Source organism: Lissotriton helveticus, chromosome 3_1, assembly GCF_964261635.1.
Source record: "Lissotriton helveticus chromosome 3_1, aLisHel1.1, whole genome shotgun sequence".
NCBI classification, from domain to species: Eukaryota; Metazoa; Chordata; class Amphibia; order Caudata; family Salamandridae; genus Lissotriton; species Lissotriton helveticus.
In genome coordinates, this window is record NC_136061.1 from 132515438 (window position 1) to 132587526 (window position 72089).

The 72089-nt window shown below is 44.2% G+C and overlaps 1 protein-coding gene and 3 non-coding genes across 4 annotated transcripts; all 4 read right to left on the reverse strand.

Annotated features, from left to right (window-relative positions):
* Positions 1 to 8243: 8243 nt before the first annotated feature.
* On the reverse strand, positions 8244 to 38448 carry CCT6A (chaperonin containing TCP1 subunit 6A). The gene is made up of 14 exons (XM_078679394.1): positions 38146 to 38448; positions 23959 to 24022; positions 23365 to 23499; positions 22449 to 22622; positions 19856 to 19959; positions 17415 to 17525; positions 16849 to 17008; positions 16465 to 16547; positions 15477 to 15573; positions 13651 to 13798; positions 13270 to 13403; positions 10687 to 10789; positions 10245 to 10317; positions 8244 to 8576 (listed from the first exon to the last, which is right to left on the reverse strand). Exons 1-14 carry the CDS (start codon positions 38280 to 38282, stop codon positions 8504 to 8506), a joined length of 1596 nt encoding a protein of 531 aa, XP_078535520.1. The 5' UTR covers positions 38283 to 38448; the 3' UTR covers positions 8244 to 8503.
* Positions 17108 to 17238, reverse strand: LOC144825853 (small nucleolar RNA SNORA22). Its single transcript, XR_013609624.1, has one exon. It is a non-coding gene; the product is annotated as a small nucleolar RNA SNORA22 (small nucleolar RNA).
* Positions 17642 to 17768, reverse strand: LOC144825851 (small nucleolar RNA SNORA15). Its single transcript, XR_013609622.1, has one exon. It is a non-coding gene; the product is annotated as a small nucleolar RNA SNORA15 (small nucleolar RNA).
* On the reverse strand, positions 21864 to 22000 carry LOC144825850 (small nucleolar RNA SNORA15). The gene has a single exon (XR_013609621.1). It is a non-coding gene; the product is annotated as a small nucleolar RNA SNORA15 (small nucleolar RNA).
* Positions 38449 to 72089: the final 33641 nt, after the last annotated feature.

A 72089-nucleotide genomic window follows, 5' to 3' on the forward strand; every position in this document is an offset into this window, starting at 1 on the left:
TTGTCCATCATCGAGCGACCAGGGCCTCTCTGGTCGCGTGTTCGTCGACGGTCGTCGATGATCTCAATGAAAAAACGCCTTCTCCTTGCTGGCTTTTCGTCGGTGAAGTCCCCTGCAGTCTTCAGATGACTTCTCCTAGTCTTTTCTGTATTTTCTTTCTTCTTTCTCCAAAAATGTCTGGAGCCCAAACGGGAACGATCCAGACCCGACCGCGGAAAAAAAGAATCCGAAGATGGCGCCCAAGAGTGGGAGCTTCCGCAGGAAGCATGCCGACGTCACCGGAAATACACCCAAGGGGGTGTGACGCCGACGCCCACCTGGGCTAAGAAAAGAAAAAAACAAAGAAAAGACTACGAATCCGGACCCAACCACAAGACCGCGGAATAATGCACAGCATAGTGAATCCAGAAAGATTCACGCTGCAAAACTCAGAGTTCTCTCCCAGTTGTCTGATTTTAGATTTCAACGGCACACCAAAATGCGATGGGAGACTTGCTCAGGGCTCCTTTGAATTTGCGGTTGGTAGTTAGCCTTCTAGTTTTAGATCTCTCCACACGGACAGCTCCGACATTCAACAAGTTGGTGTAGCTATCTCAAGGCATTGTCACTGGTAAATGGTGCAAGCCTATTTTACTGGAACAGAGCTGTACTAATGAAATACATTTAACAGCTCTAGTGAGTGCTCTGTTAAAATGGTTAGTGATCTAATAACTGAAGCAAATCGTAGCTGTAGTTTTGATGCAGAACTATGTATTTGCCAGTTTATTATAAGACACACTTGCATGTATAAACTGCCTGGAGGCTCAGCCTTAGGCAAACCCACGATGCTGAAGGTTTGCTAATGTTTTATGATTAACAAAGCTAGCAAGTTTGGAGAGAATGGCTCCGCGGAAGAATATAGCCCAAATAAGTTGTGACATGGTAGATAAGTCTCACATGCTATATAATCTTGTTGATAATGGGTTTCATTATCTGAAAGATTAAGTTTTAACAATATGCAGACAACAAGCAATGGTTTTAAACTTGTGCACAGCATAATTACTAGCATTGTTGACTGGAAATTACAACTTAGAATTAAGTCAACCATGGGGCATAAGTGGCCAGCCATCTTATACTTGGTTATATTTTTGCAACAAAATAAAAAAATTTATAGGGTCAGAGGTCCTTAGGCATTTACATTTTTTTTCTACGATTTAATGATTAAACGTACTTGGACATACTCTGAGCTAAAAAAAAAAAAAAAAAAAAAAAAAGTACTGTACTTGAAGCAGAGTCGAAGCAAGTACCACTCCCCTTAAAAAACAAAACAAAAAAAACTTACGACGCAGCCACCGCTTTCTCTAGGGGTTACAGGATTACCATATTTGATTACTTATTTCTATGAATTCGTTTAGAGAGAAGTGTACTCTATGTGCACTGAAATTTAAAATTTTAATGTGGACATTCCATGCTTCCTAACAAGTGGCTGCACTAAGCTGTGGTACACTTCTCTGATTAGATATGTTCTTGTACAATATGGCCATTACAACACATCGTTTGGTTGTCTCCTGCCCAGCCTGTCAACTGATTGCTACTACTGCCAGAGGTAGTCTAATTTTCTAGCTCACTCAGCCATAACACTAAGAATATGAAAACAAGTTACTTACCTGTAACTTTGGTTCCCCAGTATTGGTAACTTTCATAGATTCCCATGCTTTGTATCATTCCCCGTCGTCGGAATGGGAGCCTCGGTAGTATAAAAAACCATAGAAACAAAAGAGAAACCTAGGCCTAGGCCTCATCTCATTTTGTATTCTATCCACCTCTTTTTGTGAAAAAGAGACCAAACTTTTGCCAGGACCAATCAGAGCAGCCTCACCCTCTAGAACCTTCCTGAGAGAGCTCAGAGCCTCAGATTTTCGTAGCCGTTGTGCAAACAGCCACTAACTCTGTAAAAGGATGAGCTTTCCCAGGGGAGGTGGGCGGGCGCATGGGAATCTATGAAAGTTACCAATACTGGGGAACCAAAGTTACAGGTAAGTAACTTGTTTTCTTGCCCCAGTATTGGAACTTTCATAGATTCCCATGCTTTGTATCAGAATAGCCAGCAGTACAGCACCATGAACACATTTTGTAAATACATGGCATCACATAACCATAGAAAAATACATAAAGTACAGTAAAAACAAACAAAATGTGCTCACCAGGATGGAGGGATCGTAGGGAAAGCTCACCTCTCAATGAAACAGATTACGCAGGACTGCCTGGCCAACAGCCGCATCATCTCGTCCTGCAGAATCCAGGCAGTAGTGTTTCGTGAAGGTATGAGTACTGCTCCACGTTGCTGCCCTGCAGATGTCTTTAATGGCAACTCCCGAAAAGAGAGCCACAGATGAAGCCACCGACCTCGTGGAATGTGCACGGACTCTGCCGTCCAGCGGCTTGCCCGCTTCCTGATGACAGAATTGAATCGCACTGGAGATCCAGCGGGAAATGCCAGTCTTTGCCAAAGGCAACCCCTTACGAGGTGCACTGTAGGACACAAACAACTGAGTAGACTTCCGAAAGGGACGTGTGCGCTCCAAGTAAAACTTTAAGCACCGTTGAATGTCCAAAGAATGGAGCGTACGCTCCGCAGGTGTAGAAGGATGTGGAAAGAATGTTTTCAGAATCACCGGTTCATTCAAGTGGAACTCAGATGGCACTTTCGGGATGAATTTGGGATTAGTCCGAAGAACCAGACCTTGTTTAGTAAATTGCAGGAATGGATGCACTATGGAGAGTGCCTGAAGCTCACTCACTCGTCTAGCCGATGTTAGGGCTAAGAGGAGGGCTAGTTTCCAGGAGAGAAACTTTACGTCTGCCTTGTGAACCGGCTCGAACGGAGCTTTCATGAGTTGAGCCAAGACAAGGTTGAGCTGCCACACTGGTGGAGGAGGACGAACTGGCGGATACATCCGGAATAGGCCCTTCAAGAATTGTTTAACCACCCTAGAGGACCATAAGGAAGGACCTGCCGAACTGCGTCGAAACCTTGATATGGCCGCTAGATGCACCTTTACTGATGAATGTGCCAAACCAGACTTAGCCAGAGATAGCAAATACGGCAGCAACTGATGAGGTTGGGAAGTGTAAGGATGGAGACCTTCCCGTTGACACCACAAGCAGAATCTCTTCCATTTTGCCGTGTACGTCTTGTTGGTACTTGGTGCTCTGGCATGAGCCAAGACCTCTCTGCATTCTTGAGACAAAGCTAGATGACTGAATTCTCTGTGTTCAGGAGCCACGCCGTCAAGTGAAGGGATCTCGGATCCGGGTGGAAAACCTGTCCCTGACTCCTGGACAAGAGGGACGGAATGGGCCTCAAGTGAATTGGAGGAGCTTGGGAGAGTCGCAGCAGTTCTGTGTACCAGAATTGTCTGGGCCACGCTGGAGCAATTAGAATCATCCTGCAGGGTTCCGCCTTCATTTTCTTGAGAACTCGAGGAATGAGGGGAATGGGAGGAAAAGCGTAAAAGAACGCGCTGTACCAGGCCATCGAAAGAGCGTTCCCTAGGGACCCCCGATGGTGAACCTTGCTTGCGTAGAACCGGCATTTGGCGTTCTCCGGCGAAGCAAAGAGGTCGATGGTCGGCATCCCCCAAACTGAGAACACTCCGTCGAGAATGGATTGATTCAACTCCCACTCGTGAGTCACTTCCGTCTGGCGACTCAAGGCGTCCGCCTTGACATTGAGAGTTCCCGCCAAGTGCTCGGCTCTCAGAGTGATGTTGTTGTGAATTGCGAAATCCCAAATCCGTTGAGCTTCTGCGGACAGAGTCTGCGATTTGGTGCCTCCTTGTTTGTTTACATAGTGCATGGCCGTCGTATTGTCCGTCCGGACCAGCACTGAGCGATTGCCCACTCTGGGTAGAAAAGCTTGCAAGGCCAACCGAATGGCTGTCAGCTCCAGGAAATTGATATGGCACTGCCGCTGTCCTGGACTCCAATGGCCACTGACTTGAAGCTCTCGGAGCACTGCACCCCAGCCTTCCAACGAGGCGTCCGTGGTCATCACCATGGGTGAAGGAGAAATCCTGAATGTTAGGCCTTGGGCGAGATTGCTTTTCTGAAGCCACCATTCGCTCGCTGTTCTCATTGCTGATGTTACGACAACCCTGTCGTCGAACGACCCCTCTGCTTGGCGCCATTGCTTGTCCAGCTCCTCCTGTAGAGGACGCATCCTTAGCCTGCAATGCGGTACTAATGGTATGCAGGAGGACATCGATCCGAGAAGGGATTTGTATTGGCGGACCGATAGGACCTTGCTGCGGCAGAGTAGTTGAGCCGAAACCATCAATTTTTGTTGTCGCTCTTCTGAGGGACGAGCCGTACAATGCGTGGTGTCCAGCACGGACCCCAGGAATCTTGCAGATTTGGAAGGCAGGAGGACTGACTTGTGTTCGTTCAACTGAAGGCCCAGGCAGCGGAACAAATGGAGGCAAGTAGACACGGCTTGCGAAGCGTCCTGGAAAGATGGTGCCTTGACGAGCCAGTCGTCCAAGTAAGGGAAAACTTCGAGAGATTGTCGTCGAAGGAAAGCTGCCACCGGTGCCAATACTTTGGTGAACACTCTCGGTGCCGATCGAAGGCCGAATGGAAGCACTTTGAACTGGAAATGGCTCTTTCCCACTGTAAAGCGAAGGTATTGTCTGTGAGCTGGGTGTATTGGAATATGGAAATATGCGTCTTCTAAATCCAGCGACGCCAAGTAGTCGCCTGGATTTAAGAGAGGAAGAATTTCCTGGAGAGTGACCATCCTGAAGGAGAGCTTTACGAGATAGGTGTTGAGCTCCCGAAGATCGAGGATGGGACGCCAAGTGTCTTTCGTCTTCCGCACTAGGAAGAATCTTGAATAGAACCCCCGGCCCCTCAGAGAGCGGGACCGGTTCTATTGCTCCTTTGAGGAACAACTGGTGGGCTTCTAGATGTAGTAATCCTAGATGTCCTGAGCGGATGGCGCCCGGAGCTCGTGTTGGAGGAAAGTCGTGAAACTCCAACGTATGGCCACTCTTCACTATGTTGAGGACCCATTGGTCCGATGTTATTGACATCCAACTGTCCAGACAAAGGGATATCCTGCCCCCCACTGATGTGATCGGGAGGGGAGGAACAGCAGGTAGAGCCGGGAGGCCGCTATTGTCGTTTGGTGTTGTCACGGCCTTGTCGCTGTTGACGGCCTCGCGGAGGGTTGCGAGAGAAAGATGCTGATTGCCCTTGTCGCTGATTCGAGTAATTGGGTTTATATGACTGGGAAGACTGCGAGGAAAAACGCTGTTGGTTTCCTCTGTAAGATGTAAATCCTCTCCCTCGTGCGCCCCTAAAGGGGACCTTGCGATAGGTGAGAGAGCCCAAGGACTTTGCTGTGTCTGTGTCCTTCTTGATATTCTGTAGGGTATCATCCACATGCTTCCCGAACAGCATCTCCCCATCAAAAGGGAGGTCTAGGACCCTGTTCTGGACCTCCTGACGAAACCAGGTGGCCTTCAGCCAACCCTGACGCCGTAAGACGGCGGAGCCGGCCAAGGCCCGGAAGGCCGTGGAAGCAATGTCCATTGCGCAGTCAATCACTTCTGCAGACGATTTCTCTCCTTCCGCCAGCACCTTCTTGGCGTCCTCCTTAGTGGGCTCAGGTAATAGGTCCACGAAGGGTTCCATGTCGCACCACATCTGGCGGTCGTAACGGCCTAAGATGGCAAGGGCATTCGCCGCTCTAACCAGTAAGCTGGCCATAGAGGAAAATCGTTTTCCAACATTATCCAGACGTCTGCCGTCTTTGTCCGGAGGAGTGGTCAACGGTGTGGACGGATTCTTTGACTTGCTCTGTGCCGCCTGAGAAATCACCGAGTCAGGCTTTGGCTGACCAATAAGGCAAGCTGGACTGCCTTCAGGAGCTTTATATTTCTTCTCCAGTCTGGGGAGGACTGGAATCACCGTGGCAGGACTCTGCATGATCTTCATGCCCTCCTCCCATACATGCTCTATAATGGGAATAGATTTGACAGAGCGTTGGTGTTGTTCCTTAAAGTCATAAAGGAAACATTCCGATTCCTCTCTTGAAATAGGTAGTCCAAACCTTTTAGCAGCCCGTTCCATCAGATGATGAAAACCCCCTATATCCACCGGAGGGGAGATGGAAGTGTCACGACCAGCAGCATTTGGGTCTTGCGGGTCATTGTCCCCCTGATCCGGGTCAGGGTCCTGTAAAGGATCCATCAAGGGATCCACTGGAACAACCTCCTCATCTGAAGAGGTATCCTGATGGGCATCGGGCAGTGGTACGGGATCTGGTGTGGGAACCCGGGCCAAAGGTGTCACTGGCGGTGGTGTGGAGGGTACCACCGGAACACTAGTAGCCGGCTGCACTTGCGGCTGTGGTGGAAGTGGAAAAAACGTAGTCTGTCCGGAAGGGTCTGACGGAAACCTTTTACGATAATCCTGAAGCATGTCCTGAAGATCCGAAATGAGAGAGGAGGGCATGGCTACCATGCCTTGTCCCAAACTCGGCGGATGTCGCTCTTCCACAACATAAGGATGTAGTTGTTGGCCACCTGCCTGGTCGAAATACTCCTCCGTGTCCGTCTCCTGCAACTTTACGTTCAAGTCCGAGGGACTATAGGCAGGTCCATAATTGTCCTGAAACTCATCCTCGTCAGACTCATCATCTAACAGCATTGTCGGTAGATGGGAAGAGACTCGTCGCGGAGACGTCATCTCCGGCGTGATTTTCATTCTCTGAACTGGAAAATGCAATTTTTGGACCGTCGACGGTCTCGTCGACGACGCCGTCGTCGTCGGAGCATCAGTTACTGTAACCGTCGACTGCACCACAGCCTTCGTCGACACAATCCTCGTCGTCGATGGGACCACCGTCGACGGTCTCGTCGACGAACTCGTCGTCATTATCATCGTCGTCGACGTGGAAGCCGTCGTCGTCGACGTAGTCTTCGTCGTCGTTGCGGCCGTCGACAGCGGCCTGCTAGTCGTCGTCGACGTGGAAGCCGTCATCGTCGACGAGCTCGGAACCTTGAACGTCGACGAAGTCGTCGTCGTGGACACCGCTACCGTCGACGAGCCCGTCGACGGAGCCACAGAAACAGCGGGAACTTTAGCCAAAGTCACAGTCGTCGACGTACCTGGTGTTCTCGTCGTCGACGGACGCTGTTTTTTCTCCGGCCCAGATCCTGACGTGCCAGAAGAGTGTTTATCACTGGGCTTGATCTTTTTGGACGGAGGAGAAAGGATCACCACCTCCTTTTTGTCCTTAAAGGCTGGCACCACTGCTGTAGCCTGTCCCTGCCTCTCCTTTACACTTTCGTGAGGAGATTGAAGGGGACCAGCCCTCTCAGACCTGTCAGAGATCTTGTGAGGGGCTTTAAGAGGGGGCTCAGATGTCGAAGAACCAGGGGGAGACCTACCCCTCTTCTTTGATCTTTGCGAGGAAGCAGCAGACACAGAATCCTCCTCATCCGAAGAGAGCACCTCCTTGCGTGTCTTCATCTTCTGAAGCCAGGTAAGTAGCCGGCCTTCTCTGTCCCGAAGAGTCTTGTTCGAGAAAGTCCTGCAGATCTTGCAGTCTGTGGCCTTGTGGTCAGGATATAAGCAATAGATGCAATTATCGTGCTTATCCTCCACAAAAAGACGTTTTTTGCCACAAGAGGCACAGGACCTGAATAAGGCCTTCTTCTCCTTGTCAGACATGACGATTTGAAGCAGAAACTTGAAGAAATAAGTAGAAAAACAGTGAAAACTGAGCAGAGCTCAGTGGAGACTCCCTAGCACAACGTGCGGTAGAAAAATCTGAGGCTCTGAGCTCTCTCAGGAAGGTTCTAGAGGGTGAGGCTGCTCTGATTGGTCCTGGCAAAAGTTTGGTCTCTTTTTCACAAAAAGAGGTGGATAGAATACAAAATGAGATGAGGCCTAGGCCTAGGTTTCTCTTTTGTTTCTATGGTTTTTTATACTACCGAGGCTCCCATTCCGACGACGGGGAATGATACAAAGCATGGGAATCTATGAAAGTTCCAATACTGGGGCAACCACAAAGTCACTTCTAGCAATTAAGCCTCCAGTGCAAAGAGTAAAAGCGAGGTGGTGAGAGATTCTTGCAAAGCCTTTGTTATCACCACAATTTTCTAACAGGGCTGGGAGCCCAAATGTGAATTAGGCAAATTAATCATGCTCCAAGAACCGCGGTAGGTCATTCCAGACACAAACTCAAGTGAGAATTAAGTTAGTTTGTTTTAATTGGGTATAAACACTGCAGTCAATTTGTAGGTCTAAGTGCAATAAAAAAAATAATAAATAACCGATTTGAGTGTCATGTGATGCAATGAAAAAGCTATGACTGGATTTAATAGACATGACGATTAACAGCTCCAACTGCCACTCCCGACACTGTTGTAGAATGCTGGGGCCAACACTGCAGACTTCCGCCAAGAGGGACAGGTCGCATCCAATTCATGGTCATTTCTTCATAAGAGAAACTTTATCCTTTAAGTGATGACATGCCCGCTCTCATGATTTCATCCACCAAGAGGATATTGCTAGCAATCACAGTGCTGAAAGACAAACAAAACTTAACCTTAGGTCAAATTTAACTTCTCTTGCCTTTCGAAAGTTTTAGAATTGAAGAACTTCATTTCAAATTGACTTTTGTAATGCAGTGATAAGACGTATTTTTTTTTATTTGCCAGAGAAAGTAAGCATTCACAGCAAAGTGAATGCACTGCAAGGTCTGTAAGTTTGTCTTATGTAAAACTAGTTGACCTATTTCTTTAAACCCTCTTAACAGCACCCACTCAACATCAGAATCGTAAAAAACTAAAAAATGCATCAAATTACCCATCGCATTACCGAATCAAGGGGTGAGTTTCTGAAGTCTTTGAGTAACTGAGTTACAACTGTTATGAAAACTAAATGGGTTGTGGAATCAACACAATCCAAATGGAGGGATACCAGAGAGAAATCAGTCATTTACAACTGTTACCTTGGGTTCACTACACACCAGCTGGATAAGTTATTCTTTTGGGCACTTAACCCAGATAGTAAGGTAAAGGTTATGCTAGGACTGAAACAGATTCAGAATGCCATCTTCAAATATTATGTGGCCGGGTATTATGTTTAACAGGGCTTTTAGATCCCACTGTCTTTCAGGGGAAAAGCACTATTTTACGACGGTTCTCTCATTTACAGTCCAACAGCTGCATACTAACGAGAGCACAGTATTCTTACAAGCATCACATTTTACTGGGGGAAACCAAGCATTTGCAAAAGCTTACATAACTTTGTACCCTAGATTCCAGGTGACATGATGGCTTACAGCATCAGGTCACAGCAGCTGAGCTTACCAAGTGTGCCATTCAAGCAGTTGACTGTGTGAATCATACACTGAGGTTTTAAACCAACAATAACATTTTAAACTAACAGCATTTACTAGCTTAGAAAACAATCAGCAGCATATCAAACTGCTGTTTTCTGTGGCATTAGGACACAGACTAGCTTTTCTGTCTACATGACATAGTAAAAACAGCTGTTTAAAACCTGCGGGCAAATAATCTAAACGTTTAGATTTTAACTTTTTGTACCCACACTCCATTACTAGTGGAGGCCAGGGACAACCGACCAAAGAAATGTCTAACGTTTGGACCACAAAACAAGGAAAAAAGTATACATTAAGCAAAACACAAATTTGGTTAATTTGTAAATAGAATTGTAAAAACGTTAACAGGCAGGCTGGAGCTTTTAAAACGTTGGTTTAATTTCCAAAAAGATGGAGCAATCTGCTAGACTTAAAGTATCACTGTCTTTTGCGCTCAATGCATGCTATTCCTTTTGTTGGCACATACAAGAACTTTCACCTATACCAGATTGATTTTTAGATTTGCTCTGCTCCCTCAAATCACGCTATGGATACATACATATAGACTCCCATAAACACAGTATTAGTTCGAAAAAGTAACAAAACCTCATCATAAGTAGGCTGGGCAAACCCCATGTTTAAGAAACGCTTATCAGAGTGGGACTGAAAAAGAAAACAGCAACTTTATTCCTCACATAAAACAAGAGAAATGTAAAGTCACAGGGCTAACTTCTTTAAGAGTAAATCAACACCCCCTTTACATCAAGAAGTAGCAGAAACATGTTTAACAATGCACTGAAAAAATGCATGGCTGAAAAGGAGATGGGCTAGTTACTCAAAGGAATGTGATTGTAATCGTGTTACTTACCAGGAGTGCAACAGCTGCTTCTTTACACTGTAGTTGTCCCAGACACCAGCATCTGCTGCAACCATTGGTTCACCTGAAGTACAAAACGACAGATGCCTATACATATCAGATTTAAATACATTTTCTTCGGATAAATAGCAAGATTTATTAAAGATCTGGGTGGTAGGGGGTTGGGGGAGAGAATTTTTTTTTTAAACCCCGAAAATGCTTAGCTCTAATAACATTAATCATTTAAACGCAACTCAGGCCTACTACTAGGTTTCAGTGAAGGATTATTACCAAACACCTCTTCAGAGAGAACTAGAAACCAAACCATCATAACTGAAGTCCTGAAATGTGAATCCTCTAGTAATCTGCCTTTTGTATTAATTTAAGAAAACAAACCCACAGAGGATTGGTCCAAATAAGGAATGGGCGAATAGACTGGAAAAAATGTTCTTACCAGTGTTTAAATCCACACCAATGAGTTGGCTAGATTCCATATATTCGGTCTGAATTTTAACCAGCGTCTCTTGTGGATCATAACCAGAGTTCTGGGCTAGAACCTAAAAAAAATGTTTAATAAAAGTAAATAAAATTATAAGCAGCACTTCCTTTCTGCCACTTTCACCAGTTTCAAACACATTACACTGAAATATGAAAGGCCTCGTTTTCAAGATATAATAATGAAGTTGCTAACATGTAAAAGCAATAACTAATTACTTTAAGGAGTCCAGTAATGTAAAACATTAACTAAAGAAATCTAGACCACCAGTGTAGCCACAATTCAAATATATGGTTTGTGTTGGCATACTGGGGATAGGTGTGTTCAGATGAGGCGCACTGATAATTATTATTGTGCATTACTGTTTAGAAGCTTTAAACTATGTGCTATGTTGTAGATTATATGGTTTAACATAATACTAACTGTATTGTACATTTAAAAACTAATGCAAGGAGAGAATTTCTCTACCTCAAACAGAAAAAAAACCAAAAATCACTTACAACACCTGCTCTCCATGCCAAAATCACGCAGCCTCCAATTCAGTGCAGCATGAGAAAACACCCTTTTTAAAAAACAGCTAAACAGATTTTAATCCCCTTTTCCATGTTATTTGTTCAGGGAGGGAAGAGGTGTGGCGCCGCGGCTAGGGCGACTGACTCGGGGGATCACGGTTCGATCCCCGGCACCGGCGGCAGATTAGCCCAGCACCATGCGACTCTGGGCAATAGCTTGCTTAATCTTCCCGACGGCCCCAGCGCCTAGAGACCCTTATGGGCGATTGTGCACTTTACAAATGTGGATTATTATTTGTTCCGCTATTCTCTACATACGGTCTGGGACAGAACCACAGACGCAAGTCATTCCAAACAAAGTTTAGAAAAACAGAATTCATGTATTAGTAGTTCACTTGCATGACCCCCAGTGCTGCTCATGTCAAGTAGCAAAACGCAGTGGTTTCAATTTAGAATTATCCTAATCCAAACTTTCGACGCTGCAAGCGGTTTGAAATCCTACTAAACAAGTAGGGAACATTTTGCCATCCATTACACAGGCCATCCACCACCTTTTTGACGTTTGGCTCTTGGTGAATCACCACCTTTTTGACGTTTGGCTCTTGGTGAATCAGTCTTAACTGACCTCTGCTCTGGGAGCCACGGACCTATTTATATTATATATTTAAAGTTGAACAGACATCTCCGCTCTCTGTATGGGTGGCTGGCATGTTAAAGTAAAGCAGATACCAATTCTGGAAAACTAGATTTACAGTTCATTAATTTTTCTGACTAGATCAGAAGACACCTGAAAGGTTAGAACGACAAAGTACTATTTGACCCACTTGTTCCTAAAGTGGATAGCAAATCTTTCGAATTTGTGCTGCATCACAAGACATGGTATTAACCCGCACAATTTAACTACTAGATGGGTTTAGACCAACTAAAATCTAAAGAAATATTAACAAAATGACTGCCAGTGTTAACTTTTGTTGATGTTTGCCCTTGTTTAGACACCAGACGTCACTGTTGGCTTAAATAAGTGTGGCGGATGAACCTTTAAAAAAAAAAAAAAAAAAATTTTTTTAAAAACACCCCTTACAGTTTTAAGTGGTAAAAACATATGAAGGTACAATCACAACTGTTTGTGGGAGCTGAATCTCAGTAATTGGAGGACCCATATTCTGGATACCAGAGCCTATGAAACCAGTTCACCTCCATTAAATGCTCCCATTACCGACCCAAACTTACACCGCTTTAGAGGATCACAGGAAATCAAAAATAAAATTTGGAATTCCACAAGCTTGCAATATTCGTATTAATATCACTTGCCAGTGTTGCACTGAATCAGTCAGCCTTTGTACAGTGAAGAAAGCTTTTGGGTACAAGTCACAGCACGCACATCACATTTTTGCAGGTCTTTAATATATATCATGTAACCGGCCTTTTTGGATTGCACGGCCTACATAGGAGGAACTTAATATTTGAGAAGGAGGTTTTACCCATCAAAAGGATTTACTAAGACAGGCCAACGTGCGGGTTTTACACTACTACAGTAAGGCCTGAAGCCATGCTTAGACTGACAGTAATGGATGGCCCAAAAGGTGCTGTGGTACAAAAGTGGCATTTCAACGTCCAAGCCTATTTAGGTTAAGGGGAGAACAGGCACTTAACTACAGATTAGCAGGAGTAAAGCGAACAGTTGTAATACCAACAAAAATATGCAGTCCTGCAGAAGGGCAAAAAACCTGGGGTCTCCATGCAAAAAAAAAAGTCCGACACTCAAAATGCTGAGGGTGGAAGAAAAAAATTATTGACAGTCCACTGGATAAAAAGGGTTGCTGAAAGCCATATAAAGTAATTTAGATATTTTAGTTAAAAAATGCCTGGCCAACAGCAGACTAAAGGGACCACCAGAAAAAAAGTGTTTTGGGTACAAGTTAGTATGTAATGGGTGACGATAAGGTACGATCAGGAAATAAAAATCAGAACATATAACTGCGGCTAACAAAAACAAACAAAAAAAACACACAAAGATGCAATCCAATACCTTAGGAATGATTAGCAAAGCATCTGCAAAAGCTTGTACTCCAAGCTGGGCTCGTCCTTTAACATTCGGCTTGTGCTTAACAAGGGCATTGGCTATTGCCACTTCCACAGCACCAGCCCCCGCAACTACGCAACCTGTGAAAGTAAATACAAATTAGACCGGTCAAAGCCGTCCCAGAGGGACATATGGCAAGCATGCTCAATCGACTACATGAGCAATTAAACCTAGACTATTTTATGATAAATCTCTTGACAGTCAAAATGTTTACTTGAACTATGGTAACGATTTGCAGACTGAAAAATAGGTCGCCTGGGAAAGAGAAGACAATGTGATACAATCAAACAAAAAATATGCAAAAAGAGTAAAGATTGAATCACTTACCATCTTCAATAGCATTTTTTACAGCACGTAAGCCATCTCTGATTGCATCCTTGATTTGAGCAAGTGTGTGCTTGTTTGGTCCCTTGATCAACAGAGTTACAGAACGAGGGTTGTCACAATTCTCAATAAAAGTGAATTTCTCCTCGCCCTAGAAGGGGGAGGGAGGAGGAAAAAAAAAAAGTGTTTAGGCAAACTCATTCAGTTCTCAACCACAAATTAATAAACCATAAGCTATCCAATGAAGATGTAGGTTTTAAGTGGTCTAGACATGCACACAATCTATATGAATGAATTTGTTCTTTAGCTTGGATATGGGACCAGTTTTATTAAAATGTTTGACTGGTCAAGCAATATAATAGTCGGTAGTAAGTGAGTAGCAAAGTAGGATAGCAATCATGTAAAAAATATAATACCAATAAACAATCAGGTAACCAATAATACCAAAGCCGTGCAATGTCTTAGATCCAGCAACAATAGAGTTCAGGTGAACTTAGCCATAAGGATGGCTATTACCTCTTTCTTAAAAAATGCAGTGGAGGAGATAAGCCTGATTTCAGGAGGGAGTGCATTCCAGATCCTGGGTGCCATTCCTGAGAAGGAGCGTTTGTATGTTTTTTCCTTCCGGAATCTTCGCGGTTTCAGGAGGAGATTTTTTGTGCTTCTATTGGATCTCGAGCCTCCTGATATAGTCAGCTTTTGAGTGAGGTAGTTGGGTGACTTGTGGTGAACGGCCAGGTGCGTCATACAAGCAATTTTCAGCTGTATTCTGGCTTCAAAAGGCAGCCAGTTCAGGGATTTTAAGTCAGGGGATATATGTGAATGTTTTCTTGAGCCAGTGATAAGTCTTGCGGCAGAGTTGAAGGAGGCTCTTAGGGGTGCGGTTGTTGATAGGGGGAGTCCGCTGAGAGCCACAATTCCGTAGTCTATGCGAGGGATGACTAGGGCTTGTACAGCAGTTTGGAAGTCCTTAGCTGGGAGGAAGGGTTTAAGTTTCCTCAAAGTGTTGTTTTGGAAATTAGCTCCTTTAGTTGCTTTGCTAATGTGCTGATGCATGTTGAGATTGGCGTCAAGTGTGATGCCTAAGGATCTCGCGGAGTCCACGATGGTGGGTTGGACATTGAGTGCAGTTAGGTTACTGTGGAGTTCGGAAGTTTGATCTTCCGGGGATTGTAGCTTGAGGTAAAGTGGAGTGTCATCGGCGTACATATGGAAGTGTACATTCAATGCTTGAAGCAAGGTGGTGAGTGGTTCCATGACGAGGTTGAACAATGTGGGGGATAGGGAAGATCCTTGTGGGACGCCTAAAGTTACAGGCACAGATGAGGACAAATTATGCGCCAGTATAAAGGAAAATCAGGCGGACTAATACTACCAAAAAGTGTGCCCAGTTATTCAATTTGTCATTTCTGCACCAGTTAACACTGGAAAGTCGAAGGTTTCACCTCATTAGTACCAGATTAATAACCAAACACAGCAATAAGCAACAGGATGGGGAAGTCAACCTTTGCGAAGGGCCTTGTACTACATGGCAACATGTGTAGCTGGATTTTATAGAAACGGTCTGCGCTATAGATATATATTGTTGAAATCTGCAGATAATTTTATGTGGCGAATTCATAGTTCTATGGGAAACGCAGCAGCAAAATCAGATAATTCAAGTGACCCTGACATTAGCATACAGTTCAATGATTCCCTGCCAATTCTTAAAATCATATGTCACATTAGTACAAAAATAACAGGAGCAAATCTTAGTTCTGTCATCAATTGTCCAAGGAGCAAGAACAACCGCAGATCGGTCCTCATAGGACAGCTTTAACAATGCATACCATTGTGTATTCGTAGACAAGACCTGCATGTCCTAAGCACTCAGGAGTAAGGTCGTCTATGGAGTTCATTGCAGTACCACCACATGCAAGAGTTAACCTAAACAAAAGATGGGAAAAGAGTGAGCAGCAAGCATTTTAGCAATATATTGCCGTAGATAACTACATTGATTGCACTTTCAAGTTAAGCAGGAATGAAAACTATTTTTAGGACAACTGCGGAAAGCAACGGTGCATGAATAATGTCGGAAATTGATACCAAACTTAAGCCATCGAATCTATTCCAAAAAGTCTAGCAAATCTGGGCCACTGAACCTTTGCAAAACACATTCTTGGCCCATAGATACAAAGGGATAACTGCATAGTTGCAGGAGGGCCTCAACCCTGCATGCCAGGTTTAGTAATTTACTGCTTGAACAAGAGAGGGCTTTTTATGCCCAACCATGTAAAGACAAGCCAAGGATAACTGGGATGGGCAGTTCGAAGGGCTTTAATAGTCCCGAGCCCACAACCAACGCTAGAAGTGGGACCATGAACCAAGGAAAATACTAAAAAAAACACAAACACGAGCAGTGACAAAAAAAAAAAAAGGCACAATTCAGACCGGATACAAAAGATTGTGGACAATGTTAGGCTAGCGCTGCCAATGATCTTAACGTGCAATTTATGCTCAATTGCGGATGTGCCGACTGTCTTCACACAAGTGACTCCATGTCTACAATACAACTAAAAAGTACAGCAGCCCAGAGAGGAATGAAGCATCTTGTCATTAATACTCGGGACACTAAAGTTAACAACTAAGTATACTGGCACCAGATTATTAAAATGCTGGCTACGTAAAAAGAAATGCTTTTCTCGTAATCGACTACAGATCCTAGGTATAGAACATTTTAAACTTGTCCAATGGGATTATGTAGGCTGCATCAAGCAAAGCTAAGAGGCAGGAACAAGTTTCAAAACAAACAGCAACAATGGCATCTCAAAAGCTTACCTCTCCATATTTCGTCTTTTTGCCCTACGAAGAGCTACAATTCCTTCTTTTGCAAGCGCATCCAAAGAAAAGGGATCTATTCCCTGCAAATTTAAGCCAAAATTAAAATGTAAAGAGACTCATTGATGCTACAAGTGGAAGTTCGCCACCCCCACACAAGTCACCAGCACCTACAACTGCATACTTTACACAATTAAGGACTAATCCCACTTTCAAAACTTTGCCATAAATGGGCAATAGTTAATACATATTATTCCCAATTAAAAAAAAAACTTTCATCAGCACAGCTGCCAGAAAGACTTTAGTTAAAATAAGATTTAGTGGGTAACCAAAAATTACCACTAACGTGCATCTTGTAAATGGTGAGCCAAGGACCTACCTTACCTTTTGGTTGAGGACGATAAATCCTTTGCCTGAATCTCCACAGACCTTCCTTTTCAGTTCTACAATTTTTTGTACTCTTGCTTCAATAAATGTTCTTTCTGCTTTGACCAGCTTTTCCCGATCTTCGGCACTCTTGTAGAAGAATCCAGAGTTTACCTCCCTAAAAAAAGGAAGAAAAAAAAAAAACGACTTGCCACGAATACATTCAATTTTGTTGATTGCGTTTTATGCCATTATGGAAATATTAAATAAAACTAGCGTTTGTTTTGTACTTTTGAATACAAGTAGAAAAACTGGACTTCTTCACTTGCAGAGGTAAAGTACAAATTGCTATAGCACAGAGTTAAAACCAAGATAACCACAAGGCATGCCTGGGTGTTCACTGTGCCAGATAAACTACATAAATATTTAAATATACCATCCCTGAGTTGTATGGGAGGGCGTGGCGCAGCAGAGGGTCACCGGGGGCTTAAGGAGGAAGTGGAAAACATGATTTCAAGTTATCACCAAGGTACCCAAAGCACTAAAAACACAATTTTTCCAAAAGTACTAAATAAAAAACATACGTTTTTTCGTACTCCAAGGAAACATTGCAGGTGAGAATGAAAGCATCTTCAACTCTTTTCTTCATATCAGGATGCCGAGCCCCATGATCCAAAACCAGGCCTCTAATCAAACTTAACGAGAAGACAGGATAACACTTAAAATACTGGTTAGTTGCATTTTCACGTTTCATACATTCATAGTCCATTGTGCTGCGTGTGCAAATAGCTCATGCAAGCAAGCTTCAGGATGTCATTCACTTTCACGCAGAAATGCAGATTCAAAAACAGCATGACTGATAATGCAAAGTGAATTTTGCTCTTGCATGGTGTCTGACTGCATTAACTAGGAAGAGCTAATGCAGAATTCATCCATGCTTCACATGAAATACACATTTGGTTAAACAAACACAAAATAAAAGTTTGGACTGCTAGCTACATGCCGTAAAGAACCCATATCAAAACAGAGTACTCGCATCACAAGCTTCCAAAGCATAAGTCAGAAATTGAAAGCAAACTCCTTACTATCCGAAACCACTGGCCTCCCCCGTTTCACAAGTTCACATGCTGTATGTCATAACATTTAGTAAGGAGTAGGTGAATGCTCAGAGTCCATGTATTCGTTTATCAAAACATTCGAATATAGCATTTTGACTGCTTTAAAAACTATTCATGGGCTAAAAAGTAAGATTCCCAGAGCGCGTGTTCGAGCGCAATATACAGACTTTGTGCTTTAAGCAGTCTAATCTTATTGGCATTGTGCCCAATGTAGTAACACTACACATCCTGTATTTTCTCAAATTAAATGTGCTTTATAATAATCACTAATTACTTTTGTAAACACTGGAAAAAACACAATTTGTCTCTTTAGGGGGTTAGGCAGCTGAAGCACCGATAACCAATCCCAAAAGGTTTAGAAACAACCGTGAAAACACTGGTCGTGGATATAAAAACAAATAGGATCATATAGCACGAGCCTAATATGCACCGAGAAGGACAGGGTGGAGTTTTTTTAAGGCCTTCCAAATATACTAACCCTCTGGGGTAATAAAAATGGAGGTTTTGTAAGGACTTTAATATTAAGAGCAAAAGCAGGCAAGTTTACGTTTATGGATGGAAAGTAGGCTCAGAAACAGGCACATTTCCAACGACTGTGCCACATAAAGGACACCAAGGGAGACATTGCCAGATTTGTGCTCTGTAGTCCCCCGCAAAGTCTACATTAGATCAGATTAGTTTTTGCAGTCACTTTGTGCTGCTTTAAGTGTTTTGCGGTCATGTTCAATTAGCACCTCAAGAGTACTTGGAAGGCTTGTGAGCAGGGTTCTCTGCTTCAAAAGCTCCGGTGCTTAGACAAAACAGACGGCTTCCGTTTCAATGAATAGAAGTACATTATGTCTTAAAGTCACTCTGTACCTCACGTGTAACTCTAGGAGGGTTCACAAAGGTGTCAACATGCAGAAATGGAAGCAATGATTCCCGTAAGCTTTTGTTTAATGACCGAATTTACTTAATCAGTAGCCAACTATGGAGACGTTGGAATTTCCCTCATCATGGAAGGCACAGATATTTTGTATTTTTGGGCCTTCTAACATATTGGATATGATTACAGTGATTGTCGGGTTAGTATAGCATATTTGAGGAAGATATTTTCAGTCACACGAGAATCACTATACAAATTATGGCACGAGATCTTGGGAAAAATATGCCAAAACTAGAGCTCTCTCAAAAGGACTAAGAATTATTTCGCCAATAGGTGACAAATTGTGTAGCTGAGTAAAGGTCATCAAAAAATTAACAACAAAAAAAGCTAGAGCTGTGTGGACATATCCTAACTTGAAACAAAAATAAAATAACTAGTCTGCTAGAGCAGTGGTCTTGTATGGTAAGGTCGGCCATTTGCTGTTCGAGCAGAGCAGTTTTAGTCTCTGTAAGGATGTATTTGTCTACTTTATATTACTGTAAAAAAACAATTATAAAAAAGATGCTTTGTCAAGATTTTAGTTGTCCCTTGAAGTAAATTGTCTTGATTTTTTTATTTGCAATGGTTTCCTTCTAAAGATCAATGTGTATGGTGTTTTGTGATACCACAGGTAGACAAAATCATCCAGTGAAAATTCTTTAGACAGGGAAGCTTATACAAAAGCATGAAAAAAGGTTCTCAATTCACAAATACTTGTAGTTACAAAGCTGCCCATTAGTACCTCAAGCCGAATAGTTATCAGTGGATTTGGAGACATACAGTATCAGAAATTAAAATACCCACTGCTCCGTAATGGGCGATGCAATATAGACCCGAAAATATGTAGCGCTACACTAATTCTCATACTGCAACTAAAATAGGATTTTAATAAAGACTAACCATAAACTAGGCTATGTATCCCACACAGGCCAAACTAAAACATTACAATATCACAGAAATCATGCTTAACAAGGATTAAATGTAATTAGTAAAGTCTACCTACGTTGTGTCGGTTTCTGTTTTGTGTTTCATCTCCATAATCTCTACCATAAACAGATCAATTGGTTCATCTGGCTTTTTGATGGCCAAAATAGAGTCTACGACAGCCTGCAATAAAGCGCCAAACGCAGAGATTAAAGATTTGTAAATCAATGGGAGTCATTTCTGCCACAAGTGTTATTAGTTCCCCTTTTAAATGAAGACCCAAATGCAAATGCATCAATTCCTCAAACTGTAATTATTACAGAATCATGTAATGGAAGTAACAAGACTGAGTACCAATATCTTGCGTAGATATCTGAAGGAGGCTATTTGCAGATGTTTTAGTACATGCAAGCTTTTGATTTGATATAATACTACCTTTGAGAATTTGCAGTCTTGCTATAAAGTAGGTAGTGAAAAGAGGCCACCTAAAAAGCAGATGTTGAGCAGTACAAGAACTGCAGAATATACTCTTAAGAGTACCGATTATACATATTACAATCTCACCGTTCCACGCCCATACTCATGTGGACCCCTGTATACTTTATGAGCAGGTCAAGCAAAAAGTCTCATTTTGGTCCACTACAAAACAGAAACTTCACCTGAAATGCTCAATTAAGAAAGGCTAAAGTTACTCTAAGAATTTTGCAAAAGGAAAGAAATGTCACCCGAAATTGAATTCTAGGCTATTGGTTGTGGATGGTTAGTAGGTCTGTGGAGTCAACTGGAAAATTAGTTCATTCTACAAAGCACCCTAAACTTTTTTACTTTTATCTTCTACCTTTTTTTATTAAACAAAGAAAACCACCTACAATAAATTCCGTTTTTTTAATAAATAACATTTTGAATAAATGTTTTTTTGTTTAAAGGTTTAACCTACCAGATAGCACACGCCGTCTTGTTGCAAAAGACATATCGTGAACTTAGTGGGCCTAGATTCCGTCCACTGCTTACCACTAGATGGCTTGGTCACTAATTAGCTTGCTTTTGATTTGTTGTGGTGTGAGCTTGCCTTACTCTTCTGTGCCTGGCCCTCCCCTGGAGGATACTTGCTGGTGTCCTTTTACTGCTTAATTTGAGAACTACATTTCTGTTTTTGGTTAAATATTCCAGGACACAGTGAATGAGTTTTCCAACTATTTCTACTATGTAGTTTTCTTCTGCCCTTCCCAAGCATTCCATGTTGTTCCCTCGATTGTTTCCCATCCGAGTTGCACTTTCCCTCATGTGCAACGCCCTCTACCTCCAGTTCTCGCCTGTTTGGCTTTTCCCCCTCCTTATCACTACCCTGCTTGTTTTTTCTTGCAGGGGACCAAACAGCAAATTGCCGCTGGCCTGTCTCTTTGAACACTTTTACGCACCTTTGTTTTTTTTAATTTTCTAGCCGTTAATAAAAGCTTTTAACATTTTTCCCCCTGCCAGCTGCACTACATCTTGATGATGCTGTACAGCATAGCGTATATGCAAAGATGCGACCTATTGGCTTTTCCAATGCTAGTTTAATTCAAGCTTTTCCTAAACGTGAAAAGAAAATCAATGAAATCAGGTGGATTCATAGAGCACTGACCCAACCACAAAGGATCACTGAAACAAAAAAACAAATTCGAGATTTGGTCCTCACAGATCCATAGAATGGATAGGGATAGCAGTTCATGATTTAATTGTAAACTTCACTAGCTTAAAAACATCACTTTGTTAATTATGTAGAAAGAAATTGGAAGCACAAAATATTTGGTGGGACTGGAGGGGGAACCAAGACTCTACCCCTCTGAGTGGACTAGTCGAGACTTGACAAGAGTGAACAGATCAATGCATGCAAATCTGCAGTCTACCACGAAATATCCAACCAAATCCAGACATTTTACATGAATAACTACTGCAACATCCATAAATAGCACAACCAAAACAACGTTGATACAGGGAAGGAAGTGAAAATGCTGTATAGTGATAAAGCTCAGTAAAGCAATGTAGTACTTTGCTGCGATACACAGCACTGGGAGGAGGGAGAGTATGAAGGACTCGACATGTCTAGTTGTAGTCACCTTTCTTTACCAACATTCCACTGTGGATGGCCATTGGTTATTTAAATAAATAAAAGTGAAATATACTATAGCATGGTGTCTGACTGCATTAACTACAGAAAAGGAAAAGCAGAATTCGCCCATGCAGCATTTCTCTACAGATTAGAAAGTTGTTTTAAAGGTAAAGTGTGAAAAACACATTGTCCAGTACAAGGCTCACCCTCTCCCCACCCAAACATTATGTGCAAACATTCATTTGTGAACGCTATTACATCTACCAGGCTACACTGTGGACAGCCTACGATTTTTGACCCATTCGCTGTTAATCCGAATTGGGTGCTTAAAATGAATATGGTTCTGGTCTCCAAATGTAGATAAATGTCCCAGACAATCCCAGAGACGTTACCGATGTACAAAAGTTAACGTCACTCAATTTGTACTAGTCAACACTTGGAAAATGTAACATCTTTACCCATTTACAAATAACAAACAAACCTCCACTGGGAACCACAATGCCAAGCCTGGATTTAAAATGCAGAAAGTTTTTCTGCCAAGTTCTCTGCTGCGTCACACTCCAAATCCTGTAGTACTTACCTCTGTTAAGATATCAGCCAACTCAGCATGGACTTTAGTACGCAAGGATGTTCTTGCAACATTAATGAGCGTTTCCCGGTCCATTTCTTTGGTCATCTTGATTTGTTCCAGGACCTCAAGGGCCTTTTCTTTTGCGGCTTCGAATCCTTCAGTCACTACCCTGGGGTGCAAGCCCTATAAAGAAATAAAGTTGAAGATTTAAAGCCATAAAAACAGATTCCGCTACCAACCTTAAGTAATCAACTTGCAATGGCCCAGGAGGAGTGATCACAGAAGAACTGCTAGGAAACTAGTTATGACATGTTGTCCCATAAGCATCCGAGATTTCTTTGCTTGAACAAGTTTATCAGGCCTATAGCACATTAAAGATTGGACTTACACATGGTAGTTCACAGAGCCTATAATGTAGCCCTCAAGGGCTGCAAAAGTAGCCAGTAATAAGTGTTTATATGCGTTTGGATACCAATAAACTAAAGAAATTGGACAAAAGTCAGACAGAAATTACAAAAGACCTAGATTTTAGGGCAAAACATATAAAAACAATTTAGTCTTAAAATGACTCCAGAAGCAGGAAAGAAATACAGCCAGCTAAGAATCCATGGCAAAACTAAGTTTGCACTCGTGTAGAAATTTGGACAAGGAAACATCTAGACCAGTTCTACCACACAAAATTCAAGACTAATAACTGCATATGCAGAAGATGATCACCTTGGTAACGGGGTATGAAATGTAGTGGTCAGGACAATATGGAAAAGTGTAACCCCATAAAAACATGTGCCTCAAGCATTAGGTATAAAGGGACTAAGATTACAGCACTGTACATTTGCCTTAAACTACACTTTAATTGTGTTAGAGAACAGAAAGATGAGTACAAGTGAACACAAAATTTTTCAATCTGAACAAAACAATAACGCACCTCAGAAATATAGATGTCAGCCTGTTTAAGCAGCTCACCAATAATCAACACATTTGAAGTGGTACCATCTCCAGTAATGTCATCTTGCGCTGTTGCAACTTTTGCTATTAACGAAGCAGTCGGGTGTTGAATTTGCTTAACAAAACAAAAACAGATATATTACAAACAAGCAGAATTTAAAGTCACTGAAGCAGCCATATGAGCTTCCTCATTCATACATTTATTCTAGGATCGCAAAATTTTACATGCAACACGCCAAAATTAAAAAAAGTAACATTAAAATAAAGTACCTGGCGACCCACCCTAAACAAAATCTTGGTATCCCATTGAATCACAATAATACATGCCTAAAGTACACTGCATTTTAATCGTCAGAAGCCAGGAAACCAATTAGCGCATGCAGCATAAAACTGATGGATTTTCCTGCACTAGATGTATAAACCAACAAATCTGAAACCCCACCCTCCAAACTTGCATTACCCAAAGACACATGTAATTGATACGGCTATGTCTACAACCCCAAAGTAGGCAAGACAAATGAGAACGAACACTCAATGGTTAACATGATTACATGTAGGCATTTATGAAACTAACCATTTCATGAAGTAACACATTGCCGTCTTTGGTAAGTTTGATGTCTCCAGCCCCGGAAACAAGCCTGTAAAAGCGCAGCAAGATTTAAATTTAAGTACAATAACACACTGTTAATGTTCGAACAGAGAAAGGCTATTTATAAAGGTCTGACATGCAGTGACGCTTCAATTGTCCCAAATTACTTTGTGATCTCGCATAGATTGCAAATGTACACTTCTTTATGACTTCCTAAAATAACAAGCATTTGCAATAGGTCTCGCATTAGGAAAGTTTGAGCTATTGGTCTTGTAAATGACAAATTTTGTATTTATGTGTTGGTTTTGAATGTAGCGAAATTAATAGCTTTGTCATTTACAATGCCAATACTTTTAACTTTTGCAAATGTGACACCTATAGCATTTGTAATGCAACATGTTTTGTATTTACGTGACTTAGATGTATTGATATTACAAATAACAATGGCTTTTAATTTTTTTAAAATTAATACTTAAATAAAAGTTATTGTAATCCATAATTGCAATAGCTTAAACTTTTGTAAATAACTTTTGTGAAGATTATGTTCAGTGTATTTTATTGTGACGAAAATCTAAGAACAGAAGTGAAATATTAACATCTTTTTGTGAAATTTGTAAACATTGAGAGAACATATTTGAACCAGTTGTTGAATGGTTGCACAGATTGATACTGTAGTGCCCCTGAGTGATGCTGTGGTGGTGCAATACAGAGCTGGTGCGTGTGGCTGCGCGTGTGTGTGTGCAGTTAGAGAAGGATGTATGTGGAATAGAGCAGCAGATCAGCACAGGAGAAGAGAACAGGTAGCTAAAGAAGGAAACCGGTGGAAGAGAACAGCAGATCAGCACGAGAGAAGAGAAGAGAACAGGGAATTAGAGAAGGAGGTGGGTAGAAGAGAGCAGCAGATCAGCAGAGCAATAGAGAACAGGGAGTTAAAGAAGGAGGTGAGGTGGAATAGTGCAGCAGATCAGCACAGGAGAAGAGAACAGGTAGCTAAAGAAGGAGGTGGGGTGGAAGAGAGCAGCAGATCAGCAGAAGTTAAAAGGGAACGAGGCGAGGTGGAAGAGCAACAGATCAGCACAGGAGAAGAGAAGAGAACAGGGAGTTAAACTAAATATTTTAAGATTCGTCTGGGATTCGCAATGCAATCTCAATAGGTGTAAGTCTAGCAGATGTACAATATATTTTTTTAAAACAATAATTGTCCATTTTATATAGTTCTTTAAATGGACAATTAGATTAGCCTTCTTCTAAACTCTCCAAAGTCTAGCATACTGGGGGAGAGACGCTCAGGATCACTAGTTCTAGGGAGGCAGTAAGAAAAGTTTAGCAACACTACGAACATAACTCACCAGGCAAGCCGAAAACACAGTCACATAACTAACATCTCCAGAAGTCACACATGGCAGACTGCCTGTCCAACACATCACTATGTGGCAAATTATGTGACAAGAGTCGATTCAATTATCGATACAGGAAAGCAAAAGGTTAGCAGCATACACAGTTGCAGTATGAAATCCCAATGTTAACATTGTAAAACACATTATTCAGAAGATGATGAATTATCAGGCAAATGCAGTAAATGCATAAATATGTGGAAAACTGAGATTCTGTCAAAATGCATAATGCCAGTTGCTCAGCCAAGGTCAAATCCTCCAACACCATACTCCGGCGAGCACGTGCATCGGGAGCCATGTGGCAAGGCTCTTTCCGGGCAGACTATAGTAATGAGAGGCCACACAAATGGCATATTGGCGCTATAGTAAAATCAAACAGCTTAAGCTAGAATAGGATGCCTAAAACGTTCGCAGTCCAGTGCTTACCGCGTACAACAGACCAGCGCAGCGGGAACCGGGCTCATGTCTGTAATAAAGAGACGTGAGCTCGGGCGTTTGTGCTATGCAGGCGAGGCAGACTGCACGCCCCCACGCCCTTCTCCTCCGGTCTTTGTGTAAAACATTTGTTCCTCCCTCTTTTGTTCATATTAAACTTGACTGCCCTTTTTACAGGAGCTGAGGAAGTTGCAGCTGGTCATGCACAATGCATTTTACCGGCTTTATAAATTTTATTGCGTTGCCCAAGGGAGCTGCTGTGTGAGAGGATCCGAGATTTCAAATAAGTAGTTCGCAGACACCTCCGCCTCAGGAAACTGCGTGGAAGGGAGTTTCGCCACCACAAGACGCTTGACAGTAAAATTGCTTGTGAAGACCGAAGTATTTGCTTATGCAAAATTAAAATAATAAAAAACGTTATGCTTTTCATCTTCGTTATTCTTAAAACAAGCATTGGTCCCGGGCAGCAAAAACAAGTATTGGGCAGGCTGGTGGCCTGAGAAGCGTCCGTGAAGCAAGGGGCGGGGAGCCGAACCCTTTGATGTAGCTCGCGGCCGTGAAAAAAAGCAATTAGGGGGAGGAGAAGTGAGGCCAGCGCGCACTGCGCACGCTGGGGAAGCCTGTGGGAGGGAGTGGGGAAATGCACGCGCTTGTGTCCACGTGAACTGTCTTAAATCCGCCGATGGTTTGAGAACCTATTTTGGCTACTAAAATTCTCCCCTATCCATTCCTGCGGAATGAGACCGGCTCGACCTAAAAATGCATCAAAACCAGAGGCATTGAAAACTAAGCAGCAGGACTCCTGTGCAGTCAAAGACACAAAGATCACAAGATACTATAGAGAAAACGGGCTGATCTGCAAGACCTTCAATATAGCATCCAACCTGGTAAAAAGATCAGTTAAGAAGAACTGGAGCATTTTGAACACATGGTCTCTTATAGGAGCTACGCATGCTATGCTTCTAGAGGGTTAACCCGGTACCAATGTGTGCAACCAATGCCCAGAAAGCATCAACAAGTATATGAATAGCTAAATAAAGTAACACTATCACAAAAAATGCTGCATCAAGATGCATTATTTGCTTTTTTTGCTGCATAATTAGCAGTTGTCAGTTCTTCATTTATAACGCACATGAATTCCACATCAAATACTGGCACTGCATTTAGTACATTTTTTTCCTTTTAAACAATACAAACTATACTGCACTCGCTAGTAGGGTGTTCGTGTAGTGATGTCAGCATATGCAGCGAGTGACCCAGCAGATGCTTTGCAAGTGCCCTCGCGACAGAAGACAACAAGGTGCAGGGTTTAGAGGACATGCTTAAGTCTTCGCGGACGAGCACTCTACTAAATCGTGAGGGGATAAGGGTCGGTTGTATTTGCTAGGCCAAATAGGTCCCTACTGCACACATTATGAAAAAATATCGCCAAACACAATGGACATTATGTATTTTCTCTCACGGGAACATTCCAGTTGAACTGCCATGCCATGTCTTCCCTGTACCAGAAACAAGCATTCTGGGACGTGGGTCCGTTGCTCACTCTACCACTGGATTCAAGATAGCCTGGCTGATGAGGATTATGAATCCGAAACCAGTCCCAGGATGCTGGTTTCCGGTCCAGGGAAGACATGGCTTGGCAGTTCGGGCTGGACTGTTCCCATGAGGCATAGGGTCAGACTGATTTGCATATGGCCATGTCTGAACTGGGGTGGTGGAGTGAGCTAAAGAATGGTGATGGATTAAACCCAGATCAGTTGACTGGGGGTGAGTGTCTGATTTGCTCAAAAGCTCGATCCATCATTCCCTTTGGTATCAGAAGAATATGTGGCAGCCTGAATTCGCAGCTTATGTTGATCTGTCAATCAGAGATCAACTTGTATTTAATTGTGGATCAAAAAAGATACAAGAAAGACTTCTTTCATGTTGTAATCTTACTTTAGCTGAAGTTATAGATTTAGCTAAAGGCGTTGAAAGGTCTATTGAGTCTTCAAAAATTATTGCTGCCGAAGATTACAAAAAAAAAAAATATACTAATAATTCTTCAGTTTGTTCTGTTCAAACTTATAGTAAGAGCAGTGTCAAAACTAGTAGAGAACAGTTTAAGTTGTTTTAGGTGTGGATCCAAATCACACTTAGCAAATTCTTATGATTGTCCTGCTTTAAAAATGTACCAAGTATGGTAAAGTTGGGCATTTTTCTTCTGTATGCAAAGCTCGGTGAAGAAATTCCAGCACTACTGTTAATAGTATTTCAAATGTTGAACACAATATGCAAAAGTTACTTCTCACCATTTATGATTCATTCAATGATTCTATCAATAACCTTAAACTTCCTTTTAAAGCTCCTTTGGGAACTGTTTAGTAGACTATGTTGCTTTTGTGGCTATGGCGGATTCTGGATCACCGGTGACCATTTAATCTGATGTTTTCTTTAAAGAAAATTGGGTGGGTGTCAATCTCACCGTTTCAGATATCAATCCTAAAGCCTTTGGCAATTTTGATATTAAGATGTGAGGTTTCTTTGAAGATCGCATGATTTTTACTAAGATTTATGAGGCTATTGATGGCAAAATATTGTTGGCTGGTATGATTTAGGTAAATTAGGAGTAAATTTCTGTCCAGGGTCTGATCATCCAATTCAACTGAGGGATATTTCCATTAATTATATTTCTCTGGAGAAATCTTCCTTGACTTCCATTCTCGATAAGTACAAAAAAGTTTCTGAAAATGTTGAGGGGGAGGTAAAAGGAGCTTTACCCATACAACATAAAGTGCGCATGGTACCTTTAGGTGTAAGGGATAAACTCAAGTCACATTTAGATAATTTGTGTTGTGAAGGCATTAAAGAGTCCACTGACAGCTCTGAATGGGTTTCTGCAATTGTTATCACTCTTTAAAAATAAATCCCCCCCCCAAAAAATCAAGATATTAGGTTATGTGTGGATTTTAGGTCACTTAACAAGAACATTGTAGTGGACACGTATCCCTTACCAAGAATTGCAAGCTGCCGTTAATGGTGCAAAGTTTTTCTCCATTATGGATTTAAAATCTGCCTATCAGGTGACTCTGTATGAATCTTCAAAGGACCTCACGGCGTTCTTTACTCAGTTTGGCCTTTATATGTTTCTGAGAATGCCATTTGGGCTGGCATCAGCGGCCAGCATTTGCCAAAAGCTGATTGGGAGCTTATTTCATGGTATAAAAGGAGTACAGTCTTTCCAAGACAATCTGATATTTGCTAAAACTAGTGAACAGCATAATTCCATTTTGGAGAAAGGGTTACAAATTTTAGATAGCAACGGCATGACCGTGAGCAAGGACAAGTATAAGTTTCTAGTTAATGAAATCAATTATTTGGGTCACAGAATTACTCCGGATGGGATTTTTCCTAAAGATGATATCATCAATACTTTAGAAAGAGCAAGTAAACCACATGATAAAGATACTGTACGTTCCTTTCTAGGCTTGAGTGAGAATTATGCCAAGTTTGTCAAGGGTTATGCTCTTGTTGAGCCCCTTACACAACTTCTCAAAAAAGGTTCACGGTTTGTTTGGCCGAACATCCATGATGAAGCTTTTAATAATGTTGTGAAACTTATTGCTAAAGCACCAGGTCTTAACACTTTTGATCCTCATGGAAAGTCTTATGTTACTGTAGATGCTAGTGCCATAGGTTTAGGTGCTGTTTTCACACAGATGGTTGAGGGAAAAGAAAGTCATTTAATTTATTTCGAGAGGTATCAGAGGTGCAGAATATAGCGCCATTGAAAAGTAAGCTCTAGCTTGTGTGTGGGCTACAGAAAAAAAGTTAAAGAATTTTTTGTGGGGAGGCCTTTTGTTCTGGTTACGGACCATAAACACCTTTTTTATACGATGGATGGGGTCAGGCGTGGAAAAGCTTCAGCTAGGCTTGTTGGGCTAATTACTAGATTACAGGAATTTACTTTTGAGATCCAACATATTCCTTGTGGAAAAAGTTTCACTGCAGACTGTTTAGCTAGACTTCCACCAGTCAATGAATCAAGTGATTAGATTATTGATCACCATGAATGTGTTGTTGCCTTAATAGATGTTGTTGATTCATGTAACTTCAGAAAAGGAGTGGAATGATTATGCAACTAAAGATAATATTTTATCTAAAGTTAGGCAGTTTGTAACTAATGGATGGCCTTCGGGTAAAAATGTGGAATTACCTCAGAAGTTTTGCACAGGGATAGCATTGAAAATGATATATTGCTGAGGCAAGATTTATTTGTACCCCCGGCTGGTATCAGAGACAAACTCATCCATTTAGCCCATTCTGGATATCCCGGAATGTCTGGGACAAAAATGACAAAATTCATTACTGGTGGCCTGGTATGGGTGCATGGGAGATACCTTTTTGTCATTTGATGCCTGAGGCTTGAGCCGGGCAGACGCTTTTTACTCTATTTTAAATAGCTTTGTGTGAATTTACCTCTGTGTCCTACCCCCCTCCCCTTTGCACAGCGCGCGGATTTATCGCAGCGCGTGTCTCTACCGAATTGAGGGTGGAGGCACTGTTCTTAATTATTTTTTTAAATTTACCTCTGCACCCCCCGTCTTCCGCGCTGCACGGACAGCACCTCAGCTTCCCCCCAGAGCAACCGGCCAGTTCAGGGTGGGCTTGCCTGGGACACGGAAGGGAAACGGTGGCGGCCATTTTGGGTAGGGCTAGACAGTATAAAAACAGACGGCCATGACTCTGCGCAGCGGACGCGCTCAGCGGGCACGCCGTACTCACGCCGGAGTCAAGCCAGAGTCCAGCCCGTCTGCGCCCGTCCGGGCACAGGGGCAGGGACCCTTTCCAAACGGAAGGTCTATTCTGGGGAGGAAATTCGTCAACTGAATGGGGGTACAACTACTTTAGACCTAAATATACTCACTCGCATAGAGGAACTGGCCATCCAGGTACCGCAGATAGGTAGGTCCCCCCCCCCCTCCCCAACCCTCAAGCTGGTTAGCCTAAACACTAGGTCATTGTGTTGTCATAGTCTTGAAATTTTCACCTTATTGCAAGACGAAGACATCGACATCCTGACCTTGACTGAGACCTGGATGGGGGGATAACTCCATACCAGACATAGCCACCGTCCCTGTAAACTACGACATCCACTGGCAGAATCGTCCAGGGAATACTCGAGGGGGAGGAGTGGCAATAATATTCAAGAGACATCTAGCAGTAACTAAAATACTGGCTGAGTCAGTGGATCTGGCCGATCTACTGGCAATAAAAATCATGCTTGATAACATGTGTGTTACAGTTCTCACAGTCTACCGCCCCCCTAATGCCACTTCTGGCTTTAACGACTCCTTCATGTCCTCTGTCTCCGACATGTGTTCCAGATATAGAAACATCATAGTCACAGGAGACTTTAATTTTCACTGGGACAAAGAACAGAAACAGCCAGCTGCTAGTTCCCTAGAGACAACTATGTCCTCCCTGGGCTTTAGGCAGCTCGTAAATGCCCCTACACATATAAAAAGGCCACACCTTAGATCTGATATGGACCACAGACTCCGGGGTGGCTTTAGCTGGAATCCTCCCCTGTATCTGGTCCGACCATTATCTGATCTACTGTGACATCCCTCTGGATACCTTACCCTCCCGTCCAACACCTAAACCCAGACTGACTCGCCAGTGGAAAAATGTGGACAAACATACACTAACCACGGCACTTAGGGGAATTATCCAGCCGACATCATCTAATAAAGATGTAGACCAAGAATGTAAGGACATGATGGGACTACTTAGTAACAGCCATCGATCAGTTAGCACCCGAGAAACTCCAAACAAAAAGTAGTGGAATAAAGGGAGCCCCATGGTTTACACCCGCCCTGAGAGATCAAAGGAAGGCTCTGCGTAATATGGAGAGAAACTGGAGGAAAAATAAGGATATAGACTCCTGTGAACAATATAAGAAGGCGCTTCGCAGCTATAAAAAAATCCACCCAGGAAACTAAAGCCTCATTCTATGAGATTCGTATAAATAGGGCGACCAATGTTCAAAAGGAAACGTTTAAAATCCTGAAGGAATTAACTAAAAAAGCTCAGGATATAAACAGCAGCATAAATTGTGATACTTTCCAGAAATATTTTCTGGATAAAGTAGACGCCATTATGCTCGAAATAAAAAATATGGGGCATGGCCCCGTCGAGCAACAGGCTATCTCATACCCTGCTGCCAGTTGCTTAGCATCATTTCCCCTTATGGACTCACTAACCCTCGAATCGCTGATGAGGAAGACAAAATCAGGTTCCCCAGCAGACCCCTGTCCTCCTAGCATTTTCTGCTTGGCACGACCTATGTTAGAGGACCATATCCTGGCCACACTGAACAAATCCTTGAGCACCGGCAGGCTCCCCACTAGCTTCAAAGAAGCTCGTGTAAGACCGTTGCTAAAGAAAGTGGGGGCAGATCCCAACGCCGTAAAAAATTATAGGCCCATATCCCAGCTGCCTTTCTTGTCCAAAGTCCTTGAGCAACATGTGCTTAAATCTCTGTCTAGCTTCCTGGAGTTTAACCATCTACTCCATGAGAGGCAGGCAGGCTTTCGCGCACATCACAGCACCGAGCTTGTCATGCTCTCGGTGCTGGACGAGCTCAGAAGGATGGCTGACAGTAAGAGACCGAGCGCCCTGATTTTGTTAGACCTATCAGCGGCGTTCGATACTGTCAGCCATACGCTTCTACTGGACAGGCTGGCTGGGGTTGGGATTCAGGGCTCAGCTCTTAGGTGGCTGGAATCCTTATCTGGGAGAACCCAGAGAATCCAGATGGGAGATAGCTTATCAGGAGTGGGAGGTCTGACCTGTGGTGTCCCCCAGGGCTCAGCGCTATCCCCACTCCTGTTTAACCTATACCTGCAGCCTCTGATTAACACACTAGCGGAGATGGGCTGTCGGGTGTTCAACTATGCCGACGACACACAGCTACTGTTGGGCATAAATGACACCGTACAAGCCCAGTCACACGCCCAGGACATACTTAGATACACAGTTCACTGGATGGCTACTAACCAGCTAAAAATTAACCCGGAAAAAACAGAGGTGCTGATAGTACCATCCAAGTGCTCGTCCTGGAGTGACATGTTCTGGCCCCAGGAGTTGGGCCCAACTCCACAGCCAGCCACCACAGTCAAAAGTCTTGGCATTAAGTTGGACAGTGCTCTTTCAATGACCAACCAGGTTTCCACTGTAGTCGGTACCTGCACTGGTCTTTTAAGACAGCTGCGCAAACTAGTTCCTCTCCTCTCCGAGTCGATGCTTCGCACAGTGGTTTCTGCCACCATAATGTCAAGACTCGACTATGGAAATGCGCTCTACTTGGGTCTGCCAAAGACGCTAATTAACAGACTCCAAGTAGTCCTAAACGATGCCGCCAGGCTCATTTTTAATCTCCCGAGGAGAGCGCATGCCTCCCCACTGTTAAAGAGTCTACACTGGCTGCCCATCGGGCAGAGGTCCATCTTTAAAAGCCTCTGTATAGCCCATAAAGCCATCTATGGGCAGGCCCCGGCCTAAATCAAGGAACGGATTGAGGTATATAGACCGGAAATAAGTCTTAGGTCTTCAGATGCCCAACTCCTTGTTTGCCCACGCTTCAAACTGGCTACAATGGGAGGGAGATCCTTTTCGGTTGTGCTACCGAACCTGTGGAACGCCCTGCCTGAGGCACTCCGAAAGGAGGGCAACTTACTCCGTTTCAGGAAAGTCCTGAAAGCTAACCTTTTTAGAACAGCACACAACCTAGTGTAATCCTGTTCCTTCCTCTACCCCTCTCAGTACTTTGGTTATTATGTCATGAGGTAAAAGCGCCCTGAGACCTGTAGGTGATTTGGCGCGATATAAACTCGCAATAACAAATAACAAATCTGTGGAAAGATTTGTGGATAATTGTTCAATTTTCATTAAATCTGATAAACACTGGAAGGTTTCTACTGAACCTTTGCCAATCAGAGATGCTCTTGGGAAAAGCGTTCTAATAATTTTCTGGGCCTTATGAATGTTTTGGTAGAGAAAAAAGATTTTTAATTGTGCTCATTGATGATTTTTTAAAATGGTTATACTAAACCTTTGTTGGACATCCTACAGCGGATGAAGTTCAACTTTTCCTGGATAACATTTTTAGGATTGAAGGGGCACCTGTTTCCATTATGTCTGATAATGGAGTATAATTTATTTCGAGTAAGATGCAAACATTTTTGAAGAAATTTAATGTATGTACTAAAAAGAGCTCCACTTTATAGTCCCCGTTCTAATGGCCAGATTGAGAAGGCAAACAGATTCTTTAAAGAAGGTATTCACGCTGCTTTAGAAAGCAATCTTGATGTATTTGAGTTTAAGGAGAAAATTTGGAGTTACCATTTAACTCCTAACACTTGTACGGGTGTATCTCATTTTTTAACGAGGCAGACAAACCTCATCTTTGTTAGTGCCTTTCTTTAATAGGAAAAATATTCACATAGACTTTTGAAGCTTCAGCCATTAAAGCTAGGAACATCATAACTGATGCTCGCACTTCTGGCAAATTGTACCATGACAATTTTCACAATTGTAAAAATGAAAGTATAAGGGTTGGTGATTGGGTGCAGATCATTAATTTATTTTTATTTATTTATTTTTTGTAGAGCGCGTAGTCACCCGGAGGTATCCCAGCGCTAAAAAATCTTATCTGCTGAGTACAGTGGACCAAGGGAGGGGGAGAGGGAAGGAGGGACAAGGAAGAGGACGGGGAGGGCGGAACAAGATATGGGCCAGGAGTGATTCACTGTGGGAAGAGGTGGGTTTTGAGCTGTTTCCTAAACCGGAGGTATTGAGGTTCGAGACGCAGGGCTCGGGGGAGAGTGTTCCAAAGTCGTGCAGTCTGGACTGAGAAACGCCTTCCTCCCGATCGAGCCCTCTTGAATTTGGGGGCAACAATGAGGTTTTCGGTGTCAGAACGGAGAGGTCTTGAGGATTTGTAAGGGGCGATGAATTTCTTGAGAGCAAGGGGGCCTTGATTTCGTCGTAGTTTGTGGGCCAGACACAGGGCCTTGAATTTGACCCGCTCTCTTATGGGGAGCCAGTGGAGGAGTTTTAAGGCCGGTTTGGCCGACGCTCTGGCAGGGGTATTCGTGAGGATACGGGCCGCGGTATTCTGAATTCTTTGAAGTTTATTCAGGGTCATCTCTGGGGCGCCCAGGTATATCACGTTGCTATAGTCAAGCCTCGAGATTATTAGGCCTTGAATAAGCAACTTTTGGGAGTTGGGGGGCAGGATGGGCAGGACTTTCCTCAATGACTTCAAAAGACCAAAGCAGGTCCCGGCCACTTTCTTTGCCTGCACGTTGAACGAGAGGTCGGTGTCAAGCCACACTCCCAGGCTCTTTACTTCCTCTCTGGGTTCTGGAGGAGGGCCCAGACAGGCTGGCCAGATGTTTGGGGACAGTGTGAGTCCTTTTGGGCCCAGGAGCAGAACCTCCGTTTTTGACCCATTTAATTTTAGGGCAGAGGTGTTCATCCAGTGATGGACCTCCACAAGGCAATTAAATAGATCTGCTGGTTGTTGTTTGGGGTGGGATAGTGACACAACCAGTTGTGTGTCGTCAGCATAACTGACGACACTCACTCCGAATGGAATGATGACCTCCTCCAATGTGGACATATAGATATTAAATAAAGTGGGGCTCAGGGAGGAGCCCTGAGGCACGCCACATTGGAGGGGAATTTCGGAGGAGCGGGCGTTGTTCTCCCATATTTGGTAGGTCCTTTGAGCCAGGAAAGATGTAAGCCAGGCTAAGGCGGAGCCCTCTACACCGGCTCCCTTGAGTCTTTTGATAATGAGTCGGTGGTCGACGGTGTCGAAGGCCGCGCTTAGGTCGAGGAGGATCACTGCCACTGATCCTCCTCCGTCCAATAGCGTTCTGGCCTCTTCAACCGCTGCTAGGAGGGCGATGTCTGTGCCCTGCCCTGGGCGAAAGCCTGTCTGGGAGCTTTTTAGTATGTTATTGCCCTCCAGGAACTGGGAAAGTTTTCTATTCACCAGTTTTTCAGCAATCTTGCTGATTCCTGGGAGTAGGGAGATGGGCCTATAGTTTGCCAGGTTTTCGTGGTCGAGGGAGGGTTTTTTTAACAAAGCTTTCACGACCGCTGCCTTCCAGCTTGGGGGTACGACTCCCTTTTGGAGTGAGGTGTTAATCAGGTGAGTCACGGGGGGGGATGATCGTGGAGGCTACCTTTTTGAGAATTCGGAGTGGGGCGGGATCCTTAGGAGAGCCGCTTTTTATGGATGTTAACGTGTCTTCTAAGCCTACTTAACACCTAAAGGGACATCTAAATTTACTATTCCTTTAAAATTTGAATGTCACCGATTCCACTGTTGTGTTGAAGGACAAAGGGTGGTGGAGTATAAGTTCTATCATCATTCTCAAACCAGGTCAAGAACGTTTTTGGGGGAAGATGGTGATATTTGGTTTTATGAATCTTGTGAATCATTTTCTGAGTTATGCTCGGAAGAATCTTTTCATTCAGGTAAAACTTCGAATTCTGTTCCTCTTCATTCAGACTGTATAGTTAATATGGATTCCTCTTCATTCAGACTATTGTTAATATGGATTCTTCTACACATGATTCTTCTGTTTTGCAGAAGAGAAGTACAAGATTGCCTAAAAAGTTAGATGATTAAATTTTAGAGTAATTTTATTTATTTTGTTGTGAAAAGATACATGTGGTAAATATGTCTCTTCACTGTTTATGGTAGAATTAGATTTTTTATGACACCAAGTATTGTAGCATCATTTGGAATTGTTTCTACATCATTTTAGAACTATACCATGTAATGTAGAACTGACAGGTGTTAAGTTGAGGTTTGAATGCCAGACAAGCAGTTGGTGCTTATCCGATAAGACGCCAAGCTTGTGCACCAGTGTGTCATTTGAATAAATAATATTTTAACTATTGACTCCCTCGCTTATTTGCTATAATAGGACTGTTTTCAGTACATCCCTGTGCCCACCGAGGCGCGCAGCAGCAATTGAGTTGCCAACAGAGGAAGTAAGGCAACAAAAACTATTCCAAAGTTGAAAGTATGTGAGTGGATACGAGTCTGCATATGTATGAGTTAGGGGTGGGAATCAGCAGGTGCAGTGCATGAATAAGTATTATTAGCGACATCATATGCTAGTGTTACAATCACAGTATGGCAGACATTGTGTATGTGGTATGAGAGCATTAAAATTAGTAAATGAGGCGCTTAAAAATAAATAAGACAGCACGAGTGTGATTGCGAGGGGGGTGAGGGAGGAGTTCGAAGGTAAGATCAGAATGAAGGAGTGTGAGTTTGAGTGACAATAAGTTGAGGGGTTGTGCGAGTGTGTACGCTTGCCACACTGTAGCAGGCTATGGCGTACTGAAGGCATTTCCTCATTTATGGTGGTATCTATGGAAGCCTACCGCCACTGCCTATTTGGAGGCAAAGTCTTCTAAGGAGGACGCCACTGGGAAAATGCTGGTGCTGCCATCCTGAAGATAATTCTTGGTCTGATGCACATGAGCACCATGTAGATGAAAATACTGGTACTAGTATACAATTTTGGGCATTAAGGGCTACCCCATCATAAATAGCGATCCATATAACATACTAGAGGCCATTCTCAACATATAGAGAAGAAACATTAAAAAAAAATAGGATTAACTCCTGGGAAGTGCTAAGATTTACTAGCACACGATAAACGTGCTTGAATATTTCATGAGCGTCCCTTCGTGGCCTAGGGCGTCTTAGCAAATATCCGTAAAAGCTGGTTTTCAAGAGGACAATTTGAACCAATTGTTTTCTAAATGTTCTGTGGAGGAAGCCCATCCCAGAACTTCTACAAGTCGGGTTCACACGCGGAAATTCAGGTCAAGTATTGCGCACTATCAACCTCCAAGCTTTCCAGACACTCGTTCCTATAACTAGCCACAAAAACTCACATCCGCCACTACTGAAGTCCGTCTTCCATTTCCATGACCTTCAAGTCCGTCTTCGACGCAGCTATTCCACTTCGGCCGTTATTTCTATGGCTCCCACATACACACAACACGGGGTTTCCAACTGTTGGGTTCGCAAACCTGCACGTTAGTGTGTTTCCAGGCACTGTATTCACACCATAGTTTGTAAGCATCATTTCATTATTAAACCCGGTCATCTCGGCTGCAACGAGTACTATGCAACCATAAACTTCCGAGTTAAACAACGCCGCGCGCATGTGCAGATATAACCAACCCCATATATAGCACAATAGCGCCCCGAATAGTAGCGTAGCATCCTCTCCCCCTCCAAAACAGCAGGGCTGAAACTCACATCTTCATGGTCCCTTTCGGGCCCAGGTTGGTCCGCAGCACGTCCTGCAGCCCACGAGCAGCGCTGATGTTTACGGCCAAAGCTGCCTGCGCCCGAGCTACCTCGGCCTTCGGGTTGAGAGCTTTCACGGCAGACATGGCTGAATTAGGGGGTTTCCGGGCTGGTCGCTCGGAGCGGATCAATGTGCGGCCTCCAACACGCCGCCTCGGAAGGAAAGGGAGCAGGGTGGCGTGCAATCGGCGTTTCCAGAACGGTCTAACGCGCTGCGCGCCTCCCTATTGGCTGTGAGGGTTTCGGCTTTGTGACGCCACTCTCTACTATTCAATACCATATTCGTTTTCAACACTAGACCGCATTTAGACTTATTCAGCCATGTTAGGTGTAGAAAATGACTCGTGAATGTTAAACTGCTTACTGCAAGAGTAAAAGGGTTGTGCAAGAGCGTGGCAAAGTGTGTCAGACTCCTAGCTTGCAGCTCATTCATGCTTTGACCTAATATGGGTACTATCAGAGATGGACACGCCCACATAAATCGAAATCCTACAACTCCAAAACAGCGTAATCCCTCAAGTAAAATAATTGTTTTTCGAAATACGACATTGCCTCTCTCGTTAGGAGGCTGATGTTAGGTACCCTAATGTGATCCTATCAGCAATCAATTTCACATGTGCTAATGTCTTGGAACACTTTTGAATACGATTTTTGAACAAGATGGCAGTGCTTGTATGTCTGGCAATGATTTTCCGTGCTTGTTAAGTCATGGAGATGTTATTTAATTTTTGGGGTTTTTTAGGGCTCGGGCCTACGCCACCACGAAGTGGGGGGCGGAGCTTCCGAGCTCTTATGTAATAAAAAAAAAAAAGAATTCTGAAAGGGGTCCGGGCTGGCACATTCCTTACTGTGCGCCACCGTTTTTATGGCATGTGCCTAGTGATTCGTTTTCGCTGTGGTGTCTATTTAGTAGCCTTGACGTGATAGGCTAAATTTACTTTTCGGCCGTCATTTATTTCAGTTTCATGGCATAAAGTGTGCGGTTACGTGCACGGCAGACTAGGGCACAAGTCCTAAAAAAAAAAGTGGGGGGACGCTGTCCCTGGAAGTGACGTCACGACAGGAAGTGACGTCACGAAAGGTGGCTTGCAACATGACATTAACATTTTGCCCCACCCCAGGAAAAATTTCTGCGGACGCCAATGACTGCAGGATCAATATATAAAGGAGACGCAGGGTGAAGTGAGTGCCTGGACTGCAGGAACAATATATGTAAAGAAGAAGCCGCCGAGCTCCGCAGAATACACTGGATGCAGTGCTCTGGGAGGGTGGGGATGGGGGGGGGGGCTGTGAACGCCTCGGGGTATTTTATACTCGCAGCGCAGTGTGGGTGGAAGAAACCTCCAATTTTAATTTGGATACTGCTTAGTGCACACTTCGAAAATGTTCGATGGTAGCAGCACACTGCCCCCCCCCCCCACGAGAGTTTTTTACCCCAGACGGTCCGGCACAGATCTGAGTCCGCATTTCATTCACTCAGTAAAATGACAGATTTTGCCTGACAGTGCAGCTGCAGTAACCAGGGGGCCACGGGGGCTTTAATCCGTCTCACTGTCGTCCCAGAGAGGCCAAATAGTGAAGTCCAGCTGTTAGGCAGGGGGGACGGCGTCCACTCGGTAAAATAAGTGGGGGGATGCCGTCCACCCGCGTGGTACCCCGACTCGAGCCCTGCGGCAGACTTATTAATCTTAATTAGGAGCTGTCAGAGTGCCCGTGTAATGCAATGCAGATGGTGGGAGCGCGTTCACCATTGCAGGAGCTGTCAGAGTGCCGCGTTCACGGCGGAGATAATTGAAAGAATTTTCCTGTAGTTTCAAGGGCAGTCACAGTACTTTTTAAGAAACACGCGTAGAAGAATACATAAATCCTCAATTACCAGCTGTCCGAGGTGCCAGTAATTGAAGGCAGATGGTGCTGGGAGCGTGTGCACTGCTGTGTTTTTTTTCCCTTCAGCTCTGTGCGTGCATGAACAGCCGGCCAGCAATGTAGAGAATCACATGCATCAGATCTAGTTTTCACACCATCACACACACACACGCACACGCACACACGTACACACACACACACACACACACACACCTTTGCACAATGGTGCCTGCTTGTGCATCATGGAGCAGTGCAGTGGGAGAATGCAGGAACAGGCCTTTTTTAGTAAATACAGCTCGCCAATATTTCTCTCTCAATTGAACCACGCACACAGAAACATTGATTGCTGGGATCAGTTGCGCTAACATTTAGTAAAGTTGCTCTTTACTTTCCACTTTTTTTCAAGTTTCTTACCTAAAATATTCATCACCCCTGGTCCATTTTTTAGATCACCAGAACTCTCCATCTTTATCCTTTACCCCTTCTCCCCCACCCCCAGTGGTCATCCATATTGTTACTTCTTCTAAGCTTACTTAGTATGTAATAAGCAGTTTATAAGGAGACAATCACATCACATGGGGCTCTAAGGCTGGTACACTGACATAGAAGGGAGGCTCACACTAACATCAGAAAACTGACACAGGAGTAGAGTAGTGAGTAAAGTAGTGAGTGCAAAGTAGTGAGTAGTGAGTAGAGTAGTGAGTAGAAAGTAGTGAGTAGAGTAGTGAGTAGAGTAGTGAGTGGAGAGTAGTGAGTAGAGTAGTGAGTAGTGAGTAGTGAGTAGAGTAGTGAGTAATGAGTAGAGTAGTGAGTAGTGAGTAGAGTAGTGAGTAAAGTAGTGAGTGCAGAGTAGTGAGTAGTGAGTAGAGTAGTGAGTGGAGAGTAGTGAGTAGAGAAGTGAGTAGTGAGCAGAGTAGTGAGTGCAGTGAGTAGAGTAGTGAGTAGAGTAGTGAGTAGTGAGTGCAGAGTAGTGAGTAGTGAGTAGAGTAGTGAGTAGAGTAGTGAGTAGTGAGTAGTGAGTGCAGAGTAGTGAGTAGTGAGTAGAGTAGTGAGTAGAGTAGTGAGGTGAGTAGAGTAGTGAGTAAAGTAGTGAGTGCAGAGTAGTGAGTAGAGAAGTGAGTAGTGAGTAGTGAGTAGAGTAGTGAGTAGAGTAGTGAGTAGTGAGTGCAGAGTAGTGAGTAGTGAGTAGAGTAGTGAGTAGTGAGTAGAGTAGTGAGTAGAGTAGTGAGTAGAGTAGTGAGTAGAGTAGTGAGTAGAGTAGTGAGTAGTGAGTGCAGAGTAGTGAGTAGAGTAGAGTAGTGAGGTGAGTAGTGAGTGCAGAGTAGTGAGTAGAGTAGTCAGTAGTGAGTAGAGTAGTGAGTAGAGTAGTGAGGTGAGTAGAGTAGAGTAGTGAGTAAAGTAGTGAGTGCAGAGTAGTGAGTAGAGAAGTGAGTAGTGAGTAGAGTAGTGAGTAGAGTAGTGAGTAGTGAGTAGTGAGTAGTGAGTAGAGTAGTGAGTAGTGAGTAGAGTAGTGAGTAGAAAGTAGAGTAGTGAGTGGAGAGTAGTGTGTAGTGAGTAGAGTAGTGAGTAGTGAGCAGAGTAGTGAGTAGTGAGTGCAGAGTAGTGAGTAGTGAGTAGCTCTGTGCGTGCATGAACAGCCGGCCAGCAATGTAGAGAATCACATGCATCAGATCTAGTTTTCACACCATCACACACACACACGCACACGCACACACGTACACACACACACACACACACACACACCTTTGCACAATGGTGCCTGCTTGTGCATCATGGAGCAGTGCAGTGGGAGAATGCAGGAACAGGCCTTTTTTAGTAAATACAGCTCGCCAATATTTCTCTCTCAATTGAACCACGCACACAGAAACATTGATTGCTGGGATCAGTTGCGCTAACATTTAGTAAAGTTGCTCTTTACTTTCCACTTTTTTTCAAGTTTCTTACCTAAAATATTCATCACCCCTGGTCCATTTTTTAGATCACCAGAACTCTCCATCTTTATCCTTTACCCCTTCTCCCCCACCCCCAGTGGTCATCCATATTGTTACTTCTTCTAAGCTTACTTAGTATGTAATAAGCAGTTTATAAGGAGACAATCACATCACATGGGGCTCTAAGGCTGGTACACTGACATAGAAGGGAGGCTCACACTAACATCAGAAAACTGACACAGGAGTAGAGTAGTGAGTAAAGTAGTGAGTGCAGAGTAGTGAGTAGTGAGTAGAGTAGTGAGTAGAAAGTAGTGAGTAGAGTAGTGAGTAGAGTAGTGAGTGGAGAGTAGTGAGTAGAGTAGTGAGTAGTGAGTAGAGTAGTGAGTAATGAGTAGAGTAGTGAGTAGTGAGTAGAGTAGTGAGTAAAGTAGTGAGTGCAGAGTAGTGAGTAGTGAGTAGAGTAGTGAGTGGAGAGTAGTGAGTAGAGAAGTGAGTAGTGAGCAGAGTAGTGAGTGCAGTGAGTAGAGTAGTGAGTAGAGTAGTGAGTAGTGAGTGCAGAGTAGTGAGTAGTGAGTAGAGTAGTGAGTAGAGTAGTGAGTAGTGAGTGCAGAGTAGTGAGTAGTGAGTTGAGTAGTGAGTAGTGAGTAGAGTAGTGAGGTGAGTAGAGTAGTGAGTAAAGTAGTGAGTGCAGAGTAGTGAGTAGAGAAGTGAGTAGTGAGTAGTGAGTAGAGTAGTGAGTAGAGTAGTGAGTAGTGAGTGCAGAGTAGTGAGTAGTGAGTAGAGTAGTGAGTAGTGAGTAGTGAGTAGAGTAGTGAGTAGAGTAGTGAGTAGTGAGTGCAGAGTAGTGAGTAGAGTAGAGTAGAGTAGTGAGGTGAGTAGTGAGTGCAGAGTAGTGAGTAGAGTAGTCAGTAGTGAGTAGAGTAGTGAGTAGAGTAGTGAGGTGAGTAGAGTAGAGTAGTGAGTAAAGTAGTGAGTGCAGAGTAGTGAGTAGAGAAGTGAGTAGTGAGTAGAGTAGTGAGTAGAGTAGTGAGTAGTGAGTAGTGAGTAGTGAGTAGAGTAGTGAGTAGTGAGTAGTGTGTAGTGAGTAGAGTAGTGAGTAGTGAGCAGAGTAGTGAGTAGTGAGTGCAGAGTAGTGAGTAGTGAGTAGAGTAGTGAGTAGTGAGTAGAGTAGTGAGTAGAGTAGTGAGTAGTGAGTAGAGTAGTGAGTAGTGAGTTGAGTAGTGAGTAGTGAGTAGAGTAGTGAGTACAGTAGTGAGTACAGTAGTGAGTAGTGAGTAGAGTAGTGAGTAGAGTAGTGAGTAGTGAGTAGAGTAGTGAGTGCAGAGTAGTGAGTAGTGAGTAGAGTAGTGAGTAGAGTAGTGAGTAGAGTAGTGAGTAGAGTAGTGAGTAGAGTAGTGAGTAGTGAGTGCAGAGTAGTGAGTAGTGAGTAGAGTAGTGAGTAGTGAGTAGAGTAGTCAGTAGAGTAGTGAGGTGAGTAGAGTGGAGTAGTGAGTAAAGTAGTGAGTGCAGAGTAGTGAGTAGAGAAGTGAGTAGTGAGTATTGAGTAGAGTAGTGAGTAGTGAGTAGAGTAGTGAGTAGTGAGTAGAGTAGTGAGTAGAAAGTAGAGTAGTGAGTAGTGAGTAGAGTAGTGAGTGGAGAGTAGTGAGTAGTGAGTAGAGTAGTGAGTGCAGAGTAGTGAGTAGTGAGTAGAGTAGTGAGTAGAGTAGTGAGTAGAGTAGTGAGTAGAGTAGTGAGTAGAGTATTAGAGTAGTGAGTAGAGTAGTGAGTAGAGTATTAGAGTACTGAGTAGAGTAGTGAGTAGAGTAGTGAGTAGAGTAGTGAGTAGAGTAGTGAGTAGTGAGTAGAGTAGTGAGTAGTGAGTGCAGAGTAGTGAGTGCAGAGTAGTGAGTAGAGTAGTGAGTAGAGTAGTGAGTAGAGTAGTGAGTAGTGAGTGCAGATTAGTGAGTAGTCAAGTCAAGTCAAGTCAATAAATTTATATAGCGCGCTACATACCCAGAGGGTCTCAAGGCGCTAGGAGAAGGGTGGGGAGTTACTTGTCAAATATCCAAGTTTTAAGTTGCTTTCTGAATGCTAGGTGGTTCTGAGTAAGGCGAAGGTGAGTGGGAAGTGAGTTCCAGGTTTTAGCTGCCAGGTAGGAGAAGGATCTACCTCCCATGGTGGTTTTGTTGATGCGAGGAACAGTGGCAAGGGCTAGGTTGGCGGATCGTAGCTGGCGGGAGGGGGTGTAGAAGGACAGTCTTGTGTTGAGGCATTCAGGTCCGATTTCGTAGAGCGCTTTGTGTGCGTGGGTTAGGAGCCGGAAAGTAATCCTCTTATTGACGGGGAGCCAGTGGAGGTTTTTCAGGTGTCCAGAGATGTGATCTTTACGCGGGATGTCTAGTATGAGCCTGGCTGAAGCGTTCTGGATGCGTTGGAGTTTTTTCTGGAGTTTTGCGGTGGTACCGGCGTAGAGGGTGTTTCCGTAGTCCAGACGGCTCGTGACCAGAGCGTGGGTGACTGTTTTTCTAGTTTCGGTGGGGATCCAGCGAAATGTTTTTTTGAGCATGCGAAGAATGTTGAAGCAAGATGAAGAAACGGCGTTGACTTGTCTGTTCATCGAGAGTGAGGAATCCAGGATGACGCCCAGGTTCCGTGCGTGGTCCGTCGGGATGGGTGCTTTTCCAAGGGCCTCTGGCCACCAAGAGTCATCCCAGGCGGAGGGGGAGGTGCCTAGGATGAGGACTTCTGTTTTGTCTGAGTTCAGTTTCAGACGGCTGTGCTTCATCCATTCGGCTACTTCTTTCATTCCTTCATGCAGGTTGGTTTTGGCGGTGTTAGGGTCTTTGGTGAGTGAGAGGATCAGTTGAGTGTCATCAGCGTAGGAGATGATGTTGAGGCTATGTTGGCGTGCGATGACCGCGAGGGGGCTCATGTATACGTTGAAGAGGGTGGGGCTGAGTGAAGATCCTTGTGGTACGCCGCAGATGACTTCAGTGGCCTCTGACTTGAATGGTGGAAGGCGGACTCTCTGGGTTCTTCCGGTGAGGAACGAGGTGATCCATTCCAGTGCTTTTCCTTGGATTCCGACGTTTCTGAGGCGTTGTAAAAGGGTGTTATGACAGACCGTGTCGAAGGCTGAGGAGAGGTCGAGGAGGATGAGGGTGACTGTGTCTCCATTGTCCAGTAGAGTTCGAATGTCGTCTGTTGCTGCGATGAGGGCGGTTTCAGTGCTGTGCTTGGCTCGGAAGCCGGATTGTGAGGAGTCGAGGGATTTGTTGGTTTCGAGGAATGCGGCGAGCTGGATGTTGACCGCTTTCTCGATGACTTTGGCCGGGAATGGAAGGAGTGAGATAGGGCGGTAGTTTTTGAGTTCGGTGGGGTCAGCTGTGGGTTTCTTCAGGAGGGCGCTGAGTTCGGCATGTTTCCAGCTTTCCGGGAAGGTTGCAGAGTTGAGGGAGCAGTTGATGACGTCTCGGAGGTGCGGTGCTATAATGGAGTCTGCTTTGTTAAAGATGTGGTGAGGGCATGGGTCTGTGGGGGATCCTGAGTGGATAGAGTTCATCAGACGGATGGTGTCCTCAGTGGAGATTGGCTTCCAGTCATTGAGGATGTTCAGGGGGGGTGGGGGTCCTGCAGGGGGTTGTGTGGGTTGGTCTTCGGGTCGGTTGTCGAAGCTGTTGTGGATGTCAGCAATTTTGTTGTGGAAGAATGAGGCTAGGGAGTCGCAGAGGGCTTGAGAGGGGGTGATGTCGTTGGAGTTGGCTGAGGGGTTGGTGAATTCCTTGACGATGTTGAATAATTCCTTGCTGTTGTGGGCGTTGTCATCTAGTCGGTCCTTGAAGGCGGCTTTCTTGGCATTCCGGATCAGTCGGTGGTGTATGCGGGTGGCGTTTTTGAAGGCGTCCTTGGTGCTGGTGGTTGGGTCTTTTTTCCAGGCATTCTCCAGGGAGCGACAGAGTTTCTTGGATTTCTTAAGATCATCGTTGAACCAGGAGGCCTTCTTGCTGCCTGGTTTGATTTGTCGTTTTTTCAGTGGTGCTAGGATGTCGGCGCTGTTGGATAACCATTGGGTGAGGCTGGTGGCTGCTTGGTCTGGGTTTGAGGAGTGGGCTGGGGGGTTTTGAAGAAGCGATGAGGAGATCTGGTCGATGGTGATTTTGTTCCAGTTTCTTTGCAGAGTGGGTTGGGGGTGGTTGTTGGATGTGGGTTTGTTGTAGGTGAAGTGAACGCAGCTGTGGTCAGTCCAAAGGAGAGCTGTGGTGTGGCTGAAGGAGACATTTTTGCTGGAGGTGAAGATAGGGTCGAGTGTGTGACCTGCGATGTGGGTGGGGGAAGTGACAAGTTGTTTAAGTCCGAGGTTGGCGAGGTTGTCCAGAAGGGAGGTGGTGTTGCGGTCGTTGTTCTTTTCAAGGTGAAAGTTGAGGTCTCCCAGAAGGATGTAGTCCTCGGAGGGGAGCGCGTAGATGAGGAGTTGTTCTTGGTGCCGTCGAACTTGCAGGAGTTGCAGGAGAAGGGTCCATGGGTGTGTCCAGGAGCGGCTTGGACGCAGTTGGGGGAACGGCCGGGGTTAAGGGCTAGGAGGGTGGTGGCATCGTACGTAATGCGAGAGGGGTGGACAATACGAGGACCAGGGGCTCTGGCGCTGGGCGCGGTCCAGGCGCGGACGGGCGTAGACGGGCTTACCTTTGGCGCACCTTCGGCGCGCATGGGGCGCGACCGCTGCGCGTGAACGCTGCGCGGGAAAGCATCTGTCATATATGGTTAGTGAGAAGGGGAGGGGCGAGGGAGGATCCGATGGGAGGCGGTTGCGTGGTGGAGGGGGCGGAGTAGAGTAGAGTAGTGAGTAGGACATCACAGGCAGCAGCTGTGAAAGCTTCTTACACTCACAAGGAGACCACAGGCAGCTGAGGTGCAATCTTCTCCCACTCACAAGAACGACATCACAGGCAGTAACGGTGCAATATTCTCACACTCACAAGGAGATCACTGGCAGTACACACCACATGAACACACTCCATAACACATAGCAACAATACATTGGCATTTACAATGCCATTAGCTCAAACTCAAATAAATCCGAGCCCGATTGCATTTCTAATGCTTGTTAAGTTTTGCCTGCACAACGCTTGTGCTGTGCTTGTGAAATCTCTTGTATTTAATGTATCTTATCAGTTGCTCCCCCCCTTGCCCAATTACTGTGTTCATTAGCTTTTGTGTGGAACTCTTATTGTTAACTTCCCCTTGATCCACGCATTTACGATACATCTACTAAAGCTGTTCATGCTGTTTAAGCCCCATTTACTGTCCTGATGAGATCTCTTCTCACAGAAAAGGCAGATAGCTTCTAACAGTATGCTGGAATGCTGGCTTTTTTTTATTACTTTTAGTTGTGTAAAGCAGATGCCTTAGCATTATTGTGGCATTTCCTATTCGTGTCTCAGAACCTCTCTTTGCACTTTGTAGGCATTATTGGATAGATTTTATCAACTTAATCTCTTGGGTCATTATGTTCAAATTCTAAATGTTGTAATAAATATTGCATGTTAAGAATAAAGATAATATACAAGAGGTAAGCTATATTTTTCTACTAAACAGGCAGCCACAAGTGCAGTGACCTTGCAGACAACATGGTCATGATTTGAATGGTGCAGCAGGTGCGGTGGCATTGGGCCTAAAAGCTATTAGAACTACTCTAAACACATAGGGGCTGATTGCGATGCGTTAGGAAGCGGCTCCATCCATCGGTCAGAGCTGTTGATAACGCATTGTAATCAGCCAGTCGTATTTCTTTTCGACCGACCCACTATGATGGTGGCGGTCGGAAAGGGCTCCAACCGGTCATTCCGACTGGCTTCCAACGGGCTCGGAGAGCCCGTCCGCCAGTTAGAATGGTTTCAGTAATCCGAAGGGTGGCTCTTTTCGCCTGAGGTATTACAATGTCCGATTCCAACAGTCTTTCTGTGCTGGCCTTTCTGACACAGAAAGGCTGTCAGAAGTCGACTTTGGGGGCCCCCAGCAGGGCCCCAATGTGTGCTAGACCTCCGGTTGGAGACTGAGGGGGCACCTCAGGTGCTTGCCACAGGGAGCAGGGATGATCTGCACCTCATCGATTTACAATGAGAGCATGAATACCAGTCGGAATGCATGCTCCCATTGTAAAGAATAGGAGTGCGACAAACAGTGTTCATTGCATCCTAATTGGTCGGTCTGGACCGCCGACAGGAGGTCGGTTGGTCCCAGTACCGAAACCATGTCAGGCAGACTTAAGTCCGCCTGAAATCCTAATAAGGCCCATAATATTACTATATTTGGCTACTAATCAGGCAGTCACCATTGTAGTTACCTTGCAGTAGCAATCATTGGCATAGCCAATAGGTCTCGCCTTTAGGACCTTATAAGTGTTTAGCCATGCAACAGTTGATGTTGTTGAACGAAGGCTTTTGTGCTGGATAACTAAAGGGGGAGACCTATTGGCTATGCTCATGCTTGTTTTAAAATGCAATGCCTCTCAGTAACATGCCAAATGGCCTACATTTTACAAGCAAAAACACTACTTGACTTAAAATAGGTAAACATGCAATTAAATGCTGCTTGTTTCACATACAGAGGTCAACATAGTCAGTATTCTAGCTTTGACTAAAAACCCATTCTTATTAAAAATAAAAAGAGGGGTTTTATAGGGCTTGCTATAACTTCTTGTAGCATCACTTTGAGTGATTTTACCTCATGCAGCATAAATTGACCACAGCCTAGGGTTAATATTATCACACTTCACTTGAGTGACCCAGGACTTCAGCCCTCATTGGCTCAATTAACCCCTGCACGTGGTCTAAGGCGTGATATCACAACCTGTCTGGTGACAGGCAGAGCGCCAACGCTTGCTCCCTCTTCGTTACAGGACAGAAACGTCAGCTCACACCTCGCAGTAACCTCCGCCCTCACATAGTATCTATTTGGCGGCGCTAGTGTTGGTATTTCTGGAACAACAGATGCGTTGCTAGACATTAGGGAGGCCAACGGCCGCCAGGGAGTTTCCAAAAGAACAAGCCGCCTGCACCGCTGAGGGATACAAGGCAGGAGTGATATTAATGGTTGGCATTTCTTGATCATTTACACACAATCTTGCTTCGTCTAACAGCACTCTGTGGCGGCGCCTGTTCCTTTAAAATAACAAGCCATTTACTTTTCATCAACAGCAACCCGCATTAGCTGCACATCGATGATTTTGAAATAAATATTTTACAGGTCGATCTGCGTGGTGACATAGGGGCGACAAATAGGCTTTCAGTATGATAACCTGCCATATGATAGCCTGCCACCCGAACGTGTTAATTCAAATACCGTTGTTTTTTGTGCTTCAGTCCGATTGATTACATTTATCCTCAAAAGGACTACACCTCCCAGAATGCACTGATTTTTTAAATGACCATAGAGAACATCGCCCTTTTAACCTGAAATAATTAGGCATCCCTACTGCCACAGATTACATACACTAATCGTACCAACGTATGTGACATCAGAAATTGTGTGTATAAAGCTCTACAAAGTCTCGACAAGAGCAGTCCAGATTATATACATTCACTATACATGGTACTAACGTTGTGTTTCCCCAAATGACGACAGCAAGAGAAACAAGTAACAGACCTATTTGCTTTTAGGCACTTCACACACAAGGGCCAGCACCAAGAAACAACTTTGCTTCTCCTGGGCAACTATAGTGACGCCAGGTTGTGTCTATCCCTTTTAGCCCATTAGAACACTGCATGATAGGCCTTGTCTTTTTTTTTGTACACTAAACACAGCTTCCAAAATTTCAATGTGCAAAGTAATAGAGCTTAAACAGTCCGCACTAGTGTGAAGAATGAAGTCTCCAGACGGTAAGAAGTAAGTTATAATTCTTTTAATGGTAGAAGGTAGCAGCCACTAAACAGTTACCTGGAAGAACACAATACTTGAAGATAACTCCAGCAACCTCCGTGAGAAGCAGAAGAAACACTTAACTGTAGACAACATTGGGTATTCACAACAGATGGTGTTGCTCCTGATGGACGGAGATAATTCATAAAAAATGGCTGCCAACGTCATACACGTAATGACGAACAACCTCCATGAGAACACCAAAGATCCCTTCGGTTTTTCCATTAGTTGCCAAGGAAACATTGGATGCATCACTGGAACGCAGGCGTCGAAGACTCAACGTAGAACGTTGTAGCGCTTTAATTCCAATAGTTGCTATGGAAATGTTGGATGCAACGCTGGAACTCAAGCATCGTTGATTGGACGTTGAATGCAGAACGGTGGCGTTGTTGACTGATGTCCCGATTTCTCGAATTATTCGAAACCATAGGAAAAGCCCAAGAAGTGAAAACTGGATCAAGGCTGAATGCACATAGAGTAGTAGAAATTCAGTCAGTCAATCCAAGATCTCAGCGCAGAATTAATCAAAATCGCTGATTAAGAAATAATGGCGAAAACACAAAGTCACTGGTGCCGCTGTACTCCCAACTCATCGACATTGTGAAGAATGAAGTCTCCAGAGGGTAGGAAGTAAGTTATAATTCTTTTAATGGTAGAAGATAATAGCGACACCGGAGACAGCTTCCTCCGCTTCCAACTCCAACAGTCTACTAACCGATGTTCACCCGGCTACACATTCAAGCACACACATTCTACATATCTCATGCGACCACACACATTCCACATACTTCACGTGACCCTGATGGAGCACGAATTCGCACGTAAAGCGGCTTGCTTGTATTCATGAACCTCGAATAACCATAATGAACTAAATCAACTTGTTTGTCTTACTAATTTCCCTTTTATTCAGACATTGGGAGTGTCCCAGAGAAGCTTGCTTATGTGTTTATTAACTGTAATACGCTTGCCTCTAAAAATGGCCGCTGCATGGCGGGGTTTTCTTCTGCGCATACGTTGGTCACACTCACGTGACGTAACGTACTCGCAGTTCGGGTGGGAACTTTTCGCGCTTGCGCACTTGACTTAAGATGGCCGCTTTGTGTTCTCACATGCCGAATCTTGCCCTGCCGCTTTCTGTTTTTTTTGTTCGTTTTGCACTAATCCTAATGCTATAGGTAATATAAAGTAAGGGGAGTCATATAGAGATTCCTGGTATACAGTGTATTCATTTATTTTTTTGTGGTCTAAATTGTTTTCGCTTCCTTTTCATGTATCGAAATTCGTGGGCATGAGGGATGGGAATACTCCATATTGAACAGCCTTTCTGCGCATGACAGTCTTCTGCCAGTGGATGAACTCTATGGCATTGAACCCTTGACAACCCGAGGTCCCAGCCAAGATGTGCCTGGGAAGATGCACCTTCGCCTAGCAGAAGAAGCTGAAATGTACTAAATGTATCATAATTCATAGATGCGCTATTGTAATATTGAGACCTGTGTCATGGGAACCCCAAATTCAATAGGCGGTCCCAAAACATGTAAATTAGGACTCGTGAAAGTATATTCTGGTTGGTGTGTTGACCTATCCTACTTATGGACCAATCAAAATTAGGGATTCTTACACTTGCAACATTTGGGGGGTGGTACATTGACCCGAAAACAGTATAACTAGCCTAGGTTTATCTAGAGAAATTGTCTGACTTGTCTGAATAGCTGACCTGTCACTGACCCTACGCACTCAATAGTTGCCTGATACAGAGAGCTGCGGAGCACTCTGTCCGTAATTTCCATAGACCCCGGGGGATTGTTGGGAAACCTTAAGTGCTGGCGGAGCACTTTGCTGGGGAATTCGAAAACCCAATCGGGGTTCTGACTGATAGCTGCAGAGAGGGTGGAGCGCAGGCGTTGCTTCCAAACTGCGGGTGCTGGTCTTACCTTGGTGGTCCTGTCCTGATCCTAATCTGGTCTTCCTGTCCTGTCCTGGGGTGTCCGTTCTGCACCTGCTGGCCTATTGGCGACTGTCCTTCCTTGGGGTTTCTCCTGTCCTTAACTGACCCGTGGCCAGGGTTGGTCTTCACACCATACTAGGTAAATATAGTGCTGGGAAATCTATTCTGCATCTTCCACTTTTTCTTTTCCTCGCTTTAATAAAAACGTACTCTTGCATATTGATTTTCCCTGTTTTTCCTTTCTGCCCTGATAAATGAAACGATCATACATTATCGTGGTTATACTAGCATGTTCCAATTTTTCCCTATCCTTTAAGCACGTTCCTGCATACAGTTCATGAAATATAGATGTTCCCTTTCTTTACCTTCCCTTAGCTAAACGAAACAATTTTTTTTGAATATTAGCGTGTTCCAACTCTTACCTTCCCCATAGTTACATGGTATCTCAGAGTTTTCGTAATACAACTAAAGTCCTTTTTTCGTACCCATATCTCAGGGGTAATTCAACTGTGACTTACTAGCATGTTCCCTGTTTTTACCTTCCTTTAGAATTCTAAATGGTTGGTTTCATTTTCTTCCTTTATGGATACGTGCTCTTTATAATCTTGGTTATTGATTGTTTACTTACTGTAAATCTTATGCTTTCAGAATCTGATGAATTTTAGATAAAGGTTTTAAAACTTCCTGAGTCTGTGGTTATTATATGAGTGCAAATATAGACAAGTATTTTTGTTGGTGTCTGCCTTTCTTTTACAGCTAGCTCCCTGATCCATTGTGATCATAGGTACCCGTAACAGTGGATTGGTAAGTCAGGTACATTAGAAATAAAATAGGAAGGAACAAGGGTTACTGGTAGTAGAGTGTAAGGTCACCTGACTAATAATTATGGTAAATTGAAAGTATATGGGCCCAATACGTGTTTGGTAAAATTATAGCCGGGTGACCTGCGCGCTCTATCAGTAATTTTCTGGTAGCAGAGGAAATGGTTAGGGACTAGCTAAAGTTAGGTAGGACTAGTTAAGATAGGTAGGTAGGTTATTTGCTGCTAATTGTGAAAATGTTGCTGCTAAACGTTCGAACGAATTTACAAATGTTTTATTGCTTTGAAAAATTATGAAATGTTTTAAATAGTTTTTCTTGCTGCTATATTGATATATGTTCTAACAAACCTCGTTAGTGATTGTTATATGTTCGTCTGGAAATCCCCGGGGACAGAATAAGCGGGTGGTGAGGAGAATCCACGCCGTAGTGAGGTCACGTGCTAGAGGAAAATTGGTGCAGGTTAGGCAGAACTGAAAGCACTAATTAGGGTTTTCTGAATGCATGTTTTAATAAATGGTAGCAAAGAGTTCGCTGGCAAAACTTCTATTGTGATATAACCTAGTAAGGGTCACACGGAAGGAGTAGCAGGTTCGTCTAAGCTTGATTGGTAGCAACGGAGTTCACTGGTGAAACTTTTGGCTTAGTATATATCCCACAGTGGATGAGTCGAAGGAGTAGCAGGTTCACTAATGCTTGTGTGAAGGGTAGGCAGAAGGGATCTACTCGCAGTATTTGAAAAGTAAATAGAAGAAGTTTATTTGCAGTGAAACAAATCTTTTCTTTCTAGACACTCGAGTACAGTGGCGAATGTGTTTACGTTGTTAATTAAACTGAGGACTCGTAGCGTTTCTTACCTTGTGAAGGAGGGAGTCAGTTGCGGAGCTGCGCTGACGTCACTCAGTGCCGCGCTGGTATTGGTCGAGACAGCGGGCGTGTAGTTGAGGAGGAATTGTGAAGGAGGGGTAAGCACAGGAGCGTGAGAACTCGCTTGCGAGAAACGCCGCTCACCCATTGGCTGAATCATTTTGATTTCGCGCATTTGATTGGTTGCATGAAAATAAAAGACGCTTTTATATTGGAAGTGTTTTTGTAAACAAAGATAAATTGCGGAAAAGTATATGTGGTATCCAGAATTCTTACCTGATCCGAAATACTTAGGGTTTGCTAAAGAACAGATGCTAAAAGGCAGACCTTATAATATGTACGGAATCAAGAGAAAAATCACTTTAGTAGACAAAGTAAAGAATTATTTCAAAAAGGACAAGCCTATTAAAACTAGAGAAGAAGTTGTCATTCCACCTCCTAATACTCCCGCATCATTCATGATGTTAGATAAAGGGTATCACAGATGTGTATGGTTGGAAAATTGGGTGGAATATAATAAAAATGACGGAATTTTGGCATTTCCGTTAGATGGTACTTTTAACAGCCGGATTCTGTTCAATTTGAGAACCCGGATGAACGATTTACATCCCAGACCTAGACTAACGCAATACGAGGCCTTAGAAGAATGGGAGATAGAGGCCTTTGAACGAGATAGACCTACAATTGACAAGGGAATAAGTAAATGGTACCCGAAAATGCATAGAGAAGCCAAAGAGAAAAAGATGAAGCAGTGGAGACAGAACATGATAACAGAAGGACTATACCCCGTAATAACCCTAGAAGCGCCCCTGGGAGAGAAGAGGACGGAGAAAACAAAGCATTTAATGACTAGTGGAGATTCAGATGATGATTATTTGGAGGAGATATTAATGAAGAACCCACCTCCTTATAATGAAAGTTCAAGACCCCTCAGTGCTAGAGACACTTGTCAGAGACCTCCTTATGGTGAAGAGTCAAGATACCTAGGTAAGAGAGACTCCTGTCTGAGACTTCCCTATGAGGAGGAGTCAAGACCCTTAAGCACAGGAAATCCATTCCTGAAACCTAATTATGGTGAAGGACCGAGTATGACAAATCCAACTGCCCGAACTATACCCCAACCCTGACTCCACAAATATTGCATGAAAACTCCATGGAAAGGGTACTGCAGGAGAGAGATCGAGAGGCCCTAGCCAAACAGAGAACAGAACTAATCCAGAAAATCTCCCAACTAAATACAAGTCCTGAAGCCTTAACAATCCCAGTAACTATTGGACCAGTTGTTCCTTTGTATGGGGATAAACAGGGGAGTCCAAAGACTCCGATTATTACCCCAGCTGTAGTGCAACCGAGGAAAGAGCCCTTAATTGTAGATGATCAGGTGAGTGAATGTGAATCCGTAATTTCTTTAATGGATCTACCTATCAGGGAACCAGAAAGGGGTTCACAGAGAAGAAACACTCCTTTCACTTCAAGAGAAATTCAAATGGAATCAACTTCAGGTACTAAAAATGTCACAGTAGTGACTCCGGAAGAAATCGAAAGATTGAGTCGAGAATTAGAGAAATAAAATCCTCAGCCGAAACCCTTAGATATTTACAAGTTAAGAATAGAATTGGAATAATTGATGGCTGGAAATGTAGGTCTGGATAGACTGAATACCCTAACAGAAGAGGAGTTGTTGTTCATTTGTAAGAGCCTAACCCGTAATACCAGAGTGTTCCATGAGAAACTAATGGACACTGCAGCTAGTATGGGAATAGATATTAGCAAGTCAAAAGTTTTGCAGAAGCCCTATCGAGCAGAATTTTCTGACAAAGATTTGGAAAACATGAATGTGTCAGGGAAAAAGGTACAGATCTGAGAATTGCTAAACCTGTTACAAAAATGGTGAGACTTAGAAAAATGGAAATCCAGGTGGGCCAAGAAAAAAGAGAATAATAGGTCAAAACAAATGGCATCTGAGTATGTGTTACAAGAAGCAGACAAGGCAGAAAAATTATATCCTATGCGAGAAGTGCCAGGTGGAAAGTATGTGCATGTTCCATGGTCCCGACAGGATATTGTGTCCTTTACTAATGACTTCCCAAAATTACGAGAGAAACCTGTAGATTGGTACAGACAGGTTGAGAGATTTGTGAAGGTCCAGAAATGTCTCTGGAAAGATTTAGATGGGTTTTTCGACATTGTGGTGCCTGTAGATCTGTGGACAGAATGTAAAATTGCAATTGATTGGCCTAGTGAGGAATACCCGAGAGACCCAAATACAGGGGCACCCTCAGCTGAAGTGATGAAAACGTGCAATCAGGTAATGTTGTATCTGAAAGGGAAGGTGCCTGCAAAGGAAACTGATTGGACCCGAATAGACAGAACTACCCAGAATAGAGATGAGACTGTACACTCCTAATATGAACGATTGTTACAGGTGTTCAAAACATAAAGTGGCTTAGACAACATTGAAATGAAGTTTAGTCATCAATGGTTCGCACACCGCTAGCCCCTCCTCCGGATCGCCCCTCGGGACTCTGGTACTTGTAGTGCTTTAGTGGATCACCCAGGTGGGTGCAAGTCGGTACTTGTTGGACTGATGAATCTCTAGACCCGATACATGTCCCGGGTTTTAGGATATCGCCCGAGACATGTCTCGGGTTTCGGGATAACTTCCCTCATCAGTAGAGAAAGATCGTTAGGGGTGGAAGAGAAGGCCGCCACACAACCGTCAAACGCCTCGATGCCAGAACCGGCACGCAGGTGCGTCGTCCAAGAGCCCGTCGGCCCAAAGCTCAAGGGAGCCGTATTGTGTTTAGTCATCAATGGTTCGCACACCGCTAGCCCCTCCTCCGGATCGCCCCTCGGGACTCTGGTACTTGTAGTGCTTTAGTGGATCACCCAGGTGGGTGCAAGTCGGTACTTGTTGGACTGATGAATCTCTAGACCCGATACATGTCCCCGGTTTTAGGATATCGCCCGAGACATGTCTCGGGTTTCGGGATAACTTCCCTCATCAGTAGAGAAAGATCGTTAGGGGTGGAAGAGAAGGCCGCCACACAACCGTCAAAGGCCTCGATGCCAGAACCGGCACGCAGGTGCGTCGTCCAAGAGCCCTTCGGCCCAAAGCTCAAGGGAGCCGTATTGTGTTTAGTCATCAATGGTTCGCACACCGCTAGCCCCTCCTCCGGATCGCCCCTCGGGACTCTGGTACTTGTAGTGCTTTAGTGGATCACCCAGGTGGGTGCAAGTCGGTACTTGTTGGACTGATGAATCTCTAGACCCGATACATGTCCCGGCTTTTAGGATATCGCCCGAGACATGTCTCGGGTTTCGGGATAACTCCCCTCATCAGTAGAGAAAGATCGTTAGGGGTGGAAGAGAAGGCCGCCACACAACCGTCAAAGGCCTCGATGCCAGAACCGGCACGCAGGTGCGTCGTCCAAGAGCCCGTCGGCCCAAAGCTCAAGGGAGCCGTATTGTGTTTAGTCATCAATGGTTCGCACACCGCTAGAAATGAAGGACATGACACATTTTATTTACAGGTTTGTATTAGGGTTAAGACCTGAAATTTCCCAGTGGATCAAAGACAATAAAATCTGCTGGCAGTCTAAACCAATTGATGAGGTTTTAAAGTATGCTAAGTATTGTGAGGATGAATTGGCAGACACAAGAAAAGAGTTAAAGGAAAAGGTTATGTGGGCACAAGTGAAATTAGCAGAACAGCAGGAACAGCAGTTAAAGAAAATGACCAGTAATCAGCTCAAGGCTCCGGAGGTGGGGGGAAGCCCAGAGCTAAAATGAGCAAGGAAGAGGCCAAAAAGAAGTCCCCCTGTCACTAGGCCCGTTTCTAGGTGCTGTGCCGCCCTAGGCGAGAATTGAAAAATGCCGCCCCCCCCCCTCCCTTTTTCTACCATCACTCTCTCCCCCGTCATCCAGGCTAGAAGAATAAATGCATTAGATATATAATAACTTGTATTAACTTTGCAAACATGTGTACACATTTTTATACTGTAACTACTGTCAGAAGTGCAGTCAGAGCTTACAACATTTACTTAGAGCACTCACCCTAAAAATAAAGGCTTTCAATTAAGGAACCATAAATACAAGTTTGAACAATATTAACATATGGACAACAAATTACCTTAACTGCAGGCAGAGGCAGTGCCCTTCCCTGATCCATAATGTGGTACTGCAAACTGGCAGCAAAAGGGTTTGTACAGCAGGGGATTGGGCCTCCTTGTCCCAAGGACAAAACACACATGAAAACTTGTTGCCCTTGACCCCAAACAATATGTCCTGGCCGTCCGGCTAAAGGAACTCCACATCCCTGATTGTATTTCGTATTTAAATTTCTCTCTTCTAGCTTCAATGGTGTTTTGGGTTCTTTCTCTTAATCCAACGATACCTTCCTTGCCTTTAATTTAGCAAAGTCTTTAAGAAGATCTCTAATGTCAAGCTGGAAAGCCATGTCTTTTTCTACTGAAATTGTGGCTAGTCCCACAAGTCTCTCTTGGCTCATGGAACTGCGCAGATACGTTTTTATTAATTTGAGTTTTGAGAAACTCCTCTCCGCACTTGCCACTGACATTGGTAAAGTCAAAAGGATACAAAGAGCTACGAACAAATTAGGGAAACCATTTTCTAATTTGTTTTGGCACAGATAGTTCAGCACATATTCGGGTTTCGCATTTTTTTGTATTCGATGACTTAATCCTGAAAGTTCAGAACAGAGAGCTGCCGCATCAATGTCCTTTAGAAAAGATGGGGTTTCTCCAGGTCTAGGCTGTGTTAGAGCGGTTTCCAATTGGATACACAAATCCATGAGTTCTTTGGAAGTTTTCATCTTGAGGTCACTCATATTGTATAGAAAACCAAATAATCTTGCAATTTCATTTAACTGTGTGAATCGCTCTTTTACAGAACTAATTGCAGTGTTCAATATTGCAAAATAGTAATTTACTCTCTTTGGGGTCAGCGATGGGTTCATCTTCTGATTCGTAAGCGAACAATTTCCTTTTCCTCCTTCTTTTCTCTGGCTGAAAAATTGGCTCAACATTGATTTCTTCAGCTACCTCTCGAGCATCAACCAAAACTCTCTCAAATTCCATGTCACTCCTCATGTTTTTTAAAAACTCCTCTGTACTTTTAAGCTCATTTACTGTTTTCTCAAGAGTAAAGTGCTTCTCCTGCATCAGTTTACTGGTCAAATTGATTTGAAATAATATACTGTGCCATGTTACAACTGCAACAACAAACTTAAATGAAGAGATACTGTTTAGAAGACCTTCAGCTTCAACCTTAGTCATGGTACCAGAAGAGCCTTTGAAAGTTGAATCTTCAGTAATTTCAAACAACGCATCATATACATGCGGTAACTGGTACCTAATGGGAGTTAAGGCATCGATCCTGCTTGACCACCGAGTATCACTCAGAGGTTTTATAGTCAAAGATGGTATATGACGTTTCAGTATATCCCATCGACGTGTTGACGCAGCAAAGAATACATACAATCGTTGTATAACATCAAAAAAGGCTGTTGCTTCAGTGCAACACGAAGCAGCGTCATTTACCACAAGGTTCAGTGTGTGGGAACTGCAGGGGACATAGAAGGCACACGGATTAATATCCAGAATTTTCTTCTGCAGACCTATTTCCTTGCCTTTCATATTGCTCCCGTTATCATAACCCTGACCTCGTAGGTCTTCAATTGCCAATGAGAAGCTTTTGAGCTGATCTCTCAGAACATGACTCATTGATTCACCTGTGGTTTCGGTTAGTGGTACAAATCCCCAAAAGTGTTCTTTTATTTGCACGAGGCTGCTTTCTTGGAAATCTTCATCAGAAGACTGACATGGCTCTGTTCCTGAAGATTGCACGATGTCCACAAATCTAATGATCATGGTCATTTGTTCCGTGCGGCTGATATTGTTATTGTTGTTATTGTTAGTGTGGGTTTGTATAGCGCCAAATCACCGGCAGGTCTCAGGGCGCTTTTGACCACAAAACATAACAGCCTAATCAGCAGTGGGGGAACGAGTGGAGGTTATACTGGGCTCAGCGCTGCTCTGAATAAGATGGTCTTTAGGGTCTTCCTAAAGTGGAGCCGGTTTCCATCTTTACGAAGTGCCTCAGGCAGTTTATTCCAAATCCTAGGCAGCAGAACCGAAAAAGATCTTCCACCTTTTGTGGTCAGTTTAAACCGAGGACACACTAGCATTTGGGCCTCAGAGGACCTTAGATTTCTTTCAGGCCGATAGATCTTCAATCTGTCTTTGATGTAGGCAGGGGCTTGCCCATAGATTGATTTATGGGCTATGCAGAGACTTTTAAAGATAGACCTTTGCGTCACTGGCAGCCAATGAAGGCTCTGCAGCAGCGGGGAGGCATGTGATTTCCTTGAAAGTTTGAAGATGAGTCTTGCCGCGTCATTTTGAACCACCTGCAATCTGTTAATTAGTACCTTTGGCAGACCCAGGTACAGCGCATTTCCGTAGTCCAGCCTCGAAAGTATGGTAGCAGAGACTACGGTACGAAGCATGGACTGGGAAAGAAGCGGAACAAGTTTGCGCAATTGTCTTATAAGACCGTTACAGGTTCCCACAACGGTAGAGACCTGGCTTACCATTGAAAGGGCACTGTCTAACTTAATGCCAAGGCTTTTGACCAAATTGGCTGGCTTGGGGGTGGGGCCCAGTTCCTGGGGCCAATACAGGTCACTCCAGGGGGAGCAGGTGGATGAAACTATTAACACCTCGGTTTTTTCGGGGTTGATCTTCAAGAGGTTCCTGGACATCCAGTTAACTGTGTATCTGAGTACCTCCTGTGCCTGTGACTGGGCCCGTTCAGTGTCATCCATACTCAACAACAACTGAGTGTCATCCGCGTAATTAAATACGCGGCAGCCAATTTCTGCCAGAGTTTTTATTAGTGGTTGTAGATACAAATTAAACAGGAGGGGGGACAAGGCAGAGCCCTGGGGAACTCCACATGTAAGTTCTCCCACTCCTGATATCATATCTCCCAACTGAATCCTCTGGGTTCTCCCAGATAGGAAAGATTCCAGCCATTGATATGCTGAGTCCCGAACCCCAAAGCTAACCAACCTGTCCAAGAGTAGATTATGGCTGAAAGTATCAAACGCCGCTGACAGGTCTAAAAGTATCAGCGCGCTTGGTTTTTTACTGTCAGCCATCAATCTGAGATCATCCAGCACCGAGAGCATGACCAACTCGGTGCTGTGGTGTGCTCGAAACCCTGCCTGCATCTCATGGAGAAGGTGGTTAGACTCCAGAAATGATGCCAGGGATAACAGCACATGTTGCTCAAGAACCTTGGACAGGAATGGTAGCTGGGAGATTGGCCTATAATTTTTCAACACTTTGGGGTCTGCTCCTACTTTCTTTATTAGCGGTTTCACCCGAGCTTCCTTAAAGCTAACTGGTAGCCGTCCTGTGACTAGTGATTTGTTCAGCATCGACAGGATGTGGTCCTCTAGACGGAGGCGAGCTAGGCGAAACACGCTTGGGGGACATGGGTCTGCTGGAGAGCCTGACTTTGTTTTCAAAGTATCTGGGGTGCAAAGATATCTGGGGTGCAATCAAGAATGATAGAAAAATACTTTGCCTTCTTAACCAATGAAATGATTTTGTCTTTGATACCGTTTGATAGCACCTGGATCAGTTCGTTTTGAATAATGTTGCCTAAATAGTGAGCATGTCTTCTACCCTTATTTTGTATTCTCCTGAGATGTTCATTCATAATAGGATCAAACAAGGCGAGCAATTCCACAATTTTAAGAAAATTGCCATTGTCATGAGCATAAAGTTTATCACTGCTGCCACGGAAAGCCAAATTTTGTGCACCGAAGACTCGTACAAGACATATTACATGCTTTAAGATCTGATGCCAGTACTTTTCTTCTTCTTTAAGCTTTTTTGTACTGACACTATCTATAGTTGCATCTTGTTTTAGACTTGTATACAGGCCCTTCCAGTTATGGAAGTTGGTTATATGTTCAACACTCTTTTCGTGTGAAGACAGAATTGCTGATATATTATGCCAATCGTTGCATCCATTCTGAGTGAGACTTGTACTTGAATTTCCGCCAAATACAGTACAGCAAAAACAGAAAACTTTATTGGTTGATACAGAATACTGGAGGTATTCACGGTAAACAACTTCTCCATTTGGAAGTTTTCTTTTATAATGTACAGCTGAAAATTTCCTTTTTTTCTCATCTAAAGGAAATTTTTTGCTCACTTGTTTTGGCCCATTTTCAACCAAAAGAGTTCTTAATTTGTCTCCACTTATTGGTAAGTGTTCCCAGGAAGCAGGATCTGAATAATCTATTTTAATGCTTTCTTCCGTTACTGTCTGGCGTTTACTTTGATCACCATCTTCAGTGTCAAGGTTATCCTTTGCAGTATCCACTATAACGTCTTCTTGTTCTTGGCTGTTAACTTCTATGGCCTTGTCTGGTAGGCCTATATCGTCATCTTTTTCTGAGGTTGAAGTTGATGCCTTAACAATTTCAAGAGAACTCTTTGGAAAACGTAGAAATTTTTCAATAGACCCTTCCAATTTGGATAGTTCTATTTCTCTATCCGCTTTTCTTTTTCTGTACTGAGCACCTGAGAGTTTTTTCCTGTCTGCCATTTTTGATCCTTTCTAAATTCTACCTGAAAAAATATAGGGCAATAATAAGTCGAAATATTGTATAGATTCAAAATGCATATTATATTTGTAAAAAAACAATACCTCATTTAATATCCAGAATGCTCTTTTTCCTTGTACATACTTATTCCTTGGAAATAAAACTCTGGAGGATAATGTATTTGCTGGAGGGATCCATATTGTGTCTAGTCCCAGTTTTTCATTTAGAGATAATGGCCAAGTTAAGGGGCCATCAGGCCTCCTTTTGATCAAGTGGCCTGGAACCTCACACTTAAATGTAAATGAAACCGAGGTAAACAAAAGTGCAGAGCATGTCAGCTTTTCACAGGTGCTTAAGAGAGGCATGCTTTTCACTTTTTTTCAGTCCCTTTATGCAAGTGCATGAACTGTAAAAATGTCAGATGTGTTTGTCTGTCATAGTATTTACGCACACTTTAATTAGCACTAGTATATATCTTTTATAGCACTACTCAACCCAATGCAGGGTGTCAGAGTGCTTTACATAACATACACATTTAAAATAAATTGTGCAAGTGTGTAAATCAATGTACAAGATGTGTTCAGTGAGGTTTAAAAGATGTAGCAGTCACATAACCTACATAGCTCACTATGGTATATTAAAAGGCTTACTAATTATGAACAGCAAGTAATGGTGTTCAAAGCAGTAACCCACTTACCTGGGCTACATTAAAAAAAAGATTCTGTCATCTGCACATTACATGATGTGCTTTGAAGGAGACACACTAAGTTACCTTCTACTACTCAGATCTGGGACTACACAAAATTGAGATCTCTCCAACAAATACTTTAACATACATGATGAGTATTACAACACGCTATGTTCCATTTCTTTTATTGAGAAGGGCAACTTAGCCAGAGTGTTTGTGTTTCTTCGCGCTAAACTGAAGGACAGCCAGAAAACCCTATCACTAATAAGCAAAAATGAAGCCTGCCTGCTGCAAACTGGCTGGGCCTCAAAAGCTTTTTACTGGAACCAGAAAAGTAAAGCACTATACGCGCCCTATGTTATGGACACAAACGTATAATGGCACACAGACAGCAGGTGGCATTCAGGGGTGGCCAACACAAAGTCGGCTGGGGAACTGGCACAGGCCACATTTGGTCCCTTTCTAATTCTAGCAACGCCACTGCGAATCACCCACCTTCACATCTCTTCCCCTTAACATGCCTGGGGCAGTGCAGACTTATGCTTTCCCTGCCTGCTTGGGGAAGGAAAGGGCCTAGGGGGCGGGGCCTCTTCTTCTCAAGGTACAAGGGCTGGCTGTGGTGAAATGACACCAGGCCCAGTTCCACTGTCCACGCACTGGAGGCTCTAGACCATCACGAAATGTGGAAAATCTACTGCTTGAACCTCCCACTTTCAAGAAGGAAAGATCGATGGCCCAATCCTTTCCAGGCAGCGCTGCGCAGTGAGATTCTGGAACTCACTTCTGCCTCAGCTCCGGACCACCACCTCCTCCCAGGCCTTCAAAATTGACCTCAAAGTTCTCCTCCTTCAAAGACACTTCCAAATGTAATTCATGCCCTCTCTATTATCTGAAGTCCTTCCCATTATAGAAAAATCTACTTTACATGACTATGGAAGTGCCTTCCCAGTGTGTTCTTGTGGTTTGAGAGTCTGCCATTTATTGCAGTATTATCCTTCTAACTGTGTTGGGTACTCGTTTGTAACATGCACACGTCACTTTTCTCTTCTAACACACTGTTTTCTACCTCTTACATTTTGTTTGTTTTCGATACTTGCACAAGTGCCACCATTGCCTATGTAACGTTTGGTGTTTGAGTGTCCTCCATATATTGCAGTATTATACCTCTATGTTTACTTTGTATGCTTTTGTAACCTGCACACATGTCACTTTTTCCTCCTGTAATGCACCGTTTGCTACCTCTTGTATTTTGTTGGCTCACGATTGTCACTTTTGCCTCATTTAATGTAACGTTTGCTTTTGTAATTTGTTCACTTGTAATGTTCTCATGTATCAGTTCTATTCCTATTGTGAAGCGCTCTGACACCTTCGGGTAAAGTCCGCCCTATATAAAAACGCATAAATAACAAGGTAAGGGGTCCTCTGCTCTTAAGTTCTGCACTGTGCACACAATTTTATGATGCATACATCTAGATCATGAAAGAAATATACAATATTATATGGTATTTCCTGATAATATAGTATAGTCCCATACAATATCGTATAGTTGATGGCATGTCCCCCCCTCAACTTCCCACAGCCTCTCTTCCCACCTTGGCACTGTTGCTGCCTAGGACGAGCAAAGATCGATGATGTGCCTGTCAGTACTAGTAAAGCAAGCCTCCCTCTCTCTCAGAAGTGCAGTATACCTGTCCATTGCCCGTAGACCAGATTCAGCAGGGCAGACTACAGTGACAGTGTTTTTGCGCCACTCTCCAGCCGACCGTGACTGAGGACGGGCTCGGTCCGGAGTCAGGCTGCAGCGGAGATAACAGATAAATAATTATGAATGATTCACCTCACCGGCCGTCACCCGCCCGCCTCCGCCTCATTTACACAACATGCATTAGGCCTGACTCAGTGTCAGTGATAATCATTCTTGGAACATGGAACTTCATATGTTCCTGTGTAAACTGGTGGTAATAAATGGAGGCCCTTGAGAACCAGGGTTTGTGATGCAGGTCCAGAATATGAGGATCCATGCCGGAATTTAAGGACAACCGCTGGCTAGTCAATGACGATGATGATGATGATATCCCGGGAGTCTGGCACGTCCCTGACACACTGGACCCCTACTGAGTACCCTCTGGATTGGAAAATGTCAGTTTCAGAAATGGTTTTTTCCCCTCTAATTTCTTTAATCGGATTTTGCAAATGGTAGGACAGATATAATAATATCAAAATAAATTGGCAGGATAACCTGATATGAACAGTGGAAGGTTAAACAGTAACAAATTGAGTGTCAGCAATGTTAAGTATTACTTATTTATTAAATGAAACTCGGGGGTCTCGGGACTAATGCCTTGAGATCCAATGTATTAGTTATTATAAGAATGAGTGCAATAACATTGCGGAAATGCTCTGTATGCATAAATGTGTTCATAGACAGAGAGAGATGGTTTAGTTACGTTTAGTTTGCTGCTGTGTGCAGACTGCTGAAAACCGAGGCACCAACGGAGTGTGGCCTATGACGCACTGCGCTTTGCAACAATCCTGGGCGTTTAAACTTTCTAAGCACGTGGATGCCTGGTGCGTCAAGGCGCTAGCCCCGGAGCAGGGCACGCATCAGCAGATCACTCCTCGTGACACCTGCGTGTTGACTGGCATCCTGATGATGAACATTACACAATTACAATACATATTAAGATGAATGCATTTAAAAATATTCGATTTTGCAGCATGCAAATGCATCCGAATTGGATGGATCCGAAATATATATTTTTATATTTATTTTCGCAGGCAGCCAGGCCCAGCGGCCTTCTTACTGACTGACTCACCGGCAGGCAGTGCGTCGTGCACTAATTGACTGCAGTAGTGCTCAGACAGTCACTCACGACCTGCTGCTTTCCTTGCTGCCTGCGTACCGTCGTATGACATGACCACCAGTCGACCACCACACGGCCAGGCCTGACCAGATGGACCACGGGCGGCTATGCTGCTTTTGGCTCGTGCCTCGTGTGAGTTGTGGTGCTGGGGTGGGTCGGGTCGGGAGAGGGCGAGGGCCGGCGGCCGGCGGGAGAGACGGAGTCAGACAGGACGGAGACCCCCAGGAAAAGACTCCCTGTGTGGTGGTAATGGCTGGCAGGTGGAAGCTGCAGACCTGGTAGTTACTAATTAAATTATGGGCAAAGGGGCGCCAGGCCTGGCCAGCCAGTGCCGACACGACACACACAGACCGTCCCCCGCGCTGCACGCGCCGAGAGAGATGGTGGCACTGGTGCGCCGTGCGTCACCGCCGTCACTGGCCTGCCCTCCCTGGCAGAAGCCCTGCTCGTGGATTGGCCAAGAATGTTCCCCAGGGCCGTCATTGGTAGCGCTATCCCAGCGCTACAAGATTGACGGCCCTGGGGACCCACTAGTGTGTCCCACAGTCAGACCCGCACCCCGCTCGTCTTCTACACACAGTCACACACACACGTGACGCCATTATAATCTAGGGTGTGCACGCACGCGCACCGCTCGGCAACACAACAACAAGCATCAGCAAATGCAATTCAATTGCAAACATCAGCAGGCCACAGAGGTCAGGTGCGTGCGCTTAAATCACTTGCACAGTGCACTGAGTCCAGACTAAAATGCCGCCCCCATAATTTTGCCGCCCTAGGCGGCCACCTAGTCCTGCCTAATGGCAGAAACGGCCCTGCCTGTCACGGGTGTGGTCAGATAGGTCACTGGAGAGACGAGTGTCCACATGTACAGAATGGTAATGTTCAAATTAATGATTTAAATCCACAGACGCAGAATGAGAAACCACGAAAGACCCAACAACAGGCAAAACAGAATCAGTTGCCTCGTGCACCTAGACAAAATTATAGGAGCAAAGCACCACAGGGTGATGACACCGAAGAATGGGAAGTAAGGAGAATAAAAATGCAGCCACTTCGCAATTTTTGTTAAATGACACATTTCTCTGTGATGCCACCTACTGACGGTGCCTGAGGGGGGAGGACGAGGAGTGCGTGCTTGGCGCCTCCTTGCCGGTGGACCAGTCAGGGCCATACATTGAAGGAAAGGTTGAAGGAAAGGATGTCACCTTTCTGTTGGACACTGGTGCCACCCGTTCTACTGTGAGAACCGCAGATGTTCCAAACCTACCCCTCTCGGGAGAAGCAATCCAGGTAGTTGGTGTCTCTAATCAGCTAATTAGTACCCCAGTTACGAAACCCATGGAAATTAAAATTGGAGTGCTTGGCGCCTCCTTGCCGGTGGACCAGTCAGGACCATACATTGAAGGAAAAGTTGAAGGAAATGATGTCACCTTTCTGTTGGACACTGGTGCCACCCATTCTACTGTGAGAACAGCAGATGTTCCAAACCTACCCCTCTCGGGAGAAGCAATCCAGGTAGTTGATGTCTCTAATCAGCTAATTAGTACCCCAGTTACGAAACCCATGGAAATTAAAATTGGAAATTTTAAAGAGATGCACAGATTTGTCGTTTGTGACTCCAGTCCTGTAAACCTGTTAGGGAGAGATTTGTTGTGTAAAATGAATTGCATCATCTTTTGCACACCAAATGGTGTTAAAATTCAGACCCCAGACGAAGATGGAATTTACAAATTAATGTTAGCAAGACCCGATTCAGAAATTAAAAGACTGACCATAGCAGACTTGCCTGAAGAGCTCCAAGAAACAGTGAAACCAGAAGTATGGGATTTTACTGGAAAAGATGTAGGATTAATGGAAAATGTTGACCCAATTAAAATAGCCATAAAAGAAAATGCGGTATACCCAAATATTAAACAGTACAAAATGAGTGCCAAAGTGAAAGCAGGGGTTGCTATTGAAATAAAAAGATTGCTAGAAGCCAAAATCATTCAGGAAGTAATGAGCAGTCCATGCAATTCACCCATAATTGGAATCAAGAAACCTAGCGGTAAGTACAGGGTAGTACAGGACCTGCGAAGGGTTAACAAAATTGTGGTTCCCTGTTGCCCTGTTGTGCCAAACCCTGCAGTGATTCTATACCAAATTCCATGGAATGCTGGATGGTTTACCGTCATTGACTTATGTCATGCATTCTTTTCAATCCCATTGCATCCAGACAGCAAATTTCTCTTCTCATTTGAATTCGACAGTCACGTGTACGTCTGGAATCGCGTCCCCCAGGGGTATACAGAAAGCCCCTCAATCTTTAATCAGATTCTGAAAAAGTGCCTTGAAACCCTAATTTTGCCCGGAAAATCAGTTCTGGTGCAGTACATAGACGACCTCTTGGTGGCGTCTAAGAGTCGAAAAGACTGTGTGACTGACACCATTGCCTTGCTGAACCATTTAGGTGAGAAGTGTGGCTCAGGGGTTAGAGGCAGCAGACCCGGAAGCTGATATCGGTCCTGGACCAGGGTTCAATTCCCCGCCTCGGCGGGTCTTGGGCTAAAAATTCCACGGACTCGATAATTCTCGCCCCGGTGCCTCCTCGACTCACGGGTTCACACTCTGCGACTCTGGGCAATAGCTTGCTTAATCTCCACAACGGCCCCTCGCGGCGGGATGCCTGACTTTCACCTTGTGGATACCCTGCTATCTCACAGGGGAATACCAGGAAGGGTTCCCTAAGCAAGCGCCGGGAAACCCACTGCGGGTAGCTGTGCGCTATATAAGCTCAACTACATTTACATTTACAAGGAGGGCATAAAGTATCACCAGAAAAGCTGCAATTTTGCACCACATCAGTAAAATATCTGGGACACCAGATAGAGAGAGGTATCAGGAAAGTCACCTCAGAAAGAATCAGGATAATTAGAAACATGGAGTTACCAAATACCCAGAAAGAAATCAGAATGTTCCTGGGAGTTGTAGGCTATTGTAGGCAATGGATTGTGGGATGTGCAGTCATCGCAAAACCATTGATAAAAATGACAAGGAAAGGAGCACAAGACCCAGTGGAGTGGGATGACGAAAGCATGTCAGCTTTCGTCAAATTACGAGATTGTCTCTGTACTGCTCCTGCCTTGGGAATGCCTGACTATTCAAAAGATTTGCACTGTTCTGTGACACACGACACAATTGTGCACTTTCAGTCCTGACCCAGATTCATGGTATGACTCGACGTCCAGTGGCATACATTTCTTCCACATTGGACCCAGTAGCAGCTGGATTACCTAGGTGTTTAAAAGCTGTAGCTGCAACTTGAAGGAGCTCAGCAAACCATCCAGTACCTCACAAACCCTCACCCCCTCGACTGAGGCTTGCGAGCGTATTAGCACCTTCTTTTCTGATAAAATCAAGAAAATATATTCCACCTTCACCCCCCGAAATACCTCCAGCACCCCAGATAACTCATGCAAAACTGCCATGTCCTCAGAAAGATGCAAAGACCAATCAAACGCAGGCAATGCACCCCGCCTAACTAGTTTTGAACCACTCTCGGAAGATGAGGTCTTAACAGTCTTGAACACAGTCAAATCTGGATCCCCCTCGGACCCCTGCCCCCACTTCGTGTTCTCAAAAATCGCAGCCACGCTTTGCCCCCATATCATCCAACTTTTCAACAAATCGTTAGCCACTGCCACCTTCCCTGAGGCCTGGAAGCACGCCTCCGTGACCCCCCTCCTAAAAAAAGCGGGATCCGATATTCTCAATCCAGAGAACTACAGACCGATCTCCCAGCTCCCTTACCTCTCCAAAGCCTTGGAAAAATTGGTCAACGTACAACTGACTAAGTATCTGGAAAACAACTCTCTTCTGGATCTCTCCCAGACTGGTTTTAGAGCTAACAACAGTACCGAGGCAACGTTGCTGGCAGTGTCGGCCAGTATCAGATCCTCCACCGATCAAGGTGGAGCAGTGGCACTGATACTGCTTGACCTGCCAGCGGCGTTTGACACGGTATCCCACGATTGCCTGCTGAACACACTCCTGAGCAAGGGAGTTCAATCCACAGCATTGAACTGGATTCAATCCTTTTTGAGCAATCGCACTCAGGCAGTGCATATGGGCCAATTCCATTCAAAACCCAACCCCATCGGCTGTGGGGTCCCTCAGGGGGCCTCACTGAGCCCCACTCTTTTCAATGTCTATATTTCATCTCTTGCTGACATTGGAAGGAAGTGGGGCATTGGCATCTGCTCCTACGCGGATGATACACAGCTGATGGTGGCCATGGACGAAGGGCCTGAGATAACCAAAAAAAAGATACATGACTGCCTCTCCGAGATGGCCCAATGGATGCACAACCACTGTCTAAAACTGAACGCAGGCAAATCGGAGATTCTCCTGTTCGGTGGAGCCAAACGTGTGTGGGACGCCACTTGGTGGCCACCCTCCCTGGGACTGGCCCCCACTCCCAAACAACACGCCAGGAACCTGGGAATCATCATGGATGACGCCCTGTCCATGAAGGATCACGTCCGTTCCCTCTGGGGCAAGGGCTTCGCCATACTAAAACTTCTCGCCAGGATATTTCCCTGGATACCCCTGGACTGCAGACGCTCAGTTACACAGGCCCTACTGGTCAGCAGCCTAGACTATGGCAACACACTATTCGAAGGGATGAATGAACAGTTATTCTCCCGTCTACAGGTACTGCAAAACCAAGCGGCAAAACTGGTCTGTAATAAAGGCAAACGAGACTCGGCATCGGAATGCTTAAAGAAACTCCACTGGCTCCCGATGCGCCAGAGGGCTGCCTTCAAACTGCTGAGCCATGCGCACAGAGCTCTTCATAAAACTGGCCCCACAATTCTTCAAGGGAAGATCAATTTCTATGTTCCCAATAGGAATCTACGGTCAAGTCAATCAGCTCTGGCCAAAACTAAACGAATCTACAAAGTCAGAACAGGTGGTCGCTAAAAGGTGGAATAACCTGCCTACCGACCTAAGACACACCACAAACTACCTTCAGTTTAGAAAAAAACCGAAAACACACCTCTTCCCCAAAGCGTAATCTCTCAGTATACGCCTTCAGTAGTCTTTCCTGGTTCATAGCGCCGTGATATCCCTAGGGATGAGTGTCGCGCTCTACAAATACCGCAAATAAATACCGCAAATAAATAAACAGAGTGAGTCCATTGTAATGGGACATCCAGTAACTGTATATGTTCTTCATTCTGTTGTAATTTTACTGACAAGAACAAAGACCCAGTATCTCACTCCCAGTCGGCTGACTAAGTACGAGAGAATCCTTGTAGGTGCAGGAAATGTAACCATTGAACGATGTAACATTTTGAATCCAGCTACCTTACTACCTAGCTCATTTGCAGAAGAAGTGAGGGAAGAATTTGCTCATGACTGCATTGACTTGACTGAATTCAGTACAAAACCACGCCCTGACATTAAAGAAAACCCTTTGTACAGAGAAGATTATGAGCTGTTTGTAGACGGCTCATGCATGAGACATGAGGATGGAGGCCTGAGCGCTGCCTACTCAGTGTGCACCCTAGACCGACCAGTGGAAGCATCCTATTTGTATGGAGTCAAGTCTGCACAAATAGCCGAATTAATTGCATTGACAAAGGCTTGTAAATTTGGGAGAAATTTGAGAATAACCATATATACTGATAGCCAGTATGGTTATGGGGTTGTACATGACTTTGGCCAATTGTGGCTACAGAGGGAGTTCCTGACTTCTTCAGGTACCCCTATCCGAAATGGAAAATATGTGCAGGATTTACTGGAATCAATCCAGTTACCAAAAGAATTGGCTGTGGTCAAGTGCGCTGCTCACAAATCTGGCGATGACAATGTGACAGCAGGTAATCAATATGCTGACCAGTTGGCCAAACATTGTGCAAAATACAAAATCTCAATCAATATAAGGGTTGGGGGAACTGGAAACAGCTGCCAACTTTTGATGCTAGAGGGAGTGAATACATGGGAGGAAGTGAGAGACTTACAGGAAGCAGCAGAGCCACAAGAGAAACAGAGATGGAGAAACTTTGGGTGTCGAAGGAGAGATGCAGATGGTGTCATTGTTTATCTTGACGGGATGCCTGTGTTGCCAGACTGTATGCTTGCTCCTATGGCCAGATTAATTCACGGAAACACACATGTGGGCAGAGATGCGTTGATTCGCATGTTCCGCCAGACATGGTTCAATTCGAAATTGAGAAGCGTAGCAGAAGCACTCTGCCAGAGGTGTTTGACCTGCCAGCAATTTAACCCTGGAAAGAAGACCATAGTGTTACTTGGGAAAATTGGAAAGGCAGAGGGCCCCTTTATTAGACTATAACTTGACTTCATTCAGTTGCCCCCTTGT

Coding starts and splice junctions, on each gene's coding strand:
- CCT6A (XM_078679394.1), bottom strand. CDS start 38,282: ATGTCTGCCGTGAAAGCTCTCAACCCGAAGGCCGAGGTAGCTCGGGCG. Junction 17,009..17,414: donor TCCTTGGAGTACGAAAAAAC/GTATGTTTTTTA, acceptor TCCTTTTTTTAG/GGAGGTAAACTCTGGATTCT. Junction 15,574..16,464: donor AAAAGACGAAATATGGAGAG/GTAAGCTTTTGA, acceptor TCTTTTGTTTAG/GTTAACTCTTGCATGTGGTG.